Source organism: Porites lutea, chromosome 4 (assembly GCF_958299795.1).
Source record: "Porites lutea chromosome 4, jaPorLute2.1, whole genome shotgun sequence".
Classification (NCBI taxonomy): domain Eukaryota; kingdom Metazoa; phylum Cnidaria; class Anthozoa; order Scleractinia; family Poritidae; genus Porites; species Porites lutea.
The window spans coordinates 24,790,479-24,860,700 of NC_133204.1; the positions used below are offsets into that span (position 1 = coordinate 24,790,479).

The 70,222-nt window shown below is 38.6% G+C and overlaps 7 protein-coding genes across 11 annotated transcripts in view; 4 read left to right on the plus strand and 3 right to left on the minus strand.

Moving 5' to 3' along the window:
• Positions 1-867, plus strand: part of LOC140933039 (uncharacterized) — a 2,380-nt gene extending 1,513 nt beyond the window's left edge. The window contains exon 1 of the mRNA XM_073382552.1: positions 1-867. This exon is cut by the window's left edge and continues 1,513 nt beyond it. Within this exon, the coding sequence (XP_073238653.1) occupies positions 1-262 (262 nt within the window). The 3' untranslated portion in view covers positions 263-867.
• A 6,055-nt stretch (positions 868-6,922) lies between these two features.
• Positions 6,923-7,885, plus strand: LOC140933134 (uncharacterized). Its single transcript, XM_073382648.1, has 2 exons — positions 6,923-7,058; positions 7,445-7,885. Exons 1-2 carry the CDS (start codon positions 6,977-6,979, stop codon positions 7,666-7,668), a joined length of 306 nt encoding a protein of 101 aa, XP_073238749.1. The 5' UTR covers positions 6,923-6,976; the 3' UTR covers positions 7,669-7,885.
• A 2,860-nt stretch (positions 7,886-10,745) lies between these two features.
• On the plus strand, positions 10,746-15,471 carry LOC140933042 (coiled-coil domain-containing protein 172-like). The gene is made up of 4 exons (XM_073382556.1): positions 10,746-11,147; positions 12,009-12,111; positions 14,310-14,481; positions 15,342-15,471. The coding sequence occupies exons 1-4, from the start codon at positions 11,048-11,050 to the stop codon at positions 15,429-15,431; spliced, it is 465 nt and encodes a 154-aa protein (XP_073238657.1). The 5' UTR covers positions 10,746-11,047; the 3' UTR covers positions 15,432-15,471.
• LOC140933041 (vezatin-like) lies at positions 15,149-19,899 on the minus strand. The gene is made up of 2 exons (XM_073382555.1): positions 17,865-19,899; positions 15,149-15,514 (listed from the first exon to the last, which is right to left on the minus strand). Exon 1 carries the CDS (start codon positions 19,870-19,872, stop codon positions 17,869-17,871), a length of 2,004 nt encoding a protein of 667 aa, XP_073238656.1. The 5' UTR covers positions 19,873-19,899; the 3' UTR covers positions 15,149-15,514; positions 17,865-17,868.
• A 903-nt stretch (positions 19,900-20,802) lies between these two features.
• LOC140933044 (probable ATP-dependent RNA helicase DDX41) lies at positions 20,803-45,458 on the minus strand. The gene is made up of 21 exons (XM_073382558.1): positions 45,434-45,458; positions 45,088-45,258; positions 35,470-35,560; positions 34,920-34,994; positions 34,141-34,201; positions 33,660-33,777; positions 33,442-33,533; positions 32,500-32,593; positions 31,631-31,690; positions 31,091-31,154; positions 30,243-30,315; positions 28,160-28,240; positions 27,882-27,963; positions 27,626-27,707; positions 26,633-26,682; positions 26,112-26,183; positions 25,115-25,211; positions 23,130-23,279; positions 22,925-22,996; positions 22,490-22,600; positions 20,803-21,775 (listed from the first exon to the last, which is right to left on the minus strand). Exons 1-21 carry the CDS (start codon positions 45,455-45,457, stop codon positions 21,639-21,641), a joined length of 1,857 nt encoding a protein of 618 aa, XP_073238659.1. The 5' UTR covers position 45,458; the 3' UTR covers positions 20,803-21,638.
• A 1,780-nt stretch (positions 45,459-47,238) lies between these two features.
• Positions 47,239-58,969, minus strand: LOC140933045 (allantoicase-like). Of its 2 annotated transcripts, none has more exons than XM_073382559.1 (12): positions 58,867-58,969; positions 57,646-57,708; positions 57,265-57,478; positions 55,932-56,017; positions 54,919-55,039; positions 54,217-54,287; positions 52,901-53,038; positions 51,569-51,623; positions 50,655-50,704; positions 49,556-49,613; positions 48,242-48,330; positions 47,239-48,134 (listed from the first exon to the last, which is right to left on the minus strand). In XM_073382559.1, the coding sequence occupies exons 1-12, from the start codon at positions 58,939-58,941 to the stop codon at positions 47,988-47,990; spliced, it is 1,167 nt and encodes a 388-aa protein (XP_073238660.1). In that variant the 5' UTR covers positions 58,942-58,969; the 3' UTR covers positions 47,239-47,987. The 2 variants fall into 2 exon arrangements, with proteins under 2 accessions (XP_073238660.1, XP_073238661.1); XM_073382560.1 differs by having other exon boundaries at positions 58,901-58,959.
• Positions 58,970-63,800: 4,831 nt separating this feature from the next.
• The window catches only part of LOC140933046 (chymotrypsinogen B-like), an 8,465-nt gene continuing 2,043 nt past the window's right edge, over positions 63,801-70,222 (plus strand). Inside the window, exons 1-4 of one of the 4 annotated variants that reach the window (XM_073382561.1) lie at positions 63,804-63,981; positions 65,043-65,099; positions 69,543-69,635; positions 69,931-69,972. In XM_073382561.1, coding sequence (XP_073238662.1) covers positions 63,885-63,981; positions 65,043-65,099; positions 69,543-69,635; positions 69,931-69,972 — 289 coding nt within the window. In that variant the 5' untranslated portion in view covers positions 63,804-63,884. Of the gene's footprint in view, positions 63,982-65,042; positions 65,100-68,003; positions 68,206-69,542; positions 69,636-69,930; positions 69,973-70,222 lie in introns of those variants that run through there. The other 3 variants (XM_073382562.1, XM_073382563.1, XM_073382564.1) reach the window with 3 other exon arrangements.

Sequence of the window (70,222 nt, forward strand, 5' to 3'; positions counted from 1 at the left end):
TTCCATTATCTGTGCAGATTTGGATGCTCGTAAGCTAAGGTATGCTGATAGTGACAGTGGGGAGAGCAAAGCTGGCCAAGTTGTACTACAGGCTTACATTGAGCCTTATTCCTACCAAATGATGCGCAGACCAGGATCAACAGAAGAAATTGATCCTTATTTTAAGATGGACTCTATTTACTGGGTGACAAGGCAAGCTCTATCTATAATACCATTTGCACTGCTTGTAAAAACGATGGATGCAACTTACCTTAAATTATAGATTTAAGCAATCTTTATGGGTCCCTTGGTATATTACCTGCAAACAAAATTTCTTCTGTTTAATTGGCTGAGATCTGTTGTATTTCAGCATAGCCTAACTTATCAAAAAATTTTTCAGGTAGCATAAACAAAGTTTTGATGTCATGATGTGTTTTGATATGTGACCAGTGATTTTGTTACCTCTTCGTCCTGCATCCCTGACACAGAAAAATCCCCAAAGATGCAAATAATTCATGGCATGTGTCCTGTAGGACGCAAAGATTGATCAGTCGATATAAGCATCTGTATTTGTAGAAATATCCGGCCCATGTGTGTAATAACTCTGTAATTTCTGTGGCAGTTATTATGGCTGTTGTTTAATGATGCATATTTCTTTTAGCCTTTGTTGTGCTTTAAAATAGAAGGAGTATATTTTAATATCAGTGTAGTGTAATACAGAGGTTTTGAGTCTGTCATCAGATTAACTGTTAGGTTACATAAAAGCCCAGGCGTTTTCAATTTTGGACAGTTTTTTAAACTGGGACTCACTGGTTTGGGACAGGGACTAATGATTTTTAACAAGATGAGTCCCTGGACTCACCATAACTATTTGTAACAAAATCACTGGGTGACTTACCATAAAACTCACAAAACCTTGAACACCAAAAATCTTCTTTTCTGGAATATTTTTGTGTTGCAAGGTAGGAGTCAATCAGTTGTTGATTTGTGATGTTTTGGCTTGCCTGTATGTCCTGATCTTTGCTGTGATTGGTCATAGCATAGTAAAGCTTCTCAAGGTATTTCAGGTGTTCACAGTGTATTTGTTTGACAGTAAAACCTTTCAGATCTTTACAAGTAACACCTTGAAAGTACATCATTAATTTCTGAGGTCAAATATTAGGCAAGTACACCTCATGCAATTTCCTTTCCCAGTTAAGCCATTTTTTCAAAGTGGTGGCCAATTCCAAACAGTTAGTTCCCAAGCTTTTGAAAACAAAACGGAAAATTGTTTTACAGTGGTTATTCCTTAATGCCAGTGTAAAGCACATGCAACAAAATGTGCGGTCAGTCTCAAAAGAAGAATAAGGCCCTGTTTATATGGAGCAAACTTGTCCCAGAATGAACGGTCACTTGCATACTCGAGTTACCCCCCCCCCCCCCCCCCCCAGCAAGCCAACTTCCCCTACATTTCCGTAAAAGACATGGCAAACTGTTTTCGTGAGAAACAAAAAGTTGGCTGGGCTGCAAGGATGACCCTCCTAACTGGGCCAACTTTAACCTCATATAAACCTTTTGGCTTGCCCTGTCAGGTCAACTCGGTCAAGGCAAGACAATCATAGTATGTGCAAGCTCTCTTAGGTTGGGCCAAGGGTCAACATTTTTCTCATATTGTCACATAAATGCTTGCTTAAATTGAAGCTGGGACAAGTGTTCTCCATATAAACAAGGCCAAAGGGGCGCAAGAAATGAAACAGTGCCCTACATGGAAAATGTGCTATTTTTTCCTAAACAAACAAGGATGTTAATGTTTAAAAAGTAGATGTTTTGAGCCTGCATTTGGCACCATTAAATGAACTTAAATATTCCTTTTTCTCTGAAGTGGGTACAATTTTATGGCCTTGGTTTTCTCACAGTGAGATCAGATGTAACCAATTTTATTACAAGTGGTAACAAACAGAATAATATTTGGGTAAAAGCAACCATAAATGATTTTATTAGCTTTATGAAAGGAAACTTTAGCTATATAATATTCATGACTAATATTATATGTCTCAAAGAGACAGTGGGGTTGGTGCATTAATTTCTTTAATTTTTTTTTTTTAATGTTTTGGTCCCAAATTAAAATGTGAATAATTAGCATACATTGTGGTAATACTGTTCCTTTCGTTTTCTTTTTCTTTTTTCCCTTTCCTTTCCTTGTTTATCATTATCTGTTAGGTTTGTTGGATTACTTTCAGTACTGTTGAAACCTTGAACTTGAATGGGTAAACAAGGCAAACAGAAAACAGCTAAAAGGTTATTACCAAGATACCTAGCTTGGTGATAACCTGGACTTCCGAGAACTTGGTCCTTTGTTTCTGAAAAAACATGATTTTGTGCTGTTGGGGGACTGAAAACTTTCAAAGATTTTGTACATAATTTCTTTTTTTATGAAGGTAATATTATTTGGGTGGCTTTTGCTTTTCCATTTAGCAAAGGTTACTATGAGATCACTTTGTGGCTTTGTTTAATGTCTAAGTGTTTCCCATAATTATTATTGTTGTCTTAAATTAACAATATACAGTGTATCAGGTTGTTTGGAGTCAGTTCTTCTGTTATGGGAGAGTTATTTTGTATAGTAAACAATACAGAACTAATATCAGTACCACAAGCTCTATTTTGTGTCCGACACAAGTGATCAGTAAATGTATTTAAACGTAACCAACTTTTTTTAAAAAAAATTCTGGATTGAACCATTTCCTTTACATCCATATATGAGCACATTAGGGGCTGGTTTTGCATTTCTAAATTTTCATCAGATAGGCTAATAATGAATATTTTTTTGCAAATCCCTGTCAATAGTTTTATAACAGAAACCTCAGTTTTTCTGTAACAAAAAATGATATCATTCCTCAAACTTATTCATGAGTGATGGAGCTGTTTGTTTTTTTGCTTTATACTCATTACAGTCTTCAAGAAGGTTCACTGAAACTGTTAATAATATTATATTAAGGGACTATTATTGTCACTTAAGCTGTTTTATACATGCTGGAAATTAAAGGTGGCTTGTAAAAATAGATGAAATGTTCTACTCAAAATTTGCACATACAAGTACCATTATTTTCACCGCTATGATGACCTGTTTTTAATCAACACCGCTTGAAAATAGATTTTTGTCAATCAAACAATTTAAACTTGAAAGGTAGTGTATTTCCAAGTGATGCTGATTTCAAATGTTGCTGAGCAGTGAAAGTAATGGTTAAGTCTGTCATTGATATTGTTTAAGTGTATCCATGAGGCCCCTTCCCCAGATTGAATGGAGAAACAAATTTAAAATTAATGTTACAGTGCTCTTTTGGGGGTGAAGAGGAACTTGTTGTACCATTTGCTAATGTTAATTTTGTTTTAACTTTCTGTTGTCTGGACATCTTGTTACCATATAACAGAATTAATAAGAATGACAAATAGACAAAGCTCAGCCTATTCAAGACTTTAAGTACTGTGACCTAAATATTTGCATAGTATTTCAGATTCTTCTGAGATCTTTAAAACAACATTGGAAGTTTGCAGATTTTTAGTTTGAATGGTAGCCTGCGTAGCAGATGCTAGGAAATAAATGGGCCCATCCTAGCACCTGCTACACAGGCTATTTGAAATGTAGTGATTTAAATGAAGTATGTAGTTTTAGAGGATCACACCTAATCAGTTTTGTCAAATAATCAAAGCCCTCACCACAAAACAATGGTTTTTGCAACACCGAGACATGTTCAGTTTTGATGACAGCACTATTTTTTTATTACAGTGAAATTTTTTAATACATGTAATTTTGGGCACCAATAATTGCATATCTTTCCCAGAAATAGCTTGAAACCAATGTAAGGAGCAAAAATAGTTAGTGAAAACTCTTGGAGGGCTAGTTTACAGAAGTTTCATTACAATGTTTTTCAAATTATTGCTTTTAGTAGCATAGGAAAGAATGTTTTCAGGGAAATAGACATAAAATATCTGAATTCTTGGTGAGGACACTTTTTCCACCAGGTTATAAATAATTATGTGAACATGTTTCAATGTTTACCCGTATAAGTGTCACTGTCATTACGTCAAAGACAATAACTGCATTATTTTGTCAACTACTTTTGTCAGTGGGTGATAATATAGAAATTCCTAGCTTAAGTTTCTTTTACTATTGTTAAGAATAATTGATTATATTTCTAACAAGTAATATTTTTGTTTACTGCATTGCAAATTTACTAATTTATACATGATTTAGTAATTTGAGGCTTTATGATAGAGAAATGACTGATTGGAGTGTTGGTAGGCAAATATCTTGGCTGTGCTCAATGCTGGTGTTTTTCTCTATGCTACTACGTTCTACTATAAAGCTTTTAGCATTATTAAGATTTAATTGTAGCAATATTAGTTGGTTCTATTATGAAGTACTAAAATGCACAAGCTATTGATTCTAGGACCACAATGATATTTCAATAAATTGTTGGTCTGCATATAATTATTTACCTACTACTGCTCTACTATTTGGAGAAAATTTTACTTTCAGAAAATTTTTGTCAGTGTTGGCATGTTTATGTTTAACATGCATTCATTGCTGTGATAGGTCGCAATTGCTCTGGCTAGGTCACCGGTCTACATGAACAATTATTGATTAGATCACATAACAATTAAAAATTGGCTAAAAAAGTCACTTCAAAGTAATCATAAGAAGTTGAACTGTTTGTAAAACTGCTACAAAGAAGTCAATGCTACAAACTCATTGGCAACAGCTACAAGACAAAGTTTGTCTGTTCTCTGTTTCTGAGTGTTCAGCATTGTCAGATTACTAAACCTTGTTTGTGGGGTAAGTGACAGCCCGAACCCCTTCGCAGTCCCTGATAATGGCCTTTAAGGGGAGGCAACCCCATCCCGAGGGGTTTTCCCTAAAAAAATGGGTCTTTTTAGGGAAAAGCCCTGGGGACCACGTTGATGGGGAGTTTCAGCTTGAAAGGGGGTGTCTTTTTTGAGCTCCAGATGTATGAAAGGGTAGGATTTCACTGGTTGAGATATCTGAAAGGCCGGTATAGAAATCTGTTATTCTGGTCCGTAAAAAGGCCCAGAAGGGCTAACAGATGCATTTTTACGGCTTTGAAAAAGTCGAGAAAATGTTCTCGTTTTGTGCTTTATTCATATTTAGAGCAGTTAAAAGGGAAGAAAAGTTCTAAAGGGGTACCATTCAGGCGCGTAGGAGGGGTGGTTCGAGGGGTTCGAACGAACCCCCTTTGCAGGTTAATGATGGAGGACTAAAAACACTCAAAGTTTGTTTTCCATACATAGTGATACATACCGGCTAAGTGCAAGGTATCTCGGAGCAAAAGCTTAAGTCCCCAGTTCACCGGCTCCGCTGTCTTTGTACTGAAAGCAGCGTCAAACGTCAATTAGTATTAAACACGTATCACCTAAGTCCCCCCAAAATCGTATTCCCCGCCTTTCGTCTCTCGAGAGTCCATTTGTCAAATACGGAACGCCTGTTAAGAAAATATCTTCAATGGTGGGATTATGTTGACTACATATAATACTAGGTCACTACAGGATACACTCGGGCCACAACATGGGCTACTTAATTATCAACTCACAACAGGACTATTCGTAAAGCAAACTTTGCAATTGCATCATCCTCGGGTGGAGGCCTTCAAATAAATTGACAACTTCGTCCAGATCGAGAGGCATATCGTACTTGATATGCATGATAGCCAGTGAGGGTCAGTAAGCTACTCGGGTTAGTGCCATCTGTAATTCAGGAAAGCCAAATCACTGCTCAGCAGCTAACTGACTTAGTAGATCTGTACAAAGATGATCTACCTTCGCCGCAGCTCTTCTTTGCCGAATTTGAGCGTTGGAAGATGAAGGTGCAAGCTAGGATAATTACGGCTGATTCATGCGCTGCGTCCCTTAAAGCATGTGATCCTGATGATTTCCCTAACCTGTACATTCTTCTCGAGATTGCGGCTACTCTTCCGTGACATCGTGCGAGTGCGAGCGTTCAATCAGCACAATGAGAAGGCAGCTGAGAAGGCTAAACAATTACGTGAGATGTACCATGGGCGAGACTAGGCTTTCCTCACTGGCTATCATGCATATCAAGTACGGACAGAGCGGAGCCGGGGAACTCGGGGGCTTTAAAAGCTTTTGCTTCGAGATACCTTGCAGCACACTTCGAGTTTTGTAAAACGTTTCGTGTACTTAGCCGGTATGTATCACTATGTATGAATGTTCCAAGTCAAGCGGAAGTATTGTTGTTATGACTAAAAACACCTGTCATTTCGACTTGATCGAGTTGGAAATATTCACGTGGAGACTACTGAAAATAGCATTTCCAGTATTCTAGATTTCAAAATTTTCTGGGTGAGCAATTGCCCCAAGAAACCCTCAGAGGCTCGCGCCTTTGGCGCTCGCAGGATTTCCCGCCGTTAAGAAATATTCGTACCGGTACGAACACCCCTTCTCAAACCCCAGCTATGCCCCTGCCATTTCTCGGTTAAAGGTACACGAAAGGGGCATCTTTTCAGTCAAAATAGTGTGTAAAATTTATGCATAAAACTTTGTATAGTACCACCATCCCCCCGGCAGTGGAACAGCATATAAAAAGATGCATGTGAGGCAGCAAAGGCTTTGCCCGGGGGTGGAGGGGGGGCAATACTTCCTTAAATAAGCCATATAGGTATGTGCCGCCCCCAAGGGTAGGGTTTTTGCGCCTTTTTGGCCTGAAAAGTAATAATGACATAATATCTTAGAGACCAGGTCTGAAATTGGGTATGGATTTTAGAGGTCAGGTCTGAAAATAGGTGTGAAAAATGACCTTTTTTGGTCTGAAATAGGGTTAGGATTTGGAGAACCAGGCGGCACACCCCAACAATAGGTGTCCTGTGGTTTATCCAGAACGAAATTCCCGCGCAAAAGAAAGAAGAGAGAGAGAGAGATAGAGAGAGAGAGAGAGAAGCAGCAGCTTGCAAACCTTATATGAACCCGTAGATCAAATTCCTTAAAGATGAGCATTTTAAACGACTTATTTGAACAAATAATACAGTCTGAGGAGAGAATACGCGAACGTTTCACAAAACTACGTGAAGGTTTGTTTTTTTAGGCCGCACGCACTAAAAAGTTTTAATTTTTAATTCATGGCGTAAACAAACCTACCCTGCTAGCAGAGTCGGTTCGATCTTTCCTAGATAAGTCGACTTATCTAGGAAGATCGAAGGAGACTCAGTTCGCAGGGTAAAACAAACCTTGAACCGGTTCTACCAAACTTGTATTTCCACTGATGAAGGGCAAGGCCCTGAAACGTCTGGAAGACAGCCCCACATAAGATCAAAACACTTTTGTTCATACTTTACTTTTTTTGACGAGATAAGCTTAATAGCTCAAAAACTCTAATTTATTGAGCTAGATCAACATGCAAAAACATGCAAAACTGCAGTGCTTTTACGATTATGACTTTCTTTTGTTTCTGTTACAGTAAACAACGAAATTCAGGTGTACCAAGCGAAATATCAAGACTTTACGGATGAATTGAAATCACTGCAAGGACTATTAGTTCTTAAAAGCCAGCGTTTGGCTGAAGAAGAACTAAATCTTAAGTGGTTTAAAATTAGCGAAACCGTTTTAACACAAAAGAAAAAAGAGCTGTTAGAAAGGGAGGATATTCTTATCCAGCAAAAGGTAAGTTTAAGTTTACGCTGAAGCAGTGGCATGGCTTTTAAATGAGTTAAGTTACAGTGCAAAAGTGCCGCTAGTTAGTTACTTTTGCCTCTAGTAGTTTTTCTCCTTAAAAAATATAACAAGGACACTAAACGAATCCGTTCGGAGGAGACATAAAAATTCGTAAATGTTACAGACTAATGGGCTGGCCTTTCCGCTGGGGAGTAGGCGAGGTAGGCGAGAGGATTGAGAAGTAGGAGAAAAATCCCTCTCCGTTCCTTTTGTGGTCTTTTTTCCCACCAGCAGTCTTTTCGCAGGCTATCTTGGTCTTATCTGACATGTTTGAAACTTATTACCCACTAAGGGACAAAAACAATAAAATAAGTCTCTCATTAACTTAGTTTTGCTGTTAAATCAAATTGCACAGAAAAAAAAATCATGTTTACCAAAACTATTTTGAATTCTCCCTTAAAGCGTTGTTACGGTGACCTGTTAATGTCAGATGAAATGGGCATACTTATTCAAAATTCTACGTGTTCTAGAAATAGCCTGTGCCACAGACAACGCCTGTCCTTTGTCTGTAATTTGATAAATGTAGGACTTTATTCACCATATAAACTGTGCTGGTACACCTCTACCTCTGGAGGACATTGAATAGTACTCATTGCCAGGGTTATTTTAAAATAATTTAGATGTCATTCTTTCTATAAAATTTCAAAGTCAAACTCTTTTCTTTTTTCTGTAGGAAGAAATGGAAGATGCAACTGACTGTGATAAGTACGTACTGACATCGATGTTACACTACATATTTGTTTCATGTACAATTTATGACAATATTAAGAGGTTCCAGTATTCCATAAAAAAAACCCCTTAAAATGTTTTAGGGGCAGTGTCCAATAAAAATCATTTCAAGACTGTTTTAATATCAAACATTGTCAACTAACATCCAACTGAACTGTAGCCTTCAATTATTTTTGCAGAGAAGAATTTTCCAGAGAAGTTGTTAAATTCATGGCTCTCTTTGATTTTTGTGGAAAAGGAAAAGAGAAAAGAATGACAGAAGCCAATGAATTGATGGGGGAACTCAAAAGTGACGAACAGAGAATAAAACAAGGTAAATATTAGAATGTGTACCTAAATCTTGTTAAACTCAACTGTAATCAATTTCTCCTAGTAATTTATTAAATAATTCAAACTTCTCTTCATGAAATAATTTAACCTCCAAAATTTAAGTAATGGTTTGAGTTTATCTTTAGAATTTGCTTATAAATAACAAATTACTGTTATCATTATTGTGCAAGTTTCAAAGAGGGAATAAACTGCTCTTATACTTTTTAAACTCTATACTTAAACATATAGTTCTAAATAACTTTGTAGTAAAATGTCACAAAAACCAAGTAAAAAATAAACAAAAATTAGGATGATAAAAACAAGAAATTTGTATAAGTGAAAAGGCCTCCACCAGTACTTAATGGAAATGGAATCAGGACCACTCCTGAAACATAGCCTGTGTACAGACCTCCCCCCTCCCTCAGGAAAAATCGAGAAAGGAGATGTCTGTGAATCGCCATTGTTAATCGTGTTCCTGTATACATTTGCATAAATTATTTTTTTGTTTTTTTACCGACAGTTGAAAAGGTACATGTGGGTCGAAAAATAGCTCTCGCATCTGTGCACAGGCTAGCCGAACATCTTCACGCAATGTCCACCCAAAAATCCAGATTTAAGATCTCTGATTACAGTCAAGCCAGGTCAAGCGTACCTCCCAAGATCCCATTAATGTATTTATTATTCGAAAGTTGAACCGTTGGTAGTTGTAGATTTCAGATTCATGCATCTCTGTGTGCATTCTTGCATGTGTAATGCGCCGTGAATTCGCACGTGATTCAGTTACGAAATTTCTACCAGCTCAGTTTCCCTGAATTTGATGTAAATGTCTTCTAAGACATTTAATCCATTCAAAGATTTTCAATCTGACCAAATGCAGAGAAGTTCTCTTAAAATATTCACTGCTCATTACGCATACAGGAATACCAATTTAAATTTGACACCAGTTATGGGAACTACTAACGGATTCATTTATACAAATAATCAGTTCATTAATAGAATCTTTTTGGGGTAAGCTTGACCTGCCTTGGCTGTTAACGTTGGATTTTGTATGCCTTCTCTTTTATTTACAATACCTAGCAGCAAACATCGGTGGTAACTTCTCATGCCTTTTTGAGAGAGCCGAAATACAAATACCGGTAAACAAATATGAATGTCCACAAAGGCTGAGCTTTTCCCCGGGAAATCTATTCTGAGGTTCCTTCACCAATCACAACACCGGAAATTATATGCGTCATGGCATTAACATTACAACCAATCAGAGGCTGTCCCCAACATTCTGGGGAAACCGGAACATGATTTTCGTCGGCAATTCACAGACGTTTCCTCTCCCGATTTTTCCCGAGGGAGGGGGGACGTCTGTACACAGGCTACTGAAACACACTTTACATAGTACAATGTTAACTTAACAACAAGTTTTGATCTAAACATGTACCTAAAACGTCCCTGGGTGTTACGAGTGGTTATACAACAATTGCTTTGTCGAGCAAGCATGGGATTGTGGCTTTCTGTATTATTTACAAAACATCATTTGCCCTAATGCCAAGCTTCTTTATGATCACCTCAAGTTTCAAATCACCCTCCTGGCACACAAATGATGATATGATACCACCTAATTTCCTGGTATGGGCATAGTATAATAATAATAATAATAATAATAATAGTAATAATAATAATTATTATTATTATTATTATTGCGGGCAGCAAGAGGAGGCCGCAATCCTAATCTCCAGGTTGTTATTATGAATGCGTCGCATGTGTGTAGCCAGCTCCTGCAGCATTCGTTTGGACTTGCACTAAGAATGAATGGAATACACAGAATGCAGTTTGATCATGCAAGTTTGGACCTTCCATCACTCGTAATCTGATCATGTGCGTTTTGACTATCTGTCACATGAAACTTACACAAAGCACTGTGATCACTGTCGCTCGCACTCCATAACCTTCAGTTATTACTTGTTATTATTATTGCCACTACAATCATCATCACTTTTATTGTTATAACGCACGAGAAAAAATTCTTAAAGTTTTGCTGGTCAACTGGAAACTTCCTTTAAAGGGGCTGTGTACAAACCAAAGACCAAAGACAAGACTGCACAAAACCAAACACCCAACTGATGTGAAACTAAAAGGGGTTGACTAACTCATAACACACCTCCTCAGGCCAACAGCCACCTTAAATGTCTTAGTTCCTTAAATAAGAGTGTTTTGGTTTAAGTATTCAGGAAAATAAGAAGTCTACTCATTAACAAGTCAGTTTTCAGAGGATGTGTTCAGAGTATCCTAAATCTTTGCCTCCTCCTGTAATATAGAAATGGCAAGATTGGAGCAAACTCAAGAACAAAAGGAGAATTTGCTAAAGGAAAAAAATGATTTATTAGTAATTAAATGTCAGTTCCAGAGCAAACTCACAGGTATATAAATAAATATGTTTAATAAAAGCTTGGTGGATTTTCATGTTCATTTAATTCCGTACAACTGTCACTCATTTAATGCACTTTTCAGATAGTGGACTGCACTTCATTTTTTTTACTAGTGTAGATATCAAAAGCACCAACTTACGGAAAGGTTTGGGTTGCCAAAAAAAAGAAAAATGTATGACTGTCCACCCAAGTGTGACCTTGTTGCACTCTCTCATTCTCAGTGGAGTGGAATGAGAGAAAAGTTGAATTCACTGTCCCTTAAGCCCTAAAGGGCGGGGTTGCCCCCAGCTAAACTGACATTAAAAAGCCTAGTTGTGACTGACCATCTACCCTTGTTAATGAAGTTATTTGTTTTGGTTCCCTTTTAATAAGACCTCCATATCTCAAAGCCATTCAGCATTTCAGTCAAAACAAAGAATTGCCAGCTTTATTATTGGATTCTTGGTTAAGAACACAACCACTTGTTGCCTGCCATCTCAATTACATATGCAAATTATTGCTTTCAAAAAAGGTAAAGAATTCTTGGCTATAGATGGAAAGAAGACTTCTAACTGTCTTCTAACTGAGAGCAATGTATTGAGTGTTCTAGTGTTTGGTATGTCATTTCACTGCTTTGTGACTGTTGGATGACCTGTTTTGGGTTTTGTTCACCTGGTGGACTTACAGTCTGGAACTCTCTTGGTGTACCAATTCTTTTGTTCTCTTTGACATAATCCTTATAAATATCATTGAGACAAATTTCTTTCTATGAAGATCGGTTAGTTGCTTCCTTGAGCAAGAACCATAAACCCAAGGGTAAAATGGCCAGTGTAACTTGTACAAGTTACTTTTCATTTGCTATTCCCCAATCAGTTCTGACTACTCAGCTACTGAATGCAGTCAACCAGACGCAACTTCTACAGGCTGAGAAGCAAAGGGCAGCTCTGAAACCTCAGAATGATGCTGAATTCAGGAGGTCAGTAAATGTACCACTACATAATCATCCAGGGAGCTACCTTCTCTGATCTCTTGTGTTTGAGAAAAATGCTAAATTGCCTTTCCTTATTGGTACTGGTACCAATTTTCATAGGAACTGATAATTTGATGTTCAATTTCTTGCTTAGCTAGTTAAATAAAAACAGGTCTGGGCGCAGTTGCTCAAAGGCCGATTAGCGCTTAACCCAGGGTTAAATTCAACTGGGGTTTCATCTTTTTTTGCTCAAAAGCATCTCCTTGGATAATTTTCTCTGTTATCTTTAAGAGCATCCAATCATCACCTTGTTGACAAAAAGTATTAAAGTGAATTCACTTTTTTAGCTTTCATATCTGAATTCAAATTTCGCACTTACCCTGGGTCACCTTTAACACAGCTTTGAACAACCAGGCCCTGTTAACTGGGTGTTACGAAAACTAAGACCCTCGAATACTAAGACCTAAGACCTAAGACCCGTCTTAGTTTTCGAGATTACGAAGACTAAGACCCCCTAAAATCCAATCTGTCAAAATATGAAGTCAAATTGTAATCGAAATAGGTCTATTCTGTCAAATTATCTTCTGTCAGATTCTTTCCACAGAGTTTTAGGTCAAATTTAACGGTAAATTTAGGGGTCTTAGTTTTCATAATTTTGAAAACAAAGACCCTTCTTAGTTTTCGTCATTATGAAAACTAAGACCCCCCCCAAAAAACCAATCCGTAAAATATATATGACGTCGAATTACGACCGTTCAAAGACTATAATCAGTAAAACAACCAAAAACTATCATCCGTGTGCTGACAATCCGCTTCTTCTAGGATTATTTGGCAGAAAACAGAGGATGAACAGCCATTACCTGTGTATAATTGTACACTGAAAGTATGCCTACCCCGCTGATTGGTCTCTAATTTTAGTTGTTTATCCCTAAAAATCGTAAAATTGGCTTTCCGCTGGAGATGAATTTTTGCCTTCATTGCCTTCTGACATGTTGCTGCCGACGGCGTTACCTGAATATATCAAAATCGCTTCCGGTCATCAAGTGGTCAATTACTCACACAAAAATGCTGTTTTTTTCTTCCTTTTCTGGCCAGGCCATAGCCAGAAAAATGCTTTCTTAGAAAGGGCGAATAAAAGAGTATATACTACATTGCGTTTTTTAACAGTTTATTTTTATGGTTCCCACCCAGGAGATCACCGGAAACAAGGTGAAAAGTTACAATGTAAGGGGTAGTTGAGGGGTGGTTGGGGGCAAGGAGAAATTGTCTGTGAGGGACACTGGCTAAAATCACTCATTTAATAAACAATGAATGAATGAATAAATTCCCTAACCTAGCAAGGCATCATCTAAAAAATTTTGCATTTTAATTTCAGAAAAAATATATTAATAAACAAACAATCAAAACAAAACACCCCTTTGGTGATTTTTTAGGTAAAGCAATCACGGTCACAGAGACGGTCCCACGGAGACACAAAGGCAAAAATCCATCTCCAGCATGTGGAAAGTCAATTTTACGATTTTTAAGGATAAACAACCAACATTATAGACCAATCGGTGTGGTAAGGCATGTTTTCAGTGTACAATTATGGCTTTTTGTCCTCTTCTTAAAGCCTCAATACTGATATGTCTGCAAATTTTAGAAGAAGCGGATCATCAGCACGCGGATGATAGTTTCTGATTGTCTTACGGCCTATAGTCTTTGAACGGTCGTAATTTGGCTTCATATATATATATATATATATATATATATATATTATGGATCGGTTTTTAAGGGGTCTTAGTTTTCGTGATAACGAAAACTAAGAGAGGTCTTTGTTTTCGAAATTACGAAAACTAAGAGCCCTAAATCTACCATTAAACTTCACCGAAAACTCGGTGGAAAGAGTCGGACAGAAGATAATTTGACAGATTAGACCTATTTCGATTACAATTTGACTTCATATTTCGCCGGATTCAATTTTAGGGGGTCTTAGTTTTCCTAATCTCGAAAACAAAGACGGGTCTTAGGTCTTAGATTTGAACGGTCTTAGTTTTCGTAACACCCCCTGTTAACTGTATAGGTAGTATATTAATCAGCACCACAGATCTCATTGTAATAAAGTCAGTGTAAATGAGCAGAGCTTTAACCAGAAAAAAAATTATGGCACAAAATAATTATACCAATTTATCAATTTATTATACATTACATTTGTTGTTTTAAAGACTGGCTAATGAGCTAGAGGCTATGAAGGATAATACAATGGAAGGAATTTGTGAAGCACTAACAGATGAACTAAATGAGCTTCAACAGCAGATTCACCTGAAAAACCAGTTTCTCAAACAAAAACAACAGCAGCAGCAGCAAGGCAAAAGAAGAACAATCCAACATGATCAGGTACACTCAGTCTGCACAACATGGGCTGTTTGAATTTTGTAGGGTATTACCTCAAATTCCCTGAGCACATGTATGTTATGAAAGGTTTCCTCCTTCCGTTAAACATAGTTCATGAAAATTAGTTAAGCTTAAGGTGGCAAATATGTGCACTCAGTCTAATATTCATTGTTTGCACATGATCATTTTAATGTCTGAACAACGTTAACTCTTCTACATTTAAACAAATGTTGCAAAAAGTCCCTATTCCAATTTTGGCTAAGCAAATGGAGTTATGGTTGTCACAAAAAGTTGTCTTTTTGTTTGTTAGTTTCAATCTTGTCTCCAGAGCTTTTGTTACCCTTGACAAGAGGAATGGACAATGGATGCTCTTGAAGGATTTGAGCCTGCATAGTGGGTATTTAGTTTGAGCAAGAAAATGCAAGGGCAGCTGGGTGAAAGCAGCGAAGCTGTGAGGAGATTGGAGAGGGAATAACAACATGATTTATTACCTGTCTGCTAAATTTGATTTCAAACTACAGCTGTACCTTTGATTTCTGCCATGCCATAGTAAATTATACATTAGTTGCATGAATATGACCATTATCAACAATGTTACTGAGAAGTACTATTAAACAGCAAATACAATCAAGTATCTCGAAGAAGGACACTACTTGTACACTGACACCAAGTGTATATTTTAAGGGCTATCATTGCTAAGGGGATTCGTAATCTACAACACTGGTCACAGGTGAGCTGACTGAATGTTTTTGGTTATGGTATTACAGATCACACACAGGCCAGGCTTAAAATGCTTTGATAAAGCTGTCCCTTGATGGCAATAAAATAGTAATTATTATTAAGCCTATTTCTTTGATTCTTAGATCCCAAGTTGGACAACTGTACAAGACAAAGGAAGAACTTGGAGGAAACAGCTCAACAAAAAAATGTGCCAAGACTCTGACATGGAATAAATAACTTGCTTTCTACCTTATGCTGTACATGTACTGGTTATTCAGCATATGTTGCCTTGAAAAGTGACCATGGTATATTGTACCTGAAATAAAAAAAATGTATTTACAAAATTTGTTTGTTTACATGCTCAATTTGAACTTTTTACTTGTCCCACACCTGACAAAAGAACTATAAATACATATAATATCACCCTACTCTTTCCATATCACTATTTCAGTCTTGGTATCTCCTTTCCATCCATGGATAAACTAGGGACACACAAATCTACCTGTCCTTTCAATATCTTTCTCAAACATTTTTTAGTGACACATATGAACCAGAAAATAATTTTTTGCATTCCTGAGACGCAACAATTCGCTAATATTTTGGCAGAAATTTTGCGTTTACAAGTGTGAGCCTCTCATTATTCAGGGTATTGTGTCCAAGTTTAATATTTTTGTGCACAGCAATAGCTAGTATTTTTGCATATTTCAAATGCACTGTTAGTTACTGCTGTTCACGTGAAAATGAAATTTGGAAACAATGCCTTGAATAATTAGAGGCTTTCACTTGTAATGACGAAACTTCCGATAAAAAAGTAACGAATTGTAGCCCTTATTTTACTGCCTTACAATATATCAATAATCTCAAAACTAAAAGGTCATATAAAAGGAAGGTTAATCTTAAGAATGTTAAATTTTTAAAAAAATCTATCGAGCGGTTTAAAAATTATTCGCTAATTAGTTAAAGAAGACCAAAATGTTTACAAAAGCGCTAACAAGAGCGCTTCGATAAATACTAATCAAACCCTTCTTTCTAGCAATCGGCTGGAGCTATCTCCCATGATCTTTCATACACGCTTTTAAAAAGATTGAAACTACTATGAGGTGAAATTGCATGTCAAAAGCGCTTCATTTTCTACAGATAACAGCCAAACAACAATATTTTCCATTTTATACTGTGTTTCTAACAATAAAAACTTTATTCCAAAATATCTCGATAACGCTCTTACAGATTTCGCTTAACCTTCACGAACACCAAGGCTGCTATTGGAGGAAGAAGCTCTCGTGAATGATTTTCAAAGAACAGTTTCCAATGCCGAGATATACTGCTACAAGTAAAATAGGGAATAGCGTCATTTCGTTGCTATGACAACTCCGATGCCATTGCAACCCTGATCATAACAAAATTTCATCTTTATCTAATACAACTGTGGTGTCAATTTTTCCAAAACTTTGTTTATGGCGACGTAGTTTATGCTCAAACTTGGGAGGTGTTGACCCTTAAAAAACTGTATTGAGCCACCTTAAGGCATATTAAAAGGGAAAAAGTCGAACTTCCAACAGCCTGGGTAAAGATGTCTCTTACCTACTTTGTTGCATGAGGAGGAGGGATGTCTGTGTCATGCTGTCACTAATCATGTTTCAATTTCCTGCTGTGTTCCCCAGATCTTAAGAAAGGGCTGTGTTTGCCCTAGTATGGATATTGTTCAAATAGATTCTAATTGGTTGTGATAAAAAGTGTATCAAAATGTATGTGCTGAGATGGCTTTGTCTCCTTTAAACCCAAAAACTACCTTGGTTAAGGTTTTACTTTCAGTACATGCCCAAACTTTTGCAAAAGTGTTCAACCTATAAATGGTGTTTTCAGCAGTTTTGGCTCCTTATAGCTACAGACTGACCAGAAAATGGCTCAACTAGCTTACAAAGGCATTTTTCAACAAAATTCCTGGTGGTGAATGAGTTAATTAACAATAATTGTTAATTAACTCACTAACCACCCAGAATTTTGTTGAAAAATGCCTTTAATTATTAATTATTAATGAATGAGGCTGAGTATCTTATGAAAAATCATGGAGATGGAGGAGGGTGTTATCTGTTGAGGCCGTAGGCTGAGGTGGATAAACCCCTCCGAGATCTCCATAATTCTTCATGTGATACGAAAGCCAAATTCAATAATTGTTTTATTATTCATTCAAAATAATAATAATTATTATTCCTAGTTAAAAAACATAGCCAAAACATGCTTATGATAGTGCACGTTTAGGGTTGTTCAGCTCTGCAAATATTCTCCAAATGGCAGATGTCACCCTTCGACTTGTCTTTTTGCTGTTCTTGCCATGTTTTTAGCTGTTATTTTGCCTAGTTCTTAATCTTGAGATGAGTGAAATGAGTTCGCCTTTTTTGTTTTTACAACCAAAACAACTCAACCTCGTTCCCAGGTCTTCTCGGTTCATGGTGCTTTAACCTGCAAGAAAACTGCACTTTCACTGTCATCGGTTCATTTAACGCAAAATTCTTCCAAATTTGGTCATCAGTAGCTGGTTAAGGTGAATTATGCATGTGCTTTTAGCCAATCAGAATCAGGGAAATATTTTGAATGAATAATAAATGAATTTAAAGACAAGCAATATTCATCAATGTACATGTACACATACATGAATTTTATTTTACCTTTTCAATCTGACTCCTCATCACTAATAAAAGTTTCCTCACTGAGTCCCATAGCCTTGCTTCTCTTAACAGCTGCAGCTGCGACAGTTGCAGCAACTGATGACTGAACATTTGTGAATGGCAAAGGTAGTTGACCTGCTTCTGCTTCAGAGGAATGTTGTTTGTGTAAGCAAAGGTCATCATTCCTGTGTTGAGAATTACATCTTGTCACTTCCATCGACGACTGATCTACCCCTTTGTGTGGCAGGCCAGTGGCATCCGTTTGAAGGGTTACAGGCGCTTTCACAGGTTGGACGTACCCTGCAGTGCTTATTAGTGGATCTTTTGACTTTGTAAACAAAACAGCTTTGAGTTCCTGTAAAAGCTGCTTGTTATCCTTTGCAATGTTCTTTTCCTCTTCAAGATCTTCCACTGACAGAATAGGGTGCCTATAAAAATCTTCCTCATGTGGGTCAGAAAAGGCTTCATAGACTCTATCAACTTCTACAACTTCTTCATTCACATGGCATTCACAATGGCTTGTTGACTTTTCCAAAATAACATTAGGCACTACACTTGAAGTCTCTTTATCAGGTTTTTTGGGTGATTCTTTAGCCAACAACTTTTCAAGGTTCTTTTCACCTTCTTCCCAACAGCTTAATGCTGACTCAAGATCTATTTTCAACCAATGAAAAGTTGTTTCAAGATTACTGTAACTTATGTGAGCTGCCTCTGCAGCTTTCGCTTCATTTTCTATTTCACTCTTACTAAGGATCTGTTGTAGACACTGCACTCGTAGTATTCCTGCTTGTAAGTGTAGTTGAAGACTACGAAGTGCAACATCAAGACCTGTCCACTTGGTGTTACTAATTGCATGATGTTTCACTGACTGTTCATTGCTGGTAAAACAACAGCTTTTGTGTAGCTTGTAGCTTCTTTCAAGTGATGTCAGGGACTCTGCTAAGAAACTGGTAGGAATTTCAAACATTATATTCATATTTGTAAAAAGGTTTCTGTACAGTTTAGTCAAGTTTCCACCATTTGCCTCCAAAGACAAACAGAGCAAAAATCTGCTGAGGAACTCTGACTGCACACCAAAAACCAGTGAGGTCATAAGTTTCAAGGTTTGTAATGACAGTTCTTCAGCACAGTAATCAGGCTTAATTTCCTCACATCCTTTAGACAAGTATGTGAATATCCCTGCATACTCTAAACTAAGGGGAAAATTAAAGATCAGCTCTTTTGCTGACCTCCGTAAGCAAGTTGTCGCATTCTCTGCATTCTTTATGATAGCCTTCCTCAATGCTGGATAAACTAATCCTGTCATATTATCACCATCTTCTATGAATGAAGGAATAATCGGGCCCACCATAGTATATCCTCTTGATAAAAGCTCCATTTCTTGAATGAGCTTAACTGATTTTCTCAACAGCAAAGCCAACTGTTTTGTATGTGACATGAATGACTTCAGCTGGCCTATGTTTCTCTGGTGACAAATGCTGAAGTAATATCGACTTGTTGTTTTAATTCCTACAGCGCACAATGTTACCACAGTGACTAAAAATGTAGGAAAGGAGAACTCATTGCCAGTAGCCAGTAAGAAGGAAAAAATAAGCACAAAAAAGGAAAGGAGAGCATGTCTTCTGCTGATTAAAAAAATCATTTCTTTCTGCGGTTCACCAAATGTGCCCAGATTTCCAGGCTTGAAGAGTTCTGGATCAAAATTGGAAAGAAAATTTAAGTCGTCATCATTTAACACTTCAGAATCAACTACGGCAGCAATGTAGTGTTTCCTGAAGGCTTCAATATCGTTCCTTGGTGGTGTCAAAACATAACACGATTCCCAAGTGTCCGAAGTCAATACACTTTGCAAAAGACCTTTTACTTTGGTCCAAAGAATAGATAATGTACCTTCATTAAGTTTTTCGTGTCCTTTAAAGCTACTGCCCCTCTCAAAGTCTGTGAAGCCAATTTCGTCGAGATATTTCTGCAAAGGAGAATTCTCCAACACCACCTCATCTTCCGCCATCTTTTCACTACCGGGAAGGAGTGGAGACTAAAAAACAAAGTAGCCAAGCCTTGTACTCCTTCAGATGCCTGATGGTAGGCGGCGCACGAGGGGATAAGTAGGGTCTGACTCCTACCGAGGTGAACTTAACTGGTGATCAGGCGTTTTGTTTCGGTCAAAAACCGAAAATCCAGCAAGAAGGCATCAGATAACAAGACAGTAGTAACTAGAACGGATATCGTAGGGACAACTCTTGATTACTAAACAACTCCGCCCTGCAAGGTCTGCAAGCATTACTCTAAGCAACGTCTTAAGAACTGGGGAAGTTTAACTTAACATAAAAGGGAATTCATTATATTAACGGACAAAAGGGATGTTTGTGACGAGACAGGGATGAGAAACTTATGAGATGTGCATAACCCGAGCGGGCTGGGATTGTCCTATCACCCGCAGCGCCGGCTCTGTTGGTGCTGCTACTGACGACCTTGGCTCTTTTTTGAATAGACTTTATGTGACTTGTAGCAATTGAAATATACAACAATATTCCAATACTGTCGAACAAACAACTCAAATGATAGTCATGGTCGCACCTCTTCAGTGTAAAGTACTTTTTTATGCTAGAGTCTCCCACAGTTTGAGAGGCAACAGTCCCGAAACAGCTGTATATATACCTATACACTGGAAGCCATATACGGTTTTGTGACGGTTCGCAGCTGAATATAAGGCGAAATAAGCACAAGATCAAAAGTGATTGTTGCTCATGAAAAGCAAAGAAGATGAATTAACGTACCTTGCCCCACCGCCCCGCCATACACATTATTTAGTACTGGTCATTTGAAAACTGGTTGAAGTCGACCAAATAAAAATAGGGTAGAAACAGTTGAAAATTTCTTTAATGATTATAAGCTTGATACAACTTTACAAGTAGGTTTTACACTTTTTACAATGACTAAGCCATTTCTACCACGCTAATTGGTTGAGAGCTTTTGTCCAAGAGAGTTCAGTTTATACAAACGGACGCATTATTAAGGAGCTTAAGCAACAACGTTTTTGAGCGACGGACGTCAACCGGAAGTGGACTTTTTGCATCATTGGGGAGCGGTTTGGTTGAAACTCTCGGGTAAATCGTCTTTAAAAGAGAAAAGAAACTCAGCAATACAAGTTTGTAAGCGTCAAGGCATAGAAAAAGGGAGAAGGCCTCACTTCCGGATGACGTGCGTCGCTCAAAAACGTCTTTGCTTAAGGTCCCTATTGTTGGCCAACAACTCCAATCATTGTTGGATGTTACATGTTGCGTCCGTGAGCACACCCTGTTGCATGTTGTTACGTCTTGTTGGGAGTTTAAAACGAGCCAAACTTTTTGCTACGAGCAAACGCACGCAACAACTCCAAACAATGTTGGGAGTTTATATTGGCCAGCAATGTTGCGTCCGTTTGCTTTATAGCGTTGTTGACTGCGTCAGGACACATGTTACATCTTTTTTTAGATCTCAACTCAAACATAAATTAAACTGAGTATTTTTTATATTAAAAAGCTAGTTTTCACTTAGTAATTCATTGTAAGCCTGGTGGTTAGTTTTAAATTAATTGTCAAGGTACAATGGAAATGATGCAGTGACGGCGCAATCTGCCGTAAATTTCAAAGTTATTACCGATATAGAACAAGTTTTGACAAGTCGCTAGCTTTACTCATTATGTATTATCACATAATTGACACTGGTATGGAAGGCTGCTTGGGACGTGGTCTAGCAGAGTGGTACTGATTTGATGCTGTCCCTGTGTTGTGTTTACCAATCTGCTGCGCCGGGTGCTAAGTAATCCCTTCGTCCAATATTACCAGCCTGTTTGGTTTGCATCGCCTCTAACTTAGGACACTCGGTAATTCTATGACCAAGACCACCACAATATGCACAACCTCGCTCCACTGAAATAATAGAACAAAAGACCACTGTTAAGATGAATCAAACTTGAAGCGATCGTAGTTCAAAGAAGCCGAAGTTCCCCGCTAAGCATGGTCTACACCACACTTGAAAACACACATGACCAATATGAAATGGAAGCAATGTGCACGTGCAGCAGTTCAAAGATTCTAATGAACGGACAGATAAAAATTCAACAGCGGATCCATGAAAGAGCATTGCGGAAGATGCCAAGCCCAAGCCCAGCGGGCGATTCCTTTGCCGAAGAGCATGTTGCTGATCAAGAAGACGTCACTTGTTTTTTTCTGTGCCGCTGCTAGGTACTCGTAAAAAAACGAAGTCCGTAAACATGTCTTTCAGGGTCCAAAACCTTTGAGTTTACAGTAACGAAAAAATAAATATGAAACTATAAAAAACTCCTTTCCAGCGCAAAGGCCTCATGGTTGAAGGTTCAGTGGTGGTATTGTACCGTAAAATGGGATTGACAGCTTGTACCTCAAGTAATGTACGTTGTCGACGAGTATGAAGCCAGGTTTTTTACAGAGCGACTTAAGATTTTCAAGTGCACTTGAATCAAGTGCTTACTTGAAACTACCTTAGTGTGAAGCCAACAACTATCCTTTGTGACAATGAAAATGACCAAGCCACCGTTTTCCCCGTCTGGATAACCTAGCAAGAACTGTCTTAGAACAGGAATACAATAGTAAACTTATACGCACCCCCATGGCCAAGGTCCCCCTCATTTTCTGCCTGCAGCACTGAAAGAACTGGAGGTATCTTCTGTTTAGCTTCCAACAGCAAATGCTTGAGATCTAATAGGACTGACTCATCTGGAAATAAAGAATAGATTTCAATCAAAATTTTCTATTAACTACGGCGAGGTAAATGCCTCATTTTGATCTCCTAAAAAAATAATAAAACTTGAAAGCAATTGCCGAAGCCACAATGTTACAAACACACAAAACTCTCTTAAATCTTAAGCTATAGCTGGACTATGATCTGAGGTCTGCAATAGGTAGAAACACTTTTACTTTAGTTCGGCTTTTAATTGTGGCCAGTTGCATGTAAGTAAGTACTCGTCAAGCAGACAGCAAAATGTGAGAGGATACTATATTTTCTAACCAAGACAGTAAACTCCTGGCATCAATACGCACCACAAGATTTGTTGATAAATGTCGTGGCAACTCCAGTCTTTCCACAGCGACCAGTGCGACCAATCCTATGAACTAAACATGAAAATAACAACAACAACAACATGAATGCGCAGCACTCAAATTGACACAAAAGTATTTTATGGGTAAAAAGAAAGTGAAAATAAACAATGGCCAGGAACAACTTAAAAAATAACTCGTTCTGTACCATAGTTTTCAATATCTTCAGGCATGTCGAAGTTAATAACATGTTGAATGTCCGGAAAATCAAGGCCTTTAGATGCTACATCAGTTGCTACCATGACATCTTTCTTCCCTTCTCTGAAGCTTCTCATTGCATACTCTCTTTCTTCCTGATCTACAAAAAAAGCCTCAAAAATGTTTTACAACACTCTTATAGGCACTGAGCAATCTCAAAGTGGTTATAGCTAAAGGTCCGGAAAAACGGGCAACAAAAGAAGTGCAACTTGTTTCTTAACATTGCTGCAAAACAATTTGAATAGCGATGTTGCACGTTTTACCACCCACATCAAACTTGTCCTGCAACAAATCAGCTTGTTAACAGGTTTAAACGTGGGTGGTAAAACGCGCAACATCGTTATTCAACTCGTTTTGCAGCAATGTTGCAAAACAAGTTGCAAGCCGTTTTTTTTTGCCCGTTTTTCCGTACTTTAATATGAATGTGATGTGCAGCACTGATTAATTAGTAATTAAAGAATGGAACTCGTTGCCTAGCAATGTTCTGGATATAGTAAAACCCCTATTTTTTTTCAGAAAGCACTTACTTCAGTAACTATCAGACGTTTACTGTATTCACATTAATAGCTATAGCATCATGTATATAATTATAATCATTAGATTTTTTATTCCCCCTTTTTTGTTACGTTTTGCAGATATTGTTATCCCCAGTAGCAGGACTCCCTGTAATGAAAATGTAGAACAACATGTAACCTCATCTGCGTGTTCTACAGATGACTCAATGATCTCGATCAAGTGAGTAACTCATGAGTCGCAAGTAAAGATAGCCAGCCTCCAAAAATCCCACTTCAAAGTGATTTTAAACCACTGCTGTGCCGTAGAACTACGCAGCAGCAGTAGCGTTACTTACTTACCCAGTTATGGACCCAGGGTACCCGGCAATGATTGACTAGAGATAATCGTACATGAAATAAAAAAAAATTTGGTTCTTACGTGCGTAAATCGAGTTGTAGATGCCCTAGGCAAGTTTGGCGGGAGAGCACGAGGGGCAGCGGAAGGCCCTTTCATAAGTACACTGTAATCGTATCTTGTGAAAAATCTTGCGAAATATTCCATCTTACGTGAAAATGAAATGATCAGCAAGCGTTGGACAAAGAAAAAATCTGAGTCTCCGACAGGATTCGAACCTATGACCTCCCAAACACCAGGCGGGCGCTCTATCCACTTGAGCTACGGAGAACTCATGGAGAGCGAGGCCATAAACTATCTTATTTTGCAAATTGGTCTCTTACAGGTATCTGAGGAAAACGGTCTCTGAAAACGCACATTTTTCAAAACGCTCTTCCGAGTGGAAATGTTTTGAAACGACGGTTTTCCCTAATCGTGTGGACATAAAAAAATTTTAAAACAAAGACGTCACAGTATCTGATGTCGCGCGGAATAAGAATGTGTCACTGCCGTCTAGAATTTTATAAAGACTTGTTATGTGTCTTAAGTTGATCTTTTCTTTCTGGTTAAATGTTTAAGTCTGTTACTTATTTCAGACATAACCCATATGGCATTTTTTCCCTCAGGCTTAGAAAATCACAGCCTTAAACTACTCCACGAGCAAAACACTGGTTGATTCTGAGTCATACCATTCATGACTAGATTACGTAAAAAAGCTCAAGGTGATACAGCTTTGCCGACCAAACATTGATTTCAGATGAAGAGAGCAATTATGTTAGAATTATTCATCAATGTCAATTCCTTTTGAAAAAAATGTCCATTTCCAAAAAAAAACAGATACTTGAAGACTCGGGCGAAAACGATCAAAAGCGATACGTGTGCAGCACGAGGCCTAAGCGCTGCTTGAGGTATAGCTAAGCTTGCAGAATGCTCTCCAAACGTCCAAAGTGCATCTCGATATGCGCACAGCTAAAAGCATTTACCAGGTCTTTTTGTTAATGCCCATCTAGGGAATATTCACACTTCTCGTAAAAACGCTGCTGATACCTTTATCACCATGTATAGCCACAGCTTCTACTCCTTTCAACAGCAGGTATTCATGAATGTCATCTACATCTGCTTTTTTCTCAGCAAAAATAAGCACCTGTATGAAAACATACCGTAAAATTCCGAAAATAAGCCCCTCCAAATATAAGCCCCCCAAACTCGTGACGCAAAAACCCTCCGTTAAATCGCCCTCCAAATATAAGCCCCCCCGCCGGGGGGCTTGTACTTGGAAATTGCCCTCAAATGCAAAGTAAAACAAAGCAAAAACGGTAAATTTCCTTCCAACTGTAAGGCTAGCCCAATCGATTTTGAAACGCAAATGCCCCTCCGTAGATAAACCCCTCCGAATATAAGCTCCTCCAAAAATAAGCCCCTCAAAAAGGGCCTTTGAAAAATATAAGCCCCGGGGCTTATTTTCAGAATTTTACGGTATCTTTAAGTTAAATATCAAACACGGAACAGATTGTTTCATTTGAAATCCAAACATAGAATATTGAAGTTGGTTGACAAAAACAAGGGGCAGCTGGCCGAGTTTTATAATCCTCCCCTGTGTGTCTGGATATTTCATTAAACAATTCTTCTCCTGTTTTATATATCTTTTAAAACGATCAGAACAATTCTTGCAGAAAATCAAAGTTAAAGTTAGCAAACGTTTTTGGAAACTCAGTAGTATCCGATATCCGAATCTAATCCGCGATCTCATCCATTGCAGATAAGTTGACCGGACTGAGGCTAAGTGTGTGTATGACAAGTACAAGCCTAGGTGACCTGTGGTAAAACGATCGAAACAGTGCAGACTGAAAGACAATTCGGAAAAATCAATAAGAACTGTTAATACTAAGTCACCAAGAGCTTGCTCTCTTATGTGCACTTATAACTCCTGTCCAACCATGTTGATCTTAGTACTCACCATAGCCTACCGGTATTCCAAAATAATTGAACCAACTATTTGCCTTTCTAAGCACAACAAAAATCAAAACACACTGAGTATACTTACCGGAGGAGATGTTTTCTGTAAACATTCCAATAGATACACAACTTTGGCTTCCTGTTTCACGTATTCGACTTCCTAATAAAGTTAATGTTCAGTGTAACTATTGAATACTTTAAGTATACACGATAAAGGATTTCAAACCATTGGATAATATTTTCCAAACATTGAATTGCTGATATTTTTTACAGTAAGTACTATTCATGCCTTACACCTCATACAAAAAGAGTCTTGCACCACACAAGCTAAAAATATTTAGCTGAAGTACTACACTGTAATAGCTAGTTCTCTGACGTCAAGGAAAAAAAAGGAAGTTTAGACACACTGCACATGATACAAAATTTGTATTTGTCCAAGTTAATCACAGGCAACTTATGAGTGTCAAGCTAAGAAATTATTAGATTTGGCTTTCATATGATCTGAAAGAATAATGCAGTCAATCGAGGAGGATGTTATGGCTGAGGCTGGCAGATAACACCCTCCAGGAGATTTGAGATATTAATACATCATGTCAAAGGTCCATGTACCTGAATAACATCAAGACTTGCTGCTCCTGCTCTTCCCACATTAACAGTCACTACAAAATCACAACAATAAATAACAAGACTTTACGTTTAAAAGCCCAATATACAAATAAAAATTCTCCAAATTGATTTCTTAACATTAACTTAAAGAATTAGAGAATTTGTCAAAAGATCTAAGCACTTTCTCTTTGGCGATCATTTGAATGATTCTAATAACAATATTTTTTTGATTATTGATTGTTGTTAACAGAATATTTATGTTGGTCACTAATGGGACTTCAAGAATTAAGCAACTGCTGTCAGTTTTATAACATTATGAGTGTTATGTGTGCAAGGGCAGTGTACACCATGTAACACTGACACAAGAGGGACAGTCCAGTAAACTGAATGTCTGCAAGGGGAGTCCAGTGGTAGTGAATCATCAAACTTCTGATTAAACTTTTGGCTAACACATTTTATTGTCCTTTTCTTTCCTTTAAGGTGTGGTAATGCATGATAATAAGACTGTAGCCTGTTGCAGGCATTCAGATAGAGAAGCGCAGTAGCCTGCGTAGCAGGCATTGAAAGGGGTAGGGGATAGGGAGGAAGGGAAAAAGAGAGTGGGATTGGGAGAGCCACTTTCGCGCTTTTCTCCCTCCACCTCCCCTCCCATTTTTGCGCCTGCCACGCAGGCCAGAAGTGCAGATGAAAAATAAAGAAAGCAAAAATAAAATTCAGGGGGGAATTGTGGAGAGTGCACTCCTCAATCCCCCCACTTTTTTTCTTGCTTGCGTTATTTTCATCCACACTCCACTATCAGAACGCCTGGGAAAAGCTAATGAGACTGAAAACAAAAACAATGAAATTTAAAACAAGGACACGACTTAAGCTTAAAATATACATGTCATATTGCAGTAGTTGATGTTTTCTCAAGTTGTTATGTATGAAATGTACTCTATCACACACAGAAACTCTATGAAATCTGAAAGACAATGTCCACAGAGTAAAACCACTCACCTGGCTTTACCAGAGCACTTTTGGCAAAATTCTGTATCTTTTTGGGCATTGTTGCACTGAAGAGGAGTGTTTGACGCTGGGACTACATATAAACAAAAATATTTTAAATTATTTTTACAATCTAATGGCAAAAGAAAAAAAAGGACCAAGACAGGCTTACTGCAAAACAGCACATCATTTTAATGACTGAAATAGCAAATTTTTATTACACTAAGAATAAATGTGCCTTTAAAGTCTATTTCAAATTAAATTTTACCTTAAAGTAAGAAAAAATTGTTCGGACATCTTCCTCAAAGCCCATGTCAATCATGCGATCAGCTTCGTCTAAAACTAGGTATCTAAAGCAAGATAATATTATATTTACACATCATTTTATGAGACATGACAAAACTATTCTTGACGATAATGACAACAACAATTTGTAGAGTAAAACGTTGAGGAAAATAGCTTTCTTACCAACATGTAGGTCCAAAAGTAAAACAACGACCACAAAAAACGATTAAAAATACACTTCTTGAACTAAGTACAGTTTACCTGCATATATCTAGATTAACCATTTTTTTGTCTAATAGGTCCATTAAACGGCCTGGTGTGGCCACCATCATATGAACACCTCTGTTAAAGTAAGACATAACAGATTATTACCATTGCTATCATTACACATGATGTTGAGGTTGGTAGGATGACATTAGTACTACAGTGCAGTGTGGGTGAACAAAACATCGTAAAGTCAAGACTGGAGATCATCATAAAGTCACACGACAACAACGCAGAAATGCAATATCATGTCCAGGGCTGTCATTAAGAGCCGGGGGCCGGTGATTTCCCCCGGCTACTATGAGTGTGGCCCCCACCTATTTTAATGAAAAATAAAGGAAAATTAGAACCAAAAGAAACCCCTAGGTGTTTGATTCCCCGCCTACTTGTTGTATTTACCCAGCAACTCGAAATCTTAACGACAACCCTGATGTCACTAGATGAGTGTACTGTTCTGTTAACTTGTTAGTCTGTTGGTTTTCTGGGTTTTTTCTTTTCAGCTGTTTTCATTGCTTCTGTTCTTTTGTCTGTAATTGACGCAGACAGGCCAAATGAACATATTAGTACTAGTTTATAAGTAGAAATGTCATTACGGCAACACAAAAAGGATACTGGCACATTTTGTTCAGACTCATGAGGAACAATGAAATGAAGAGCTTATATACTTCCACAAACAAGTTCATAAAACTAGAAAATGATAAAATTGTCATACACTTCTGTCCACATCTTAGATCTGTTTGGCTATAGGCTCAACAATTATTCCAGCTGGCACCATTTTTGTTCATCACTCTTACAAACAGTAGTTTTTATACATGCAACACTGGCAATAGTTTGGCACACAATAGATTTTGTTCTTGCAAAACAGATGTCATTTTGCTGAGAACTGTTTTCGTGCAACCCTGCCAACAGTTAGAGCAGCAACTTTCACCAGTTTTAACCCATTCACCCCTGAACTGCCCGTGCAGATCCATGTCCCTTCTACAACTTATTGTGATGTTATCAGTTTTAACGGTCAGGGACAACTTTGTCTGGTAACTTGACCAGGGTGAAGAGATATTTTACATCATACCAGAATGAGCACAATTCAGTCAAGGAAGCTGGAGAAAAAGGCAGATAATGAGGCAATGGTGTAACGTTGCCGTAAAAATTTCCACGAAAATACAAATTTTGTACCCACCTAAATTTCCTTTCATCTAATTGTAAGATCCTAAAAGCTTTCCCAAAAACTTTTCCCACCGAAATGCAGCCTAATAAATGCCCAGCAAAAGAAAAAGAATGAGGCAAGAAAAGCAAAAGAAAAGGGACGGAGAAAAAGTTAAAAGAAAAGCTGAAAGTTTGTATTCTGTGCATGTCCAAACTTCGAAACTCACAAGCTAATATTTTGCATCTAGATCAGAAGGCTGAGAAGTGTACAACCTGTAAAAGGCTTTGAGTTAAGTTTTAGCTCTTTATACAGAAAGTGACTAGAAAATGGCTTGACTAACTTCAAAACACGTTTTTTGGGTTAAAGACTGTTCAAAAACTACTTTATGAAACAAGAAAGCTGTTGCATCTTAAAGCAAAACTTGAAAGTTTTGTAAGCAAAATCTGTGAAGTTGATCAAAAGATGACAAACGGTTGCACACTTTAAAAAGTTGTTACAATGTAGCAAGTTGATGTATTGTTTAGTGTTTGTTTCTTATGTGTTTTGGTCAAAATTAGCTATTTTTTAATGCATGTGAACAATGAAACAATAATATCATTGAATTCAGTTTTCGCATGATAGCAAGAATTAGCAAAACTTCAGTTTGTGCTATCTGCCTCAGCTAGGTATTTAGTATTGGTAGATACAAGCTCTCCCATAATAATCTCATTATTACTTATATAGCTGAACCTTGTGCAAGTGACAACAAAAAATACTAATATTGGTATTCACTTCCAAGTGCTTTAATTTGATCCTTAGTCATGAGTGCTTTGGCTGGGGAAAATTATTTGATGAGTTGGATATATACATTGTACGGTGGACTGTATCAATTAGGAGAGCTCAGGTTGCACATCATGGCGATGCAGCTGCTATTACAGGTATATTTTATCAACTAACCTTTTGATTGTCTCCATTTGGTCCTTGACTGATGTTCCTCCAATACAGAGCACTGATCTTAGAGCAGGGAAACCTGAAAAATGACCGCAGATGAACTTAATGCATGGTGCAAGTAACAGTGTTAAACACAACAGGATACCGTCAGTCATGAGCAAACAACTGCTGGTCTGTCTGTCTGTACCTTTCATAGTGTTGTAAGAAAAGTAAACCACTAGCACTTTCCTACAGTTGAAAAACAACAGCAACAACCACAGCAATGAACAGCAGCAAAAATTATGAAAGAAAACAAACATACATTATTTACAGTGGGTGAAACTTGACAGTCTTGATAACTGATAAACCTGTGGCCCCCAAAATTTCTCTGATTTATAACTGGAGAGGCTTAACAAATTAAATTGGAATTTGGAAATGTTGGTTTTTGAGAAGGGGAAAACTGAAGTACCTAGAGAAAAGTTCTCCCAGCTGTTCACTTACTATGATGACATTAAAATGTCTTATATCTTTCAGAGGGTGTTCACAACAGTAATATTATTTAAACATTAATATCATAAAGAATTAATTTTTAGCCTTGACTCAAGTTCCCCTTTCCTTTGCTTTTTGGTAGGATAATGCATATGTTGTAGTTAATATTTTATCTCAGTCAGTTAAATTTTATGTTTCCATTGTTTAAGGGTATGGTAATGTATGCTAATGAAATTCAAACAAAGGAAAAACAAAAACTAATTAAAATAAAAAATTAATGGCAACATATGTACACATGATAATTAGTTTGAAAAAAAGGAAAATAACATTTTTGGACCAAGGATAAACTTATACTACATCAAATTTAAATAAATAAAAAAACCAACCATCCAGTTGGAGAGCCCTGGTAAATTCTGAAATAACTTCAAAGGTTTGTCGTGCTAGTTCTCTCTGACAAAAGATTTAAAAATAATAAAGGTTACAGGTCATGTATCTGAAAGCTGCTGACAATTATGCTCAACAGCTATATTTATATTGCATGAAGGGCTTAGGCCTCAAAAGTTCAGACCAGGAGGTCTTCTAATATGTATATGACTTGTCACAGCCAACAAGCAAATGATCAATGAACCCTTCCCCTTCTCAGTATCTGGAATCACTTCTTAGATTAATTTGAAAGAATTACGAATGAATGTAGGCAACACAGATTTCTCTTAAATTTCTTTCACTGTAACGCTGGAGGTATTTGCAGAAGCTATATTTGAGCAATACATGTATGACATGAACGATAAATAAATACTCCTGGAAAGACTTGAGTCTAGCTATAGGGGGCAAAATGAGTTAAATGAGCTAAGCTTGAACAACTAACTTTACAGAAAAGGATTGTCTAGTTAGAAGGTGCTAGTCAAGAAGAAAAATATATTACTTACAGATGGAACAACAATAAGCCCATATGGTCCTTCTTGTTTCTGAAAAGGTAGAGCTTTTTCCTATAAAATATTTTACAATCTTGTGTTACTTATGTTCCTATAGTTTCATTAACAAATACATATATGATCCTAAAAATCATAACTTTAAATACATGTAATTTCCTTACACTTTCGAAAATAATAATTTATTACTGGTGCTGTACTGGCATTCAGGTTCATGCATGGGTTCTAATCTACTCTCTAGAAGGTTCAACATACTCCTCATGACAGAGACAATATTAGAGCTAGCTGTGACAATAGTAAATTTAATATGCCTGGGTGGATTTCACATGCATCAGTTAAGTTGAAGGAGGAGGTACATGTATTATGTTTAAACAATATCGTGTTAGCAGTGAAAATGAAGAAGAGGAAGCTTGTTCAGAAGGTCTAAGGTATTAATAAACTACTTGCTGTAATTCCTGCCACCTGTGCTGCTGGGAAGTATTTATTCTTATCTACCTGGCATATGGATGGCTTAGATCCAGGATGGCCACAACCAAAGAACTGTGTCTGTACAGCTGACATCACAAAGGAGTTTTAAATATAATGCTTTGACAACCGTGAGAGAAACTTTCGTAACTTAAGAAGTATAGAATAGCATACTATACCACACACACAGAGGAATATATATATAAATACACGACAACTTTGATTTCAGGCTAACCTTGATTTAACCTCGGTTGCTCCTTTATTTCCTTTATCGCTAGCCCTCGAAGACAAAGGAAATTGAGAATCAACCTGGGGCATAAAATTCTAACCTGAAATCAAATTTGACCTGTAACTTAATTTTACACCACAGCAGCTCTTGCTCTTTCTCTGTTCGGTCTTACCTGTTCTAAGCTAAACATAATTATGGGCAGTGTGAAAACCAATGTTTTTCCTGATCCCGTGAAGGCAATACCAATCATATCTCTTCCGCTAAGCCTGAAAATTGAATTAACATATTAGCTAACATTACTGGCAGATAAAATACCATAATTATTTATTTGTGAAAAAAAATTAAGGTTCATGTAACACCAACTGCTATAAAATATGGATCCATTAGGACAAGTAAAAATCAACTAAGTGCAATGTCAACAGTCAAGACTAACTCAAACTGCATTGCATTTCCTAAAGTGAAAGTCAATGTGAATAAAACATCTGTCCAGCATCCTTAAGTAAAGCATGAACAACTTGATAATGTTCAAAATGTAATTTGACTGATTCAAATGGAAATTTTTTAATATTGACCTCTTCATGACATGAATTATGATTGATGATGACAATACTGATTAAACTGAATCTCCTCCAATCAGCCTCTTGCTTCAAGCTTTTTTTAAAATACAATGCTGAAATTCAGATTCCTGAGGCACTTGCAGGCTACATTGTATATCGCATGACTGGTTACCTAGTCTTGGTAATTGTGAAGATTACTGAAACAAAAGGTTGGCGTGGTGTTCGGAAGAGTAACTTTCAGTCATTTCATCCAAATAACCTCCTTGTACTCCTCAAAATTTAAAGTGGCTCATACTTTTTACTTTAGAACCACTGCTGCATGGTCCCCTTACAAGCCTAAATATTTTTCAGTCCAATTTTGGCAGTGACATTTAAATACTGATAGCACAGTTGAGATTATATTTATTTACTACTATTATCATGGTACATCATCCTGATTCCTATCTTATAGTCATATGCTTAACCAGACACCTGAGACAGTCACCAGCAATCACATTTTGAGATTCTTCTCGTAAAAAATGACAAATAATAAGTAAGTTACAATTATTGTAACTTACACAGCGGGAATTCCTTGGACCTGTATTGGTGTTGGATGGGTTATTCCTTTATTTTTCAGTGTGCTTAAAACAGCTCGAGGAAACTTCATCTCCTGTGACATTAAATGGAAAAGATAGGTTGCACAGTCAAACTAATGATAATTATAAATGAAGTATTCCAGGAACTTACCAAAAGAATTTAACAAATGTAAAAAAAGTTTTTCAACATTTATACTGACCTTGAAAGTCTTGATTGGTGGTGGTATGTCCTCTCCCTCAACTATGATATGCCATTTCTTCCTTAACTTGTTAAATTTCTCTGCAGGGTAAGACTGAAAATATCTTGGAGGACGCCATCTAAATTACAAGTAAAAATAGATAGATGTAGCTGTAACTAATAAGCAAACAGTGTGAGAATACCTTTCCCTTTTTCGGTTAAACTTTTAAAGCCTGTGTACATCTGTCTCCTCTTCTGAGGGAACAGGCAAGTATTTCGATCACACTTTTCGGAACGTCTTGGTAATGACAAAGAATTTACCAAAACAGAATATTTGTCTAATTTTTTGGTCTGTTTATGGGCTAGGAGTTAAATGTTTACCAAGCAAGTGAGCTACATTGTAATAAACACACAATGATATTATCAAACAAAACATTTCCTTCTTTGTCATATTAGTGGGAAGGAGAAACAAGGTACATCAAGTACAATTTACATGTACATACCCTGTCTTTATAGAGTCAGTGTACACAATTCCTTTTGCGATTTCACCAACAGCCATCAAGACTACCATGGAAAAAAATAATAGTGAAATTTATATATCACTAAACATGTATAATATGTTATAGGTCAAATTTGACTTCAGGTTAAATTTTTTTAACCTAGGTTGATTTTCAATTTCCTTTGCCTCCTAAACTTTATTATTCATGAATTAGGGCTAGGAGACAAAGACAATTGAGAATCAACCTAAATTAAATCAAAATTAACCTGAAATCAAATTTGACCTGTAACAAATAAATGGGACCATACACGTACTTTTTCTTTTATGCTTCTAGAAAAAAAACAAGAATGTACTTTGAAATACAGTACACACTGTACCAAATCAATTCTACTGAGGAGTGTGGTTCAAATCAGGGATTGGGAAGGTCATTCCACCTTAAGCCATGTGAGAATTAACAGAAAATTATCATAATTTAACAGCCCATAAGATGCAGCCTACCTGTGTAATGGCTTGTTAGATGTTTAATACATACAGCTGTACAGCTGTATTGTGTGATCAGCACATGAATGATTATGGGTGTAGTTTGTTAGATAAGATTTAATCTTATCACTTTCATATCAGTTTATTTGCACCCTTTTAGCCTTGTCTTCAAGCAGTATGCAGGATTTTTGATACATGAACCTAGTTTAGAAGTAGAGAATTTGAACTGGTCAACTCCTTATGGGAGTACATGGATTTTTCCTGCTGCCTGTGTCACTGTTTGAATAACATCTTAATGCAAACCTTTTTTCTCAGCTATGCTGTCCAAGATCTTTTCCTCTTCTTTAAGTTGTTTTTCATAGTCTGTCTCTTTTTCGGCTTAAAAAAAATAAGAAAGATCAAGCTTATAACTTTGTTGTAATAAGTTTTGAAAATGAAATTTAGAACAAAAGTGATAGAAGACAAAGGATTAAATTTGCAGGTCTGACTAGAGCTGGAATTGGAACTGGATAAATAATTAATAAATAATTATATCTATAGCCCTTCAACAAAGTAAAAAAGAATGCGATATTGTTTATATTATTCTGGTACAAGGTTTTTTGTCCACTGAAAATTAAAATTACTCAATTTCCTGATGGATTTTGTCTTAACCTACAACTGGCCATAGAATAGTTGAGATACCGTCGTCAAAAAGGTTCTTCAGAGAACAAAACAGTTTGCATCTCTCCCCACTCCCCTCCAACATAATTATAATAACATTATAGTATCTCATGAGTTTTATGAATTAGCTGCCTGCAGTTACGTGTAGCTTCATTACACAACCCACATCTCAATATACACTTCTTACACTGACCTTCAGCAATCTTTTTTAGCTCAGTGTGTTGATCCAACAAACTAACATTGGATTTTAAACCAACTGCAGCTTCCTCTTCCTTTTCTTGATTCTAATAACATCACCAAATATAATAAATAAGCCATTTTACAGTTATAGTTGAAAGCAAGGCTTGAGTTGACCTTGTTTTGATACAATAACAAACCTTCCTGCTTTATCACGTAAATCAAGTTGTTCTTATGCTAACTAGTATTTTCCAAGGAAAATTTCCATAACAAAGCAAAGGAGTTTTGTATCAAAACAAGGTCAAGCTCATTTTCACTCGAAGGCTAGGGTACAAAGCCCACAACTGTAAAATGGTCTATTACTAGAAATACATTATCACAAAAATCTCGCAAGGCTGTTTAGGGCCTGCAGTGAGAATAAAGGGAAACAAGCCAAAGAGAAAAGTACAATGAAAAACAAAACGAAACAGAAAAAAAATGTACAAAGAAAATGAAAATAGCCATGCCAAGGTTTGAACCTACATCATGACTACCTCCTGCGCAACAAGCAAGCTCCCAAGACCACTGGACCATGCTGCCGCTGAACAAATCTTTGTTTCTCGCAAAGTGAGTTAATAATTTAGCCAAAATTCACATTGCACGTGAATCGCAGAGCAAGGTACATATAGAAACACAAGTCCGCGTTATATATATATTTAAATATATAAATCTTGATTTCCAGTTGGTAGTCCATCATTGATTGTACATGATTTCAAGTGGCATTGAGGTTTCTTAGCAACAAGTCTCCCACTGGGTGCACTATAATGTTTTATTCACGAAAAGCGGACATGGTTATTCATTTTCTGTGAAAAAAAATTTTACTGTTGGTGAATTGCGACCGATTCTCCTCATGCAAATGCAGGGAACTGCAAACTGTACAACACTGTCAGCAAGAGACTTTGTGACCGTTTTGCGAGACACTTAAATGTATCACAGAATGTCAGCCATGTGTCCTTCAAATGTGGTGAAATAAGTTAAAGTACAGCTTTTACCGTCAAAACCTTGCTTCTTTGCCTAAAATATACTATAGATTTTTTGATAAACATGGCTTCACCAGCTTTAAACAGCATCTACCAGAAAAATTTCATTGGGGAAAAATGTAAAGATAATAATTTAGCAGTTGTTGCCTAGAAGATGACGTTACATATTGTAGGTCAGGAGTTCAGCTGCTGGCCGAGAAAATTTGTTCTTTTCCTTTGTTTTGGCCGTTTTGTTTTTGTTTGTTTGTTTGTTTTTTTCTCTTTACCATATGATTTTTTACCTATTGGCGCATAATTATTCATATTGCTCAGGGCTGAAAATAAGAGGCGGTCAACGGACAATGTCCAGCCTGATTGCAGACTTGACTGGTCAAACTCTCATCTTGCCGGTCATTTTGACCAGTCATTTTTGGATACGAACATTATTTATTTTCCATACAGTTGTCGCTTAATGCTCTATAACGCTGTAATGATTTCTTTTTCTTCGATGTTTTTTGCTGCTTTGCACTAAAACCTTCTAAGAAAAAGAACGCCGCAATAAATTAATTTCATGTCATAACGAAATGCAACAAAGCGAAACAATAAGAAACTGAGTTGTGGAGTAACACAATAATGCACGTTGTTCTCTACACCTGTTGTAGTAACCAATCCCCCGCCTAGTCCCAGTCCGCGTGTTTACGTATAAGTAATTCGACTTTCGCGCGGGTTATGCAAATCGTAAAGTATCTTGCTCGAGTTCGCTAGCTGTTACAACTACGTTACGTTCTTTATCTTACTTCGTTCGCCGTATTCCCAAATCGTCAGGTAATGTCCTCTGTCTTCGTTTATCTTGTATTTCCTATGTTACCTGTATTTCCTACGTTATTTCCATTGTTGTAATTAGTCGTTCCGCTCTTAATGTATTATGTTTGTTACTTTATCCTAGAAACCACTGGCAACATCATGTAAATAAGGTTAAGAGTTCGAGTTGTTCCATTTGAATTAAAACTCTTTTGCGACTTATATTATTGCTGGTACGTTGGCTACAGTTTCTGACGTTAGTGGAATTATGTCAATGGAAAATTCGTCGAACGGACGAGGGGACGCCGTAAGGCGTGAAAGAATGCTGTCCCTGAAGAGAAGTCGAGCTGGTCACCTTGGTTATTTAAACAGATTGTACAAAGACGTCGAGTTATTAATGCAAAACGCAGATAATTATAATGTGGCTCGTAAGAAGAAGAAAGATGTTGATATCGCGTTTGCGAGATGTTTTCAAGCCTACGATGAATATTATCAATTCGCCATCGACCCCGAAGTCAAATTAGATGCGCTTAATGCTTGTCACAGCATAATGACAGGAAAAAAGAATTCGAAGAGCGTTTTGAAGAATGGTCGCGATCTGTTCAACGTACCGTGGATAACACTTCAGTGGTTCCTCGCCAAGATTATGGTGATACTGCCGAATCACAGATTGTCACACGTTCAGTTGTCACCTCAAGTAGCAGAAATTCGAAGAGCTCCAAGTCCAGCTCACGTGCAAGTGATCGATCAAAAAAGGCTAAAGCCGAGCTTCTTCGTCGTGAAGTTGAGTTGAAGAATCTGTTAAAGCGCCAGGAGATGGAACGTCAAATGGAACGTCAAATAGCCGAGATGAAAATTCAAGAAGATGAATTGAAACGCCGGATTGCTTTATTGACCGCAGAAGGGGAAATAGAGAAAGCTAAGGCTGTTGATGAGCTTTATGAAACTTCAGAATATTCAAAACGCGGTACCGAGGCAGAGTTGAAACCGGTTTACAAAGACGAAACACGCGATTCCTTACCTCCTGTGAAAGACCTTCAGGTTGGACCGAACTTTAAGAGTGGCGACTTCAAGCAAGTTGGGAGAAATTATTCTAAATCAGTGCTGAATCCAGGTGCTCAACCTTGGGACCTAGGACCCCCGCAGAACACTATCGGCGCTGGAGATCCCACTGGTTCCCAACAGTTGCAAGAAATATTAACACAGCAACAAGAAGCTTTGCAACTTATGGCGTACACAATTCGACATGGATTTGAAATGCCGAAAAGAGAGCTTTTGACGTTTGATGGTAACCCGCTTAACTACTGGTTGTTCATAAATAACTTTGAGGTCAACATCGCTAAGAGGGTACCGGACCCCGAGACGAGGCTAACTTACCTTATTCAACACTGTACTGGGAAGGCTAGGGAAGCCATTAAAAACTGTGCCATAATGTCCGATCCAGAGCAAGGCTACAGGAAAGCCCAAGAAATCTTGTACCATAGATTTGGACAGAAACACATCATTGCGCACGCGCACATCACAAAGATTGTGGAAGGTCCGCAGATCAAGAATACTGACTCCACTGGTTTATTAGACCTGTCCGTTGAAATGCAGAATTGTGCGCTGACTCTCGTACAAATGGGCTACGAGGCAGATGTTAACAGCTCAGACAATCTCGTTAAGGTGGTGAAGCGTCTCCCTGTTCATCTGCAGTCTAAATGGGCGGACAGAGCCGGTTCATTAACCTTAGCTGGAACGGAACCTACCTTCATGGATTTAGCTGGTTTTGTTGAAGAGAAAGCTTTGCTGGCAAACACTATGTACGGACGAATAGTTGGATCGACACCAGACAAAGAACGGAGCTCTAAGCCATCGCCCAAAATAAAGTCACCGTCCTTGAAGGGAAACACCTTCGCGACGCAGTCCGAAGACCTTCCTCAAGTCAACACACCTCCTATCGTAACTTGTCCTTTGTGTTCTGGTCAACATAGACTGTGGAAATGCGAGCTCATGAAAGCAAAGAGCCCAGAAGAAAGAAAAAGCTTCGTTCGACAAGCAAGACTATGCGACAACTGTTTTGGAAGCGGTCACATGGCCACAGATTGCAGAAGTAAAATGATGTGTCAAGTGAATGGATGTGGATGGAAACACCACACTATGTTGCACGTTAAGAAGAAGAGCAACAATAATAGCACCCCTCCTAACCATGCTGCAGTCACCTCGGAAGAGACTGGAGCGAGTACCATCAGTGGAACCGGGGAGACTGGAACGGGCACCATCAGCGGGGCCGGGGATGCTGGTCGGTGTGGTGCTACAGACTCTGGCAAGAAGAATGTTTGTTTAAGAATCGTTCCGGTTGTCGTGAAAGGAATGGGTCAGCGCAACACAATTGTGGCAAACGCGCTACTGGATCCTGGTTCGGAAGTTACGTTATGTGATGTGAGTCTAATGGAGAAACTTCAAGTAGTTGGCCGTCCTAAGGAATTCTCACTAGCGACCGTTAATGGTGCATCTGACACTCGAAAGGGATTCGAGTTGTCTTTGTCTGTTCGAGGATTACAAATGAAAGAAGAAGTCGCGTTAGATAGAGTTTGGACAGTGGATACGTTGTGTTTACCTCAAGGTAGTCCACCTCCTAAGGAAGATACTGCTAAGTGGCCTCATCTGAAAGGAATAGACTTTCCGAGAGCGCAATCTGATAAAGTGTCTGTGCTTATTGGTAGCGATGTTCCTGAAGCTCATTGGGTATGCGATCAGAGGCGTGGTAGGCGTGGTCAACCTTATGCTGTGTGTACCCCACTCGGTTGGACCCTGATGGGACCACTGAATTCGTGTGATAGAGATTGTTTCAGTGTGAACTTTGTTCGCCATGACGACGAAACGCTTCATCGTCAAATGGAGAGCATGTTTAGGAGTGACTTTAACGAGCCTATGATCTCCTCAAAAGGCTGCAATGTCAGTTGAAGATCAAAGAGCACTGTCGCAAATGGAAACTTCCGTGAAGCTCGTGAATGGCCACTATCAGTTGGAGTTGCCATGGAGGCACAAGTCAGTAAACCTCCCGAACAATCGTGAATTTGCGTTCGGAAGATTGCGCTACTTAAAGAAAAGATTCCAGCGCGACCCTCACCTCTTCGAGAAGTACAGAGACACTATTAACAGTTATGTATCCAGCGGCTACGCAAGACGAGTTCCCTGTAGCGAACAGGAAAATGTGAAGGATTCACCAGTCTGGTACTTACCCCACCATCCAGTTTTCCATCCTCAGAAACCAGGGAAAGCGAGAGTCGTGTTTGACTGCGCGGCCAAGTTTAAAGGCACCTCCCTGAATGATCAGCTTCTTCAAGGTCCAGACCTAACGAATGGACTTTTGGACGTTATCATACGTTTTCGCCAAGAACCCGTTGCCATGGTTGCGGATGCGGAAGGCATGTTCCATCAGGTGCGGGTAGCTCCCGATGACTGTAATGCGTTACGGTTCCTGTGGTGGCCCAATGATGATCTCTCCAAAGAGCCAGTTGATTACCAGATGTTAGTGCACTTGTTCGGAGCCACGTCGTCTCCAAGTTGCGCAAGTTTTTGTCTAAAGAAAACAGCCTCGGATAATCAGGGCGACTTTGATGTGGAAACCATTACCACTGTTGACCGGAACTTCTATGTAGACGACTGTCTGAAGTCTGTCCCTACGACTGACAAGGCGGCACGTTTGTCTGGCCAGTTACGAGAATTGCTGTCAAGAGGAGGGTTTCGGCTTACCAAATGGATTAGTAATGACAGGAACGTAATCGCCACCGTTCCAGTAACAGAGAGAGCGCCCTCAGTAGTAAACTTGGATTTGGAAGATCTCCCTGTAGAATGCACATTGGGAGTGCAGTGGGCCATGGAAACAGACGACTTCAACTTTCGCATCATGGATGAAGGAAAGGCCCTCACACGCAGAGGAATCTTGTCTGTTGTAAGCTCCATGTATGACCCTCTCGGGTTCGTCGCGCCCATCATTCTGCCAGCCAAGAGTCTGTTGCAGAGCCTATGTAAGCAGAAGTATGGCTGGGACGAAGAGATTTCCCAAGCAGATTCCACTGTATGGCAAGAATGGCTGAAGGAACTTGCATGTTTGAGAACAATATCAGTTCCCAGGTGTTTCAAGCCACCAGGATTCGGTGCAGTCGTCAACGTTCAGTTACATCATTTCTCAGATGCTTCTGAAATTGGTTATGGAGCGGTATCGTACCTCCGAATCGTCGACGACAAGGGTGCTCCGCACTGTTCTTTTGTTCTTGGCAAGTCTCGCGTCACTCCCCTGAAGGTAGTGTCCATACCACGTCTTGAGTTAGCAGCTGCAGTGGTCGCTGTGAAGTTGAACTGCCTGATTCGGAACGAATTAGAGTATCCCATACACGACACGATCTACTGGACGGACTCTACCGTAGTCTTGCAGTACATTCGCAACGAATCAAGAAGATTTCACACGTTTGTTGCAAACAGAGTCACGATGATACACGATGAATCCACACCACGTCAGTGGCGACACGTTGACACCTGTGCTAACCCTGCCGACATCGCGTCCAGAGGGGCGAAAGGTTCTGAACTTCACATGTTGGAGCTGTGGCTTCATGGCCCAAAGTTTTTGTGGAAGGACGAGAAACATTGGCCTGACCAACCGTCCCAGTTGCCGGAATTGCCTCAAGATGACAGTGAATGCAGAAAATGCCCTGGTCGAACAAACGTGATCGTCAGCAGTAAAAAGTTGGAACCGCTGTTGTCCCGCTATTCATCCTGGGACAGTCTTCGAAAGGCCATAGCCTGGTTGGTACGTTTCAAGAAGTATTTGGTTGGCCTCCTTAACAAGGATCCAGACAGCATTCCCAAGGGGCCCTTGACTGTCAGGGAAGTTGTTGCTGCAGAGAGTGTGATCATTAAAGCTGTTCAGCATAATTCGTTTCCAGCGGAGCTAGCTGCAGTAGGCCAAGAAGCGTCAGAGAACCAGAAGAAGTGCGTTCCACGATCTAGTCCAATACGCAACTTGAACCCTTTTGTTGCTGAGGGAATATTAAGAGTAGGAGGTCGCCTCAAGAATGCTCCTGTTTCATTCCAAACGAAGCACCCGGTTATTCTTCCCAGTAAACATCACGTGACAAATTTGATCATCCAGAATTGTCATCGCCAACAAGGGCACTGTGGTCCTTCTCAAGTTCTGGCCTTCATCCGAGAGAGATTCTGGATTGTACGTGGCCTCTCAGCAGTGCGCAGGGCTTTGGCGAGTTGCATGAACTGTCGTAAGCAAAATGCTCGTCCTGGTGAACAGATTATGGCCCCACTCCCGTCAGCACGAGTCGCTCCGACAGATCCACCATTTACCCATGTGGGTGTGGACTATTTCGGTCCCCTCTTTGTCAAGCAAGGACGCAGTCAAGTGAAACGTTACGGATGTTTGTTTACATGCCTTACCATGAGGGCAGTGCACATTGAGGTCGCACACACATTGGAAGCAGACTCCTTTATCTGTGCATATCAGCGTTTTGTTAGTCGCAGAGGGAAGCCCAAGGAAATACACAGCGACAACGGCACCAATTTCACGGGCGCCGAGCGAGAGCTGAGAGAAGCACTGGAGCGACTGGACCAAGCCAAAATCTACAACAGTCTAAGGTCGAACGACGTTCAGTGGTCTTTTAACCCCCCTGAGGCCAGCCATCAAGGTGGAATTTGGGAACGAATGATTCACTCCGTACGGAAGATTTTGGGTGCCCTGTTAAAGGAACAGCTGGTGAACGACGAAACATTGTCAACCCTTCTTTGTGAGATGGAAAGGATTCTCAACGACAGGCCTTTGACTCCCCTTAGTGACCACCCAGATGATCCTGAGCCGCTGACGCCGAGCAAACTACTGCTCCTGAGATCCAATTCTTGCCTCCCGCCGGATGTCTTTAAAGGTCACGACAAGTATAGCAAGCGCTAGCGCCAAGCACAATGCCTGGCAGATTCATTTTGGAAGAGATGGATGAAAGATTATTTACCTGCACTCCAAACAAGGCAGAAATGGAGCGTCCCTCGTCGAAACTTCGCTGTCGGTGACTTGGTTCTTGTTGTTGACGAGAAGACGCCTAGAGGTCGCTGGCCAATGGGCTTGATTGAAGAGGTATTTCCAGACAGCCATGGTCATGTACGTAGCGTTAGAGTGAAAACGGCCACATCTGTCTACAGACGTGACATCAGGAAGCTGTGCCTCCTTGAAGGGGTCCAGAACTAATGAACTCTGACAAGTTCTATTGCTAAGTCTGCTACATTGCGAACTGTGTAATCTAAATTAAGTTAATTTTCGTCACATTTCTGTATGTTCTTCGTAGTCTAGGAATTGGTTATTTTGTTGCTGGAATTACCTAGTAGCTAATTCGGGGCCGGTGTAGTAACCAATCCCCCGCCTAGTCCCAGTCCGCGTGTTTACGTATAAGTAATTCGACTTTCGCGCGGGTTATGCAAATCGTAAAGTATCTTGCTCGAGTTCGCTAGCTGTTACAACTACGTTACGTTCTTTATCTTACTTCGTTCGCCGTATTCCCAAATTGTCAGGTAATGTCCTCTGTCTTCGTTTATCTTGTATTTCCTATGTTACCTGTATTTCCTACGTTATTTCCATTGTTGTAATTAGTCGTTCCGCTCTTAATGTATTATGTTTGTTACTTTATCCTAGAAACCACTGGCAACATCATGTAAATAAGGTTAAGAGTTCGAGTTGTTCCATTTGAATTAAAACTCTTTTGTGACTTATATTATTGCTGGTGCGTTGGCTACACCTGTACTTGCTGCTTTGTTGCAATCAGTAATGTGACCTGCTTTAGGAATTCGACAGAATTCGGGCAAATCGATAGCAATTGTCAACGGGTTGTCCTGTGTTTCTCCGGGAATAAATGTTAGCGCATCATTAATAATAATTTCTTTACGTCGAACATGAATCTCATTTGTAGACTCGATTCCAGAATAGTCTGATAAAAATTTAAGCTAATCGAGAAGGAACGTCGTCTATCTCGGTGCTTTATTCTCCTTCTTGTAAACAACTTTGTGCAAATTTCTGTTGACGTTTGAGCCCTTGGCAATAAAGTGTTGCGATATGACCCAAATGAAAGCTCTGCTGTATATTTATTGACTTCTGATGATAAACACGCTGTTTGTGGAACAGACTTTTCAACAATGCAAATCAACTTCTTTGCCAAAAATATTAGTGACGATTCTTCTTTGTGGAGCAGGCTTTCCATCACGTGCCAGGCAAGGAAAAAGATCAAGTTTCAACGATGTTCATTTCAGAACGTCAACGCAAAACAACTCTGTGCAGATTTTGTTCTTTAATAACCCCAATTTTTCTTCGTAATTCCTTAATTTTAGTTTGTTGAACTGTATGTGCATTCCATTTCCTGAACCTCGGGAGTTTGAAAAAGATTTACGTTTCACTTTTTACCTTTAGAGACTTCAGACACCGCGGTACAATAATAAGACCCCTGTAAAATACTTTCCCCGTGGAAATTAATCGACAAAAGCATTTCTTGATTGCCAAAACAGCTGCAAAAACAGTCAAAACAATGCCGACCATGTTTCTTGCTTGGTGATGTCAGTACATTGTGGACAGCCACGAAATATATAGAAATATGGGCCACACAAGATTGCAGGTCACTATGATCCATGTGTGAACTGTGATCTGCGCTCCGTGTGCACAACAAAATTATAACCTCGCTCCCTGGGCCTTACGGCTCTCGGCGCTTTGCGAGAATCATTACACTGTAAGTAACACTCATCACCAAACTGCCATATCCACCAAAATTAAAAGCAAGTAAATATTTATTATTCTCAATGTCATCACTCACAACTTCCTCTCCAATTGTTCGAGAACCATTTTGTACAGTTTCCACGGTTGGTTGTTGCTCTGTTTTTCTTTTTAAGTAATTTTCTCGCTTTTCCAGTTCTAGCCTTCTTCTCTCTTTCAGAGGAACATATGGTACATAGTCCTCATCCTCTGATAACTCTTCTAAACTCTCCTACAATTTAGAAAAATAGTGAGTTTAGGGATTGATCTTATAAAGGCACACAAAATTTGGATCCCACTCCAAATTAATACGGTAGAGATGATAAATAAACTAGAAAGTGATTTCCGTATCACTCGTATTGTAAAGACAAAAAGGTTAGGGGTATTTAACCACTTTTTAAGGTTACCTTTCGTCCTCTCTTTCTTTCCATTTCAAAACGTTGAATAAAACGAGGTTACACACTGTGGTTACACTTCATGTAAGCCTACTCAAACTCAGTTCTAAGCCCCAGGCCCCCAGGGGCCCGTTTCTCGAAAGTCCCGTTAACTTTTCGGGCCCGAAATCAAATATTCAAATCGAAATAAAAAGAATAAGAGCGCGGGTCCTGGCTAGCAAACTACTGCATTTTGTTTCGTTAACTGATAGTTTTATCTTGTTAGATGCAAAACTATTGAAACCTCGATCTTTAATGGAAACCGAGACAGCTTACCGGGCCCGTTAATTGTCGGGACTTTCGAGAAACGGGCCCCAGACCCCACGACTTCTTACAGGACGTCAAGCGTTTTGGGCATCCCCATTTCCCTAGCGTTTTGGGCATCCCCCTGTACCCCGGGATGCCCAAATCCCTAGTGTTTCGGTCATCCCCTCCTTTCTGGACACGCCGGCCGCGGTAATACTCTTAGGAAAATCAAAGAACGGTTTTACTAGCCTGACTACTACAAGAACACGATGGAAATGGTTAGTTACAAATTGTATTTATTTGCCAATCACCCGGTGACACCCTCTTGATAGTGGTTTTTAAAAGGCCCGCGTTGATAATCGAAAACATACACTAAATTTCTTCTGTTTTCAGTGTTCTTGGAAAGGGTGAGGCATAATTGCATCTTTTGGTAGGTTGTCAAAGGGCATTGTAAACCGGATTCCTTCTTATAGCTCCCGTTTGTTATTATTTCAGTGAAGCCAAAGTTGAGAAGGTATATTTCTAAAGGGTCAAGATGACAGATTTTCTGTCAGTTGACCCAAGTGTGGCCTTGAACATCCATTTATGTCACGCCAGCTGTCACGCCCGCTACATCAGAAATACTTTCTTGGGTGCGCCAAGAAAAAAGCACAACATCTCTTCTAGTGACCATCATTGGAGCGTCCATTTATCATAACTACATTTTCAGTTGTTTTTTGTTTGTTTGTTTAATCTGTTCTCACTGGTAGTTGTTTTCTTCTCCTTAGATAAAGCGAAGAAATGCCGAAAAGTTCTTTAAATTCTGAAAGCATCCCTCATGTGTGATTATATCCCTGCCGGAACTTCCGGCAGTTCTGGCAATAGAACATTATTTTCTATTAAATAAGGAAGGGACCATTAGAAATGACCGAAGCGGAGGTGGGGGTGGGGGCAGGATATTCTCAGTGCATGAATTTTCCTAAAAAACCCTCTAACCAAATCTACAACAAGTTTTAACCAGACCTTCTATACTACTTACATTAAAAAATCGTGAAAAGGTGATAGACACGAGGAACTGCGTTATTACAACCAAAGCACTTTAATAGTACACTGTTAATAGGGAAAAAGAGGACTTGAAGCGGTAAATAAGTAAACGCACTTGGTCGAACGTCCGAGATTCTTTCGACCGAAATACGTATTCTGGTGTATTCTCGAAATACTCTAAATGTAAAGAAGGAAAGGTACAACTGAGATGAGTATTCCAAAAAACGGTTAAAATTCCGTGCTCCTCTTACATCACGAGGTTTTTGTTCCGCTCGTATCAAAACCATTGCAACGAAATCCATGAAGCCGCTATACTTAACTTCAATAGACTGTTCACAGTCCCCTATTTTTCCGTAAGTTGTCGAGATCGAGCGTTAAGATGCCCTTCCGTAACGGTAAGCGCTCGATCCTGACAATCTTACGAAAACGTAGGGACTGCCGGCGAACAGTCTATAACTTCAAGGGTGTCCAACTTAAGTTTTGAGGGAAGGGTTACAGGTTAAGCCTAATGAAGCTCTGAAGATTTTATTAACCTTAATTAATGACACCTCTCACAGTTTCATATTTCTGTAATTTTCACATTTAAAGTACACTTATTTAATTGACGGCCAGTAAATAAATTAAAAAATGCACCATCGTTCTTTCGTTCATAAATTAATTATCTGTTCCAAACAAGATAACTTTTTCACACAGCTCGTCACGTGATTGTAGCGACGTTAAGATTATTTAGAAATGTCTCTGCTTTCTGATTCCCGAAGAAAAAAACAATTGTTGCTATTTAAAAACGTTCAAAAATTAAAATACTCTGAGTGACTGAAGCTCATAATAGATACGGCCATTCAATCTTTATTAAACTTTACTACACTAAGAAAAAAAGCTAAAGTTTATGTAGCTCGCTTTTTATGTCCACGTATTAAAACCTTATCTGTGAGGCAACGTTACAGCAAGGTTACCAACCCGAATTAGACATATCGCAATGACATAACCTGCGTTGCAGAAGGTTTAGTCGAGTGTCTGACTCTACGACGACAGGGTCCCAGGCCAATAACCCATTGCGGAAAGGTTCACACACAAAGCTTCAACCAACCCCTTGGACGTCCCGTTCCCAAACAAGCCTTAAGTCGGCACACAATGGCATTTGTATTGTAAACGATCAAATCTCCGAGCTGACAGGAGGAACTAGTTATCTTGAAAGCAGCGCTGTCTATGGGAAATTGGTGTCAGGCACTTATTCCATATAACAATTGTCATCCATATGTCACAATTTACAGTAATTAAGATCAGTGGGTAACCCCCAGCATCTCAATCGGCTCACACCACCATCAGGATAAATAGTCAGTCGTACATGGGAAATTACACCACAGTCTTTAAGTTTGGAGAAAAAATGACGTTTGTGTAGAGACAACTGAAAGAGAACCAGAACAGACCATTAGATAGTATATTATATCTAATAACTCAGCCACCACTAATAAAAGTAAATTAAGAAAATCAAAGCATAAACAAAGCAAGTACCTTTGTACTGGGTAAAAGTGTTTTCCACGGGAACAAAGTCCAGTCCTGACTGGAAACAGACATGTATTTGTCTTTTGGTATTAAGACACCTAGAAGGAACAAACAGAATAATTAATAAGGGGAATATAATCCCTCAACAGTAGTTCAGCTGAACTGACATAAAAATTAGTAAAACAAACACACAAAAGAAAGGAAGTATGAGTGAAGTTCAGGTGATTTCAAGCATATTCATCACCAGGAATAAGTCGAGTATTTGCTAGTTTGGGTTCCAAATGAAGAGCAGACTGCAAAACAGTCGTTTTTTTTCTCAAAATCAGTAAAGAAATAGGTAAAGCGTAGTGTAAGAGTCTTACGCGCGCGAAACGCGCGAGTCTCACACGCCAGTCTCGCGTCTCTCCCCAGTCTCGCTCTCCGTTTTCATCCTCGTTCCAGACCTTTTGTTTGACTGCTCGCGCGTACTTGAATACGCAAAAATACGGACTGTTCTTCTCCTGCCTCGTACCCAGACGTCTCTCTCTCGATGAAAATGTGCGCGCAAAGGAAGGCGGGAAGGACACAGCTGCCCTCTGTACCCTTCCCATGGTCCCTTGCGGTTCATCACCAGTCGCTCGCCTCTACCTTGCGAAAAACGAAGAGCCTGAGAAGGAGGCTGGTTCTTCTCTGTTCGCAGGGTAGTTGTTGTAAGTTGACGCTAGCGGCCGGTCATCGACGAGCGACAAGACGGTTGAAACGTTACACTTTTACTAGCCACGGATAAATGTCGTCGCGAAGGTCATTTATAAGAAGTTTTTCTCGTCTTAGCTAAGATGCGTCTTATCTAAGAACTTATCTAAGAACAGGTGTTAAGGGCTTTTCTAAAATAAGACGCGTCTTAGCTAAGCCGCGTCTTATTTTAGACGAAATGTGCCGTTTATACGGAAAGTTCGCGTCTTATTTAAGACGCGTCCTATGTAAGACGCGTCTTATTTTTCCTCGTATAAATGGCCCTAGTATTACACTATAAGGTCAAATGATGTAAAAGTACTCAAATCTCGCTGAAACTTCGTAAAAACAAACACAACGACACGAGGTAACAATATTTACACTTTACTAATGACTTTTATGGCTTTTAGTCCATTTATTTTATCTAAGTTTCAAACTCTTTATTTCCCATACAAACTCTCATATTACGCTTGGGCCACCTGTGTATATAAAAGACCAAAATGCGCATAAAAACGGTTCTTTTATTTGACTATCGCACTCTAGCTTCAACTTTGTAACCCTTCTACTGTGAATGTCGGACTTATTATCTGCTCTTAAATAAGGTAGTATTACCTTCTATAACACATGAATCTGGAAAGTTTCCTTTAAAATGGTTGGTATCAATTTCAATCTAAAATTCAATGGAAATGGGAGAGTTTACATCACAAAATAAATTAATTCCTGAAGGTTAAGGTTTTAAATAAACAGTGGGAATAAAAGAATGCTTTTTAATTCATATTCGGTTTCTTTCTCCTCTCGTCCGGAATATTGACCGGTACAGGTGAATTTCATCATCTGGTTCACTACATGCAGGAAGCTGAATTGCATTCGTAAATATTGATCATACATAGTGATAACAAATCACAGAAAACTGATGTGTCAAGTGCTTGCTGAAAAGTGATTTTTAGTACTAGGCAATCTCATCCCCAGGGTCCTCTCATTTTCCGACATGGAAAACAAGAAGAAGGTTGAGTACTAGTTAACGTCTGATTCCAATTATTTATTGAATTTACTTTCAAACAGATTCTGCTATCAACTAGTCACTGCCCATCAAGCAATGTTGCTAAAGATATTTCATGAAGTAATATTCAACGTTTAGAGGACCGATGCACCGTGAGGCCAGCTTTACACTGTAATTCAGAAGGCCTTACAGGGGTAGACAAAGAAAGAAAACCCCTAAAATGTGCCAATAACATTCCAACATTCTCTTTTTCTTAGAACGTCCATTTTTCGAGTTGGGCCTGGACTGTTATTATTTTCTTGGCAGTTTGAGCCCTGAAATGTTCCTACAGATGTTCTTAAATTTCAGTAAGAAATCTGATAAGTTTTAGCTACATATAGACAAGATAAGACAATGATTATTAACAAAGTTTTCATATTAATGAATTGTGCAAGTACAATGTAAATGTACTGTGTTATTGACCATGCACAATAGGAATATGTTGAAAGAACAAAATTTTACATGCACTCCGATTCCATGTGGGACATTATGTAATTCAGATTTTCTGGATTTAGGAAAGTAAAACCAGTGAAAAATAAACATTATAGTTCTTCTCTGTGACTCGGGGATGTCCTTAGCATGTTCTTAATATTTTAACAAATTTCAGGCTCAATTTTCTTATCAAAAAAGGTCTTATAAAATAAAAGACTGTATTAATAAGAAAGAACGTACATTTTGTACAGTTCCTGGGTGTCCTAACTTTATAACTGACCACTCAAAACCTGTCAAGAAACAGAGAGTAAGAGATATACAGGATATTACAAGGCCATGTGGAGATACGAAATTTCTCTTCGAGTTTTTCAACATGAGAATTTCGTATCTCCAACCGTCCCTGTAATGTTCTATTTATTATATAAACACCAATGAAATACCAAACCATTTCACTTTAATAGTTTTTCCGTGTGAAAGGCGGGATTTATTATGTAGCCATAGCAACGGTGATATTGTCACATGTGAAGATAACATGTTATTTTCACATGTGAAGATATCAAGTTTTTGCGCGAAAGCTCACCTGGTAGTTCATTGGTGTTTATATAATAATTTATGTGATATAATTCATTCAACATATCATTATTGTTATCTTTATTGTGAGAATTAGTCTTTCCCTTGATCTTCAGTACATCTTACACAAATTATTTACACTTAGCTTTTGCAGCTTGACTTTCAGCTATAAAACAACTTATTTTCCGTTTCATGAGATGTTTCAGGTTGTATTATGTTTTAGTTAGAACTTCTAGGTTGGAACCAGCAATGGTAAGTGATATCAAAACTGCAAAATTTAGTTGACTGATGCAACTTTGATGCAACTTGCAAGAAATTGCCGGTTCCAACTACACAGGATCTAGAACTTCTAACAAACAAATATTTGACTAATACCCTCACTACTTGAAAACGTGGAGCAAGTGTCACACTGATTTAAAGAGGACATAAACTAACAAACAATTTAAACAAAAAGAAATCTTATAAAGAATAAATAATAATAGCAATAATTGAGAAAAACATGTTTCAAAGCACTTGCCTAAAAGCTCCATGTTTTGTACAAAGGTAAGAGAGCAAGAGCAACATGGTGGCTTTCATGAACTCACCTGGAACCTTCAGACATCCATCATGACCCAGCTCAAGAATACAGGGTCGATCCAACTAAAGTAATGGTTAAATTATATATAATTCATGATTAGTAAAACCTGAGTTTACCTTTTTACCCTAGAGCTACAACCAACTGCAAAACAAGTTGAGACACTGACAAAAAACAGGCCTTTTCTTCTAAACATCACTGCCAGTAGACCTAGTAAGTTAACACATCTAAGAACTACAGCACTCACCCCCTTCCTTCCCTCCACTCAAAGTTGTTTCTTCAAGATTTTGACTACAGGTGTCATAGCCTGAATTTCATCCAATTACTTTGAATCGTTATCACTCCCTCAGTAACGTCTGAATCGACCGGCCGTCAATGCAGTCCAGTGACATCACTACTCCTTGACCTTTGCTTGGATTCATGCAAAAAGTAACACACGATTTTCAAGTGGCAAACCGAGAAATATCGTTTGGAAATGTCTGCATGATACAAAATTGCTTAAATATTTTTTTTGATCGTAGTTCATGTTTAACGTTCAAACTATCAATTGCATGCAGTACAACTCTGAACCAGTTGCACTGAATTCTATAATCAAACTCGGTCGCAATCACGCAATTATGAAATAAACACACACACACGGAACATTTAGTTCAAAAACACAATGATTTGCTTTAATTGAAAAGAAGTTATTTGGTCCTTAACAAAGAAAAAAACAAGGAAACAAGAACAAAAAGCTAACAGAATCATTACACTTGACGGTAAAAATGGCAAGAATCATAATATTGATCTCAGAAAACTTCATGCAAACAAAATCACCGGCTGTTGAAACCACAAAGCGGCTCCAAATGAAAAACCTACGGACTGTCACTCTCTGCAATGATTCTTCATTCGCAGTTCAATTTAGAATTTCAGTTTCGAAGACAAGGGCAATTCTGCTGTTTAAGATAAAGATTAAGCTTATCGAAATGTTTGAACTACAAAAAAGAATACCAGGGATGCAATCTGCTGAATATCAAGCGACAATCCTGCTAAAATTTTTCATAATTATACATAATTATGTGAATGTTTAGACAATCAACCAATCAAAATCACTACCCGGTTTTCGGGTAGTGAGTGACATTACTGCACGGCATTAACGGCCCGTCGATTCAGACGTTGTTGGGAGGAGAAAGTGACTCGAAGCAGCCGGATGAATTTCAGGCTACAGGTGTCAGTCTATGTCCTGGAATTAATATTTGGGCTTATTCACTGACTGCTCTGCCATTCAGTGGAATGAATGGTCACCCAGAATTTTTGAAATTATGTTTCTTTCTGTGTATTATGCACGGCTAAACTAAATTACCCTGCGTGCAGTTTCCCAGCCATCACCCATGTCAGCTGCTGTTCCTGGTGCCAGTAGATTACGAGGATGACCGAAGTGCATGTTGCTCCAGCCAACAGCTGTTCCACCATTTTCCATAGCAACCAAGTCCACTGGCATCTCAAATAAATAAATTTAATGACGTTAATTCTGTAGTCTGCACTACAGATGTAATGTGACCATGGGTAGCTAGTTACATCTGCAAAGCAAAGTGCTGATGTCATTGTCCTAGGCCCCCAACAAACTCAATGAATTACTGGAAATGCTTTTCAAATTTCCCCTCAACCTGATTTGGCAAATCCACCATGGGATTTTTAACAGGCCAATCATGGTGCTTCCTCAAACCATGGTACCTACACAGGTGGGACCCAGAGCAAGGATTTTGGCCCCGTTTTGTGATAGGCTAAACCAGAAATTTAGTTTTACAGTGGTGCAGGCTATAAAAAAATTGCTGTTGGCAAAAAGGTGGCCATGTCATGTTCAAAAGACGAGAGAGTGACATCTGCTCCTTTGTGTGATGTAATGAAAACACAAGTGGAATACGTAGATCACACTGCAGATCGACTTGCAGATAACAGTCGTAAATATACAACATACAATGTACATGTATCCAACTCCCAGGTCTGTGCATTGCACCTGTCTTTAGCCATCTACCGAAAAGTTTCACGTAATTTTATAGAGCTTTGTATGGTGCTGGTGTACCAACATGGCACACAAATATGGCGGCTGGAAATAAACACAAACATTTGTATTTCAGGTTTGTGATAAAAATACTTTTGTTTGGCTTGTGAGCTTATTAACAGGGCCATAAACACATTTTCTACTGCTTAAAAAGTTTGAACTGCTGAAAGTCATAAGGAGAGAGATTTTCTTCAAACCAGACATCTCTAGTTCTGTTGAGGCTACCATCATGGTGTACTGCACCGTAAAAATTCAGAAATTCAAAATGCTGTGTTTTCAAAATGAAAGACACTATGGGGCTGGGAAGTTCTACACAGATTTATTTGTTGGTCACCTCCAACCTGGTGTACATAAAAATTCAGAAGGCATTGCTATTTTTATTTTAGAATTTGATGATGTCATGGTGAAAACACTCTATAAGAGACCACACTGCTGTGTGTTGTTGGTGTGGTGTGTGGATTGGTTTGGCTGTATAAAACCTTGTAAGGAATAAGTATTCTATTATCATACCAACTGCCTCCAAAAAATAATTGCTTTCTAATTAATGCTTGCCTGATAAATAATTATTCTAATTCATAGGTATGGAAATTGCCTCTACATGTAGTTACATTAAATACCTTTTTAGACAGGATTTGGGCCCAGTCCTTGAGAGCAATGCCATATACTCGTAGCCTGGCAATGCCCCCGTCTAAAAATTTAAAGAAAAAAAATACAAAATGGTGATGAATATTTGTACTTGATGTTTTGCTTTGTGCCATTCCAACAAAGAGAAGATCATACAAATGTTTGATTCATTTAACTAACAGGACGTTTCCAGCATATATACTTAAACTATCAGACACTGGTAAATTAACTTTAAGCTGAAAAGCTCCTCTTTGTACCTTTAGCAATTATACCTTAAGTAAGTTCCTTGCAATTTTATGAAGTATACATTTATCTATTATTTTAAATTCACTTAAGAGTAATTTAAAATTCAAATTTCTGGTTTTAACCAAACACTAACTTCAATTTTATTACCACAAGACTTGTTAAGTGTCTGAAAACAGACACTTAAACCTCTAGTTTTTCCAACTGACTATTGTATTTCATCTTAATTTGATAAAAGTGCATTGTTTTGACTCCACTTTTTTCACACCTTAAGACATACCTAAAGTCCTGAAGAATAGTTGGTTTAAGTACACCATTAAAGTGCTAGCTAGCTCTTTCTGTGATCTTTTTAACAACTCTGTGGTCCAATTTCCTTTGATAATGTTTTTAAAATCACTTTGAGGGACATAGTCAATTATCCAACATTATCATTCTATTAAATCTTGTTGTACCTGGATAAATATTCAGTCTAAGATGTGTCCACCTCTTTGGGCTGATAACAGAGAAATAATTATGTCGTGTTGAGGAGTAGCCTGGTGCAAGTGCAGTCATTGGCAAAATGTTGGTCCACAGCTAAGGCCAGAAAAAATAAAACTTATCATATAGTTTGATTAAAACAGGGTTTTGCCATCATGCAATAGAATCCAAACTGCTCACAACCAAGCCCCTTGTACCACTTGTGACGTCATCATTTTGAATAGTCTAAAAAATGTTGACATCTAATTTGTACAGGGAGATCGGAGAGGCCTTTCCAACCATAAACCAATAATATGAGCACAATAAAAGCCAAACCTGCCATAGAAAAATGCAAAAAAGTCATGTACTTAACTAGAAAATTCCCATGAACATGTAATTTTAATTCTTTCCAGTGAACTCTTGTACTTCATTCAAAATAATTTCATGACGCTCAGCACTTTTTTAATTGCCTTGCTTAGAAGCCAAGTAAATGCGGAGAAAAAGATTAATATTTGAGCTCTGTGTGGGTTAATGAAGTGAGTGTTTATGAAGACAGTCCAGGGCTCGAAATAATGGCTGGTCAATAGACAATGTCCGGATTGATTGGGGAGTTGACCAGTCAACCTTTCATCTTGCCAGTCATGTTGACCGGTCACATTCAATCATATTGAAAATGAAATAAATTAAAATTTCCATGCTGTTCTGTTGTTACCAGTATGTAATGAGTCGCTCTATATTGCGGAACTTTGAACTTTGTACTAACTTGGTACGAGCCCTGCAGTCAATGGAATATTAAGCCGTTTGCATCCATGTATCACATCTTAATCTAATAAATGACCTTCAGATGTCTCTCAAAAACCTTTACTGGGGTATGAGCACCTAGGGGATCTAAAAAAATCATGGCCTTGATAATGCCATCACATTCCAAATTTTTGTCACTTGCTCATTTTCTATATCCTAAATTTCTTTTCTAAATTTATGCAAGTTAAAATGATTATTACCAACCTACCCTACTTAATTTATCTACTTCCATTATCTGGTCAGCAGTAGAATGGGCACCCATCTCACTTTTCCGCTTAGGAAATGCATCATGATCTGTTCAAGGAATTTGCCATTATTTAGTCAAGAAATCAGCAAACAAATCGTTGTCTTCCATCTTCCCTTTCATTTTCATTTTGTTTAATGACCAAGGCATGTTTTGATATGACTCACATCTTCATCAGTAACAACAAAGTTGAAAACTTCTCAAGTTTATAACAACCTGGAATAGGTCATGGCATGCAAATTAATGTATGTAAAAAAACTGAAAACAAAAAAATGCACATAGTAACTAACGTAGGAGTTGCAATGTAGCTGGATCAGATGTGATTAGCTTTCTTGAGTTTGAGTTGAAATCTTGTGGACAGAGGGCTTTATTTACAGGTGTCAGGGCTCTTGGCATGGTCACAGAGCTGCGAAATTCAGGTAAATCTGTAAAATCCCGTGAAATTCACAAAAACACGAAAAATACCGCAAAATTCTGTAGAAATCTTATCAAATACACGTCTGTACAACATTATTTGAAACTTACTTCAGCTATTGGGGCTATTTACTTGCCGTAAACTTGCAAATTTATCTTAGAACTTAGTCACTGAAATGTGCAAACAACATCCTGAAACTACCAGCCGTAAATTATGTTGCGAAAAACTGGGCGCTAGCCATGATGTTAAAGGCTTTGCCATCCTTTGCCTTTGGTTCATTTCTGGAGCGTATTGTTGAAAGAGCAAATGATGACCTCTGTCAGAAAAACGTTAAAAACGCTGGTCTGATCAACGCAAAACCGATTGAGTTCTAGCGAAATTTGCCTTGAAAATAACCACAAAATCAGCCGTTTTTTAACGATTGCTTTTTGGTGAAGTTTGCCTGGTAAATAATAATAGTCACTATTAATATTAGATTACCTGGAAAGTTCTAGAATTTTACACCAAAAAGAACAAAACAAGATGAATTTAACCAGGAGGTTTAGTTGTTCACGCACTAAGAAGTCTTTTTTTTAATGACAGTGGTTGTGTTTATTTACGTGTGAGAGAGGTATTAAAATTTGGCCCTGTTTAGTAATTTCAACCTAGAGTTGTGACATGTAATTAGTAGAGTTTTACAGCTGTGAAGGCTTCATTTAAGCTCATTTGGGAATATAAATCATGCTGCTGCTGTTCCCACATGCCTGCATTGCATTCAGTCTGCAAGTTACTAGTCCTTCTAAAAATAGTTGTGATTAGGTAAAATAATGAAAAAAGAAGAAATGTGGTATAGAAAAGAAAATGGATAAATACAAATATCATTCAATTTATTGATTTGAGTACCTTCCTCTAAACAAGCAACTTGAATGGAAGCTTTAGGAGGAAAGTTGCCTGTAAAGTATGCAGTATCAATATCAAGGCCTTTGATGAGTCCAGGTATCCCAAGTTTGATTATACACCAGTCATGTCCAGGAATTCTCTTGCGTCTTGTTTCCCATCCATCCATCCATTTGCCATTAGATGTAAACACTCCTTCACGCCACTCAGGAGGGCTTGGCTAGCAAATTAAAATATGCAGGGCTGTTAATCGGGCACTCTTAAAGGGTTAAATGGTGCGGCTTGGCCTGCAGTCCCTTGCCACTTGCTCAAATATTTCTCACAGTTTTTTCATTAAGACTGAGCTGACACCATTGCCACAAAGCACTCCTAAAATAAAATTCTTACCTTAAGCAAATTTTCAGCTACTGCAAACCAGTCATCGGTAGCAAATAAAATTTTCCCTCCAACCTGTTTATAAAAGAAGGAAGAGCATTAAGACATAAGCTTCAGTATTGAGACTCTGTATGGGTATTTCCGATGAAATCGAAGTCACAGCAATCGCTTAGTACTGGTTGCCATTCTGATCAAGTGTGACAAATTAATTTGTGCAATATGAAGGGAAAGAAATCTTCAAAAGAAATTGCATGCAATGAATTACAGCTGTATCTTTCATAAAGAAGATGTGTCAAGAACTCTACTCAGAAAAGACCCCCTGTGGTTCAATTCTTGTAAACAAACACCACCAAGAGAGAATGACAAGAAGGCCAATCCTTATACCATGACAATTATTTGAAATCTATTTTAAGTTTGTGTGCATGTTGTGAAGGTATTTTTGTCTGTGTTTGCATGACCAAGCAGTCTAATTTCATGTGAACTTGACATGTTTCGCAGCCAACAGCCAAACATTTAAATGTTTGGCGGTCGAACATGTCATGTTTCAACCCACTTAGAACATATTTTCTCGTTTTGTGTCCATGTGTAGATCCAAACGACGGTATCACAGCTCGCTGGTTTGCATGGACGTCACCAGAAGAGGCAGTTGTCTTTTACAATCATTTAACTTAATACTTGAAGTTGTTTATCTACTGATCTAGCAATGACCACAATTACAATTACAATTAATTGTTGTCAGAACCATTTAAATGGGCAATTCCCATAAGCCAGGACCATTTTGGTCGTCGGCAGATACTGTGGCCAGATTTTTCCATGTAAAATCTTTTGACTTGTCAATGGAAGTAATAGCAAGTTCGCACATCATATTGCATGCTGTGCATGACCGGCAGTCAAAAGAATTACCCGCCAAGTTTAAAATTACATGACGCCAATCTAACCGACCAATAAGGTGACGTGACGTCCTTAAAATAATCACGCAAAATGAAATAGAACCAAGAATAGATTTTAAATAATTTTTATGGGAAGAGGACCATGTACATGTCTAGGGAATTCGCTCTCTTAGCTCATTCTCTCTTGCCACTACTAAGTCTTTTGCATTTAGGGTGGTCGCTTACAAGCGAAATAACGCGAGGTTCGCCTAGGTGGTTCGCCAACATCAGTTGGTTACTCTCGTGTTTCAGCTAATTAACTGATGGTAAAGCGGATTTCAAAAAGAGCATAAAATCCACTTACCCTGCTACAAGCTAAATCATTTAAATCAACGAACCCTGGTAGGTTTTGTGAAGAATCACCATCCCTTTCTGCCATATCATCTAACACAAGTACTTGTACACGAAGACTGTGTAACCAAGCCTTTTCACAAAGACGCACACATGCGTTCGACGAAGGAGGATAATGCTCACCTCATGCTCACCAGACTGTCTGGACGGACGCCAACCTCGTCCCCAGGGCGCTTTTCCCGCCCCGCTGTCATAGCGTTTTGGGCATCCCCGCGTTTTGGGCATCCCCATTCCCAAATCCCTAGCGTTTTGGGCATCCCCTTCCTCATATTACTGCAGCGTTTTGGGCATCCCCCGGTACCCTCCCGGGATGCCCAAATCGCTAGTGTTTTGGTCATCCCCTCCAAAAAAATGCTGGATTTTGCGGGAAAATCGAAAACGTTTTAAAGATGGCTTCCCCTAAATATAGAAATCTTTTCCAGTATCTTAAAAAGAAGGCTTATCCGGAAGGCTTTGCAAAGCAAAAAAACGACTAACAGAAATTTGCCAAAAAGTTCGAGTATGACTCAAAATTAGAGTCCTTGTTCTAGGTGGCCAAGGAGAAGGATGGCACAGCGCTTCGACGAATTGTTCACCGAAAGAGAACGCGAGGGTCTTCGAAGAGTGCCACTCTGTTCCTTTTTCTGGACACACCGGCGGCGATAATACTTTTGCACCCTGTGAAGGTTGTTCCCAAGTTGTGGTACTCGGTCGGAATTGATTTCATAGAAGCCCCTACTACATCTCAAAACGGCAACACATTTCTTCTGTCCCGTAGGTGCAAGAGGCCTCTGTAGAAATTGTGTGACAGCCTTTTGTGTGTCAAGTAGCGCTGCGGGGTTAAGTTGTACAGGCCTCAAATGTCATGCATACTATGAATTCAACACCGCAAAACGCAGTTTTATTCATGTTTGTCTTTTGATTGTTTTGTTCCGTATTCTCGTTTTTGGCTGTTTGGAAACAGACGATCGCAGCTGCCGGCGATTGCGGCATTTCTCGCTGGTAAACAGTTCTATTAGATAAAATTGAAGCTTTGCAAACAATGAAGCGTTGTACAGCGAAGGGATGTTATGCGGTTGTAAATTTTAGTTTCGTCCCGTTTTGAGCCAACATTTACAGCCTATGGGTTTTTTTTTCTGCGCAATAAACCCGGCGAAAAGTGTCAGACGATATAATTCTAACACGCATCTACACTATTCAGCCGTAAATTCGTGATTGACAATCCCGACTTTTCCCCAGTCTGAAATAATTTAGGCAAAGTCGAAGCGATCAGCGTTTTTGGCATCCCCCACCGGGGATGCCCAAAACGCTAGGGATTTGGGAATGGGGATGCCCAAAACGCGGGGATGCCCAAAACGCTGTGACACCGCCCCCAAAGCCAGGGAAAAGCGCCCTGGGGACGAGGTTGGACGGACGCTATACGATTTCAAGGTTTGAACGCTATCTCGGACTGAAGGGCTGACTGGCGTATATACTTGGCTGGTAGCAACATCATATTTTTCACGGCTGGGAACTGGTATCTATTTTGTGCTTCGGTGGTTAGGGGCAGATAAGGGCAGGGATCATGTGAAAAATTGTGCGTACCCTCTGGAAAAATCCTGGCTACACCCGAGGTTTTATCCTACAGATCTGCAGATGAAACATCGGCGAGTTTGTTCTTACTTGAGAGGTTAGCCTGCGTAGCAAGCGTTTCCGTGCGGTTTAGGAGCAAATAACGAGGAACGAGAGTCAAAGATTGCCCTCGTTTCATTTATCGCGCGGCCAAAGCCCCGCCAAAACTGGTCTTTCTTTGCTCCGAAACCAAACGGAAACGCTTGCTACGCAGGCTATTGAGAGGTTTGTTTATCGCTGTTTTGTCATGTTTGGTTTTTGCCTTCTTTTAGTTTCGTTTATTAGTCGAGGAGCATAGGCCGGAAAAAATACAACATCGTAGCACCCCCAAAAGGTTTGACAACAGATTCAGATAGCCAAATACCCATAGATTACTTCCTGAACATTCGGATCTATAAATTATGGGTTCAGTGACTTGGTACGCTGCGATTTCTGAGGGGGATGCTGGTTATTTTGAAGCATCAAATTTCAGCATTTTCCTATAGGCGCAAAACCTTGAAAATCATATCTTTTTACTTAATCAGGCAAATGGGTTAATATTTGGCCAACGCGTGTTAATCCATAAGAGCTACAATCTCAGATGTATTTTGTGCTTTTTTTTGCGTTGCCATGGTAACAGTTTATAAGGAACCTCTGTCCATGGAGTCTAACGTCAATAATAACAGACGTTTCAGTGACTTCCGCGACAAATATACATTGCCTATGTACTTAGAATGTGCTTACAATTGATATTTACTAATTCTCTAAAACCGTTTGTATAAGATTTTTTTACAAAACTGCAAATCAAACCACTCCATTGTCTTGTAACGAATCATGAATGTTGTCATAATTACCTCTAAACCCTATTTTCCTATGGGTACCAATTGAAACCTTTGAAAATCATATCTTAAAGATTAAACATTGTTCAACGATGAAAGTTTGGAAAGTCATGTAACTTTATAAGCTCTTTCATTTTAAAATATTTTCGTGAAGTGTTCCTTGTTTCCATGGCAACGGTTGCTAAGATGTGTTTTTTGTCAGCAGTCTTGAAGAAGATCGAACAGAGATGTGGGTTAAATAAGCGGTTTGAAACAAAAGCTAATAGAAAAAATGAAATAAGTTTTTTTTGCCGATTTGAAGAATGCTGAATGACTCCCTTAAACTTTTTCCTCACATGCCTAAAGATACAATTATTTAGCTAAAATGTAATACAGTATCAACACAAACAATTCTTGATAGTTTTTTTTTTCGTGTGTGTCTAGAAATGTTAATCACTGCAGAATCTTAGTAAAGATCTCGGATACAAATACATATATTTTGTAAATAATACATATTTTTTGAAACGGTATTGCTATATTTGATGTTATTATTATCTCTGTGTTTTGAGAGGGTGTTTGCTTAGTTTCATGAGTATTGTACTGAAAATTTAGTACAAAATTATTGAAATACTTAATTTTTTAGTTGCTTAGATTTTGTATAATTTGCAGTAAAGCTCTTAAAGCTTTTACAATCAACTTTTATGTGGGTTTAAGTTTTCCGTAAATCCTTTTAAGTTGATTTCTTATCCAAAACATCGATTCTAGGACAATCAGATGGCTAGAGTATTTTACAATGTGTTCGGCACAGTGGATTTGTTTTATGGGTAGGCTAAATCAGCTTAAATTGACCATCATTTCTAATTGCAAAAAAGTCACTTTTTACATCGTTATATTCGCTATTGTTCTTTATTATTTTGAAAAAACCTACATGGAGTTTAATGGTAAAATGTTGGGTGCTTTCCATTCAGAAAAAAAATTCGGAAATTTCGGTGGGAACAAAAATGGATTTTCCGATAGGTAAAAAGTTGTTCTGTTTGATCGTAAACCCCGGAACGGTGCCGAGCCCGTTACCCGATGGGACACCAAGATGGCTGCCGAGTTGGTAACAATTGAAAATGGAACGCGAAATTCCGTTCGGAACGTTCCAACCGGGAAAACGGGCCTACCTTTTCAGATTTTCCACTTTTTCCGGGAATTTTTCAGGGGGATAAAGCGACGAAACGTTTTCCATTTACTGCCAAACCGAAATTTCCGAAAATTTTGACCAAATGGAAAGCGCCCGTTACCTTGACGTCTTCTTTGGAATTCCTAGTTTGCGTTGAACAATTATTGCGTAAACAGTGCAGATACAAACTGAGTTAGGAGGTGAGTCGTATTGGTGCAGAACCATGTAGTCTCCCATGTTACGCCGTCACATAAGGGCGCTGTCTATTAATTATATATCCGACCCTTAGCTATGCGGACGCCCTTTAAATAGTTCGGCGCAAACTACAAGCCTCGCAATGAGGAGGAGTCAGTTATGCGTGAAATACATACAAAAGTTACACAGTCGTGCATATTAGTCACCCAAATCACTTTTCACCTCCTAGTAGTAGCGGTCACACTCATGACTACAACCTCAGGACAAAGATCGAACAAAGACGACCAGTAATCAACCAACTTGCATGTAACAACAGGAACATTTGCCGTACGAAGCGTTTTGGCTCATTTATTACCTTCAATCAAGCGTACAGTGTATAAATGCTAAAAGTAGAAGTATACATGTATAGCGTTGTTGAATAGTGTAAATTTTTGAAGCTTGTATTTTATTCCTGTAATTCAGTTTTTTTAACTGTAATGGTGATTAATAAACAGTTTATTATTATTATTATTATTATTATTATTATTATTATTATTATTATTATTATTATTATTATTATTATTATTATTATTACCATACAACCCCGATCTGTTTTGGGTTCTTTCGATGTCGTGTTGATGTCTTGCAAAGTTAATTTTCACGTAGTACGATCAGCTTTGCAGAATTCAATGTGTATTCTCTGTCTTTGCCCCCCCCCCCCCCCCCCCGGGTTCTTTGTCTCTTCATTTCGGTCACATGTGGGGAGCTAAAACTTGTATGTATGTAAAGCTGATATAAAGTTCCTCAACGAGAACACACTACTAAAGTAAATGGGAACTTGATAATAGCGTGACAACCCTCAGTTGTGAGTACTTTGTCGTTCTTTAATATACGAGCTGTCTCATTATCAGCTCTCCTAAAAGCAAAAGAGAGCTTGTATCTCACCTTCGTTCTTATTCGTTGTATTTTCTGGTTTATTTATTAGATTATTTTTAAATTATTCAGAAAAACTCACATTTAACACGACTTTCTAAGCTGAAGTTCATTCCTAAAACACACCTGTACCTCTTAACTGATTAAATGAGTTAACAAACGGAAAATCTCCATTTAAAATGTTGTGTTGGCGCCAGCCCTGTCGGCTTGTATCGCTCAAATATACATAAAGCATTAAGTATAAAACAAAGCAGCCCGCAGTTCGGACGGCAGCTGTGGTACACTACAGTTTGCTTGCTTTATCAGCCGCGTATGATGGTGTTGTTAAAATCATTTTCATTGCTTTTGGTGGTCTATTATTCAACTTTCAGTTATGGGGAATCTGGTCGGATTACGTCTTCGGAACAAGGTAAGCGGGTTTTTCGAAAGTACGAGCGCGAGCTTTTCTTGTAATCGATCAACACTGATGTCGTGCGACAGGCTGCTACTATAAAAACCGCGAGAGACTCACGAGCGCTTTTCTGCTTAACTCATTTCTAATTGGCGTGTACACGCTTGACTTTCTTGTTGTTTAAGTAAACAATTTTCCACGTGAACTGAAACTTTGTTCACTGTACAGTTAACTTACACTAAGACAAAGCTGGAACCATTAACGATGCCGGACGTTTTAGAGACCAAAAGCGCTATCATGCTTATTATGATCACGAATCATTAGTCAGGGAAGCTTTAAGTCAGACGGTTTGTTTTTTGTAACAAAATAAGGATAGTTTTTAACTTTTTATAATCCTCAATTTTGAATTTAGTTCAAGCTTGTAAAACACATTCGCATAATAGGGAATCAGGGAATCAACAGTCACATTTCCGGCAAATCTAAATGAAGACATGAGCGTCTTTGTTGTAATCGAAATCATTAAGCAATTAACTAACTCAGCGCGAAAATTTTTAGGGCTTCAACGGGATTTGACAGAGCGCATGGCCTCTGCGTTAACTAAGGCTGCAGTGGTCTAATAACTATGCCTTGAAGACTTATAAATTTGGAACAGGCTAATTTGTTGAAACAAAAGGGAAAGCAGGAGCACCTGATCGCAGGTTATAATCTTCTTAACCTGGAAAAGGAATAAACAGAATGAAGATGATGATTTTTTTGCATTTGGTAGAGCATTGCAGTGCTAACGCAAAGGCCGCTAAGGGTACCATATTGAAGCCTCAAAATTTTTTCAGCTTAATATGAGCTGCAATTGCATAAGTTGAGATAACAACTGCGACGGTCATATCTTCGTTTACATTTATGTCTCCGCATTTCACATCATTTTCATTCTATGTCACAGTTTAGTCCCTACGCTCTCCTACCTATGACACGCCACTAAAATCAAGAATAATTTCAGCTCAATGATCTGATTGTTTCAGTTAAGAGATATAAGCAGTTCATGTGATATAGATGCTCATTATTTTCTTCTGTTCACAATGAAGGTTCTTCATTTGAAGATAATACCGTTGAAGACAGCGAGACCAATTCCATTAATTCGCGTAAGTGGGAAATTTTAAATGCGTTTTCAATAAAAAGTTTGTTTCGTGTTTAATAAGGCATTTTAAATAAAGTTTTTCTGCTCAGTTTGTTCCCTTCCATTCAGTATTTACTTAATTATCAATACTGAAGTTTTCACTTCAGTTCCAGAGTAAAATGATATTATGATACAGTTCAATATTCTCTATACTTCCTGAAAAATTATCAAGCTTTCTCAGCATTTTATCTGCTCACAGCAACGTGTGGCCAGGTCACCGCAGCAGGGGGCCGGGTGATTGGTGGAAAGGACGCTACTGCAGGGGAATGGCCTTGGCAAGCAAAACTGGTTACCAGGGGTACAGGGTTCACTTGCGGTGGCTCTCTTATCACACGTGACTGGGTGATGACTGCTGCACACTGCATCTCAAGTAACGATCCCACTGCTTATAGCGTGACGCTTGGTGATCTCAACAGGGAGCAACCTGACGGTACTGAGCAAATGTTTAATGTCAAACGTGTAGCGGTGCATCCTAAGTACAACTGGCCAGTTCCTATCAATAATGACATAGCTTTGTTACAGCTGACAAGGCCAGCCACTCTAAACTCTTTTGTGAACACCGTTTGTTTACCACGTTACTCTGAGGTGGTACCAGCTGGGACCAAGTGCTTCATTTCGGGTAAAATTTATTCATTTATTATTTAAAACTCTTTGGAAAAATTGACTGACTGACTCACCGTCGCTGGTCAACGATCCACTTTTAAAATAACGTCAGGGATGTTCTCAAGAAGCCAAAGGGTTTGGGGTCAACTGTTGCAGGCTGTTATAAAAGTTGTTTTCCACCCTTTTTCGCCGTTCCACATTCAACAGACCTTATCCAGGATGCCGGACTAACTTTTAATCACGTAGGGACTGATGGATTGAAACAGTATCTCTACGTCTCTCAATTTCTGATGTAAGTTGTTTATTCAATTAAACTGAGGAAATAATTTTTGCCATGCAAAAAGTTTTCGTCCACTTTCCTGTCAAGGCTGTCATTATTGCTCGCCGCTTGTTCGGTCCTCAATTTGAACAAGCCAGGGATTAAAAGAGGTATTCCATGGTTCAAAGGCAAGTGCAACACAACTATTCATTTCTAAGCGTAATATCCTACACGATGACTTCATGCGACTTGTCGCGGGGAAGAACGTTTATAATAATGTAAGCAAAAAAATCATTAATATATGGTCTGATGGATATATTTACTCCCTCCCTTCCCATTTCCATGGATTGGGGTCCTTAAACAGATCCCTGAAATTAAATGAAATTCTCGCTTTATTCTGTTTATAGGTTGGGGACAGATGGATCATCCTGGTTCTGCTGCTACAAAGCTGCAGCAAGCTTCAATGCGTGTGGTATCCAACCGTGTGTGCCAGACCATGCACATGAACTCAGCCATTAACGCTTCAACTGCAGTTACTTCCGCCATGGTATGTGCAGGGGATGCTGGGAAGACTATTAAGAGTGGCTGCTTTGGTGACAGTGGAGGACCCTTTGTTTGTCAAAACTCCGCTGACCAGTGGATACAGCAGGGTATCGTCAGCTGGGGTGACCCTTCGTGCTCCTCTGCCAATCACTACAGTGTGTTTGCTCGAGTCAGTGCCCTCCGACAATGGATCGATGAAATCATAAACGAGTGAAAAGAGATTTGCAAACGAGCTGCGATCATCATAAAATCTGTATTAAAATATAGCATTAAGATCCAAGAGTGTTAAAAAATATTTAAAGAATGCATTAAACAAGTTCTCTCTCTTGAGTTCTAAATTGTCTACACGGCCGACATACATCTGGCAAGGCAAAAGGCTTCATTGAACGAAAAGGCGATATACTGCCGCCGGGACTAACATGGTCTTGAAAGCTTTAGATATGGCTTAACCGCCTGAGGGTTGCCTATTGTTGGTAGTGTATTTCACCTCGTGGTTCTGTACCAGCTGTCCCTCTCATGATGCATTAAATCATTAAAACTAAATAAACCTGTCGCGTCGTAATGGATCCGCACTAGCGTTTGTACGTGTTCCATTTATGTTTCATGTATGCAAAACGAAGACAACTGCGTTAGGAGTGCCGGAAGGGAAAAAATGCGAAATTTGTAAACATGAGAAAAACTGGCTGATAGTGATCAACAGAAGCCAATTTTTTTTAGTTTTCAGCCTTTTGCGATTTTTTCTAGGTTTTGACCACGACATAAAAGTATATTTCACTTAATTTAAGGTGAAACACAGCAAAAGCTTTGGATGATAAAGGATGAGGATTAACTGTCAAGTTTTGTCGTATTCACCAATAGGGCATAATATTCGGTTTATTAGTTTGATGATATTAATGCCACAGTGGTAAAATGATGGACATAAAATGAAGAAAGCCATCAGGAGAAATATGTTTTATTACTTATTATAATTTTTTGCAAAAGAAGCAAAGGAAGTTCATTATATTTCACCGGACAAAAAGCGTTCGTTAGTTTGACAGGTAGACGGATCAAAAAGCTTCCTACCATGTAAAAAAAATCCAGCCCTTTTTTTCACAATTTATTATGCGTGCTTCTGAGTTCCCAATATCGCTGATTCTGATATAACTTTTTTGGATTCAAGTATCGTGAAGTCAAGCCTTAAACTTTGAACACGAAATTGCTTCTTTAATAAAACTATTAAACCATCTGCCGAGAACTAAGTCGCGTTGTTTTTAGCTCTTGTGCAAAAAACTGTATGGCTGACAATTCTTATCTCACTGGGTTTTACATAAAACAGCAATGATGATCTAACAGCAACCTAAACCACAGAAGAAAAAAGAGAAAATTTAGCCATAAGGTTGAAAGAAGATAGCCGACTGATGGAAATGACAATTTTACGGCCACCTGGTTTGTTGTTTATAGATAAAGGACTCTCTTGTGATGAATTGATCAGTCTGAAACAATTATATATATAAACCTTATATTATATATTCATCAGAGCAAGCGGTGAAAAAAAGCCTCGAGGAAAAAGCGCTCGATGTTTGGTCTCAGGGACTTGCGATGATAAATTCACCAAACTACTCCAAAGCTTATGCCATACTGATCATCAGTGTGATCAGTTTTGCGGCTTTTTTAAGGATAATTGAAGGTAACATGGATAAACATTGATATTTATCAAAACACACAAAGCGTATAGTTTATTATAGTTCGAAAGCGACGCCGTAAACTTAAAACGCACTTTTCACGGAAGGTTTTACAGGTTGCTCTACATACATATCCAGTGCTCTGCATTGGTTTTTCGGTGTACTCTCGGCGCCGTTTTTTGTCATGTGTAGAATTCTGCTATTATATTTCGAAGTAGGTTGTTACCGAATGTATTTTATTATTGTGCATTTGATTTCCTTTAGCACCTAAATTAGAAACATAATTATTTTTCATTTTTTTTATATATTTATCAACTTTTGGAAGGCTACTCGTGAAACTCATTCCTAAACCTGCTGGTTAAATGCCCTGAATATATCTCAAAAATTCTTTTATATAGCTGTAAGGACAACTGTGTAATAGATATTTCGACTGACCCTCCTCCGTCGCTGGTCTTGTGAAATTTTTCAGCTACTGAGTATATATCAGGGGGAACAAATTTTAGGGAATTTACTAGCTCTTTTCTCAGCATTTGCCACAACCCAGGCTAACCAATTGCTTGTTTTCTTCATAGGCAACACTAAGCAATTTTATATCACACTCAAGAAGTCAAGTTTTTAGTCCGATCAAGTATTTGAAAACCCTCTCGAACGCTAGTTATTAACTGAGTAGTGGCAGGCTTTTAATCAAGCCAAGTATGATGGGTAAATTCTCCGCATGGCAGCGAACAAAAGCAACTCGGATTTTGCTAGATATAGGGACGATTTTGTTAGTTGCTGTGAAAAAAAAAACTGACTACGGAAACGAAAATATTGTACACTCTGAAAGGGCCCAAAGTTCAGGGGCCTCCTTTTTCCCTCCAAACGATTTTTGAATCTTTAACTTAGAGGGGTTCCCTAGAAGATGTAAATGTTTTGTCAACGGTTAGTATTTTATGCAAATAATAATATTTGGACATTAATTCATAGAAATTTGTAGCATCCTAATGTCTCTAACACAAGCTCATGTCCGGTATTCAGGTCTCATACGGTCAAGTAGCAAATCCGGCTGCTTATGGAGACTTTTTTCGTTTTGAGAGCCTCTCATTTCACTCAGAGGTTTATTTTTTTTGGATGTTTAAAGTATACGAAACTTTATAAGGATTAGGGATGAAAATCTGGAAAACTGACAATTTTCACGATCGCTTTATTTGACTGTAATGGCTTTTCACTTTCTTTTCTTCAACCATCCCGGCTACGTTTAAATTACAAAAGCGAAAATGTGATCGCGGTGTCATGCCTCAAAGCCCGCCACATTAGACTGGCTTAACACAGTAACTGTTATCTGATTCTCCTTATTTTCTAGCCCGGCATCACATCATTAGCCGTGGTCACCTCCCCCCAGAGGAACCGCACGACTTCACCGAGGACATTGAACCAGCTGTGGTAGAGTTACGTGGTAAACCTTCATCTCTGACAGATTATACTAGTTACTGAATTATGAATAACGAACTACGTGGCAGACGTCCCAAAAGGAAAGGGGGCAAGACATTGGGGCTACTGACTCGCTTTACCCTTCCCTTTCGAACACCTGCGATGTAGGCTAAATTATGAGAGGTGTTTATTCCTCACCTTAGTTTTAAGAGCTGATTAATGAGAGAAAAAATCTTTCTGACAGACCTCTACATGTTATTTGTGGAATCAATGCCGACCCTCGTAGGTTATTTTCTAAAGAAGTTTTTGTTTTTCTTAAGGGGCTGGAGAGAAGACAGCGGAAGGATCAAGGCAAAATCGGGGTAAATCAGAATTTACCCACTTTATGTAATAATTTCGACACGATAGGAAACTAGTTAAGCCACTGGCGACCAAGACTCCATGATAGCCGCTAGAATCTTCCAGTTTTTTTTAAGGACAACCACTCATACTGTTCTGTATTAGTTACTGCAATGATATTTACACGAAACAAGTATCCAGTCAAGGGGAAAAACTTTATGATCTTCTACACGACGCAGTAAGTAAAGGTCACCGTATCAACTCCGAGATCCG

What these genes read in the sequence shown, in the direction of transcription:
- LOC140933134 (XM_073382648.1), top strand. Translation starts at nt 6,977, where the DNA reads ATGAGCATTTTAAACGACTTATTTGAACAAATAATACAGTCTGAGGAG. An exon ending in TTTCACAAAACTACGTGAAG is followed by an intron (nt 7,059 to 7,444) that starts GTTTGTTTTTTT and finishes TTTCTGTTACAG; the next exon opens with TAAACAACGAAATTCAGGTG.
- LOC140933044 (XM_073382558.1), bottom strand. Translation starts at nt 45,457, where the DNA reads ATGGAAAGAAAGAGAGGACGAAAG. An exon ending in ACTGACTCTATAAAGACAGG is followed by an intron (nt 33,778 to 34,140) that starts GTATGTACATGT and finishes CTTGTAATTTAG; the next exon opens with ATGGCGTCCTCCAAGATATT. An exon ending in GGCTATACATGGTGATAAAG is followed by an intron (nt 23,280 to 25,114) that starts GTATCAGCAGCG and finishes CTTTTTTTGTAG; the next exon opens with ATCAGGAAGAAAGAGAGTAT.
- LOC140933042 (XM_073382556.1), top strand. Translation starts at nt 11,048, where the DNA reads ATGGCAAGATTGGAGCAAACTCAAGAACAAAAGGAGAATTTGCTAAAG. An exon ending in GTTCCAGAGCAAACTCACAG is followed by an intron (nt 11,148 to 12,008) that starts GTATATAAATAA and finishes TTCCCCAATCAG; the next exon opens with TTCTGACTACTCAGCTACTG. An exon ending in GAACAATCCAACATGATCAG is followed by an intron (nt 14,482 to 15,341) that starts GTACACTCAGTC and finishes TTTGATTCTTAG; the next exon opens with ATCCCAAGTTGGACAACTGT.
- LOC140933045 (XM_073382559.1), bottom strand. Translation starts at nt 58,941, where the DNA reads ATGGCAGAAAGGGATGGTGATTCTTCACAAAACCTACCAGGGTTCGTT. An exon ending in TAGACTGAATATTTATCCAG is followed by an intron (nt 54,288 to 54,918) that starts GTACAACAAGAT and finishes TTAAATTTTTAG; the next exon opens with ACGGGGGCATTGCCAGGCTA. An exon ending in TGGATGTCTGAAGGTTCCAG is followed by an intron (nt 50,705 to 51,568) that starts GTGAGTTCATGA and finishes GTTTCTTGACAG; the next exon opens with GTTTTGAGTGGTCAGTTATA.
- LOC140933041 (XM_073382555.1), bottom strand. Translation starts at nt 19,872, where the DNA reads ATGGCGGAAGATGAGGTGGTGTTGGAGAATTCTCCTTTGCAGAAATAT.